General features: G+C 61.5%; 3 protein-coding genes and 2 long non-coding RNA genes across 5 annotated transcripts in view; 3 read left to right on the top strand and 2 right to left on the bottom strand.

Annotated features, from left to right (window-relative positions):
- ST6GALNAC2 (ST6 N-acetylgalactosaminide alpha-2,6-sialyltransferase 2) overlaps positions 1 to 10217 on the top strand; it is a gene marked incomplete at its 5' end in the record, with an annotated part of 11940 nt that extends 1723 nt beyond the window's left edge. The window contains 8 exons of the mRNA XM_084238087.1: positions 1579 to 1639; positions 3091 to 3265; positions 3862 to 4030; positions 4428 to 4566; positions 5757 to 5860; positions 7499 to 7582; positions 8760 to 8856; positions 9651 to 10217. Of these exons, the coding sequence (XP_084094213.1) occupies positions 1579 to 1639; positions 3091 to 3265; positions 3862 to 4030; positions 4428 to 4566; positions 5757 to 5860; positions 7499 to 7582; positions 8760 to 8856; positions 9651 to 9818 (997 nt within the window). The 3' untranslated portion in view covers positions 9819 to 10217. The remainder of the gene's footprint in view (positions 1 to 1578; positions 1640 to 3090; positions 3266 to 3861; positions 4031 to 4427; positions 4567 to 5756; positions 5861 to 7498; positions 7583 to 8759; positions 8857 to 9650) is intronic.
- On the top strand, positions 6641 to 7438 carry LOC311172721 (testis-specific serine/proline-rich protein; the record flags this gene model as incomplete). Its single annotated transcript, XM_084236250.1, has 1 exon — positions 6641 to 7438. A coding segment is annotated over one exon (798 nt), but the record flags the coding sequence as incomplete, so codon positions are not given.
- A 1102-nt stretch (positions 10218 to 11319) lies between the features above and the next one.
- Positions 11320 to 12930, bottom strand: LOC311174595. Its single transcript, XR_014617073.1, has 3 exons — positions 12911 to 12930; positions 12743 to 12808; positions 11320 to 11681 (listed from the first exon to the last, which is right to left on the bottom strand). It is a non-coding gene; the product is annotated as an uncharacterized lncRNA (long non-coding RNA).
- Positions 12931 to 26951: 14021 nt separating this feature from the next.
- LOC311173370 lies at positions 26952 to 32524 on the bottom strand. Its single transcript, XR_014617068.1, has 4 exons — positions 32459 to 32524; positions 29064 to 29135; positions 27378 to 27458; positions 26952 to 26973 (listed from the first exon to the last, which is right to left on the bottom strand). It is a non-coding gene; the product is annotated as an uncharacterized lncRNA (long non-coding RNA).
- CYGB (cytoglobin) lies at positions 31568 to 38926 on the top strand (the record flags this gene model as incomplete). Its single annotated transcript, XM_084237278.1, has 4 exons — positions 31568 to 31707; positions 36114 to 36345; positions 36657 to 36820; positions 38893 to 38926. 4 exons carry the CDS (start codon positions 31568 to 31570, stop codon positions 38924 to 38926), a joined length of 570 nt encoding a protein of 189 aa, XP_084093404.1.
- Between the last annotated feature and the right edge of the window lie 29311 nt (positions 38927 to 68237).

The following is a 68237-nucleotide window of genomic DNA, read 5'->3' as shown; positions in this document are numbered from 1 at the left end:
GCAGATATGGGGCCCTAGTTATGGGCAGTTCCCATCTCTTGTCCACACTCTTCTGTAAGAGAGAAGACGCTTTCGGGTCAGGAATTCCTAAAAGTACATGACGTAAACCCGGCAGCACGTCGGCTTCCAGGAGCCTGCACGGCCGCCCGCGCCTGGCAAAGCCTCCTGGCGAGCTCCCCAAGCAGGTGTCCGGGGGCCCGTGGTTGCTGAGAGGGGAGAGCTGGCCAAGTCCCAGCACAGGGGTGCCCTGGGATGAGCAGGCCCCTGAAATTAAAGCAGTTCAGGGTAGCAAAACTGAATGGGGGTGGGGGCAGATGCCCCATCTCCTCCTGGCGGCTCTGCCCTCTGGCTCTGTTCTGCCCTCTTTCACTTCCCTCGGGTCTGGGGCCAGGCTGTGCCTTAGAATCGCCTCGAGGTGCCCAGACCCAGCATTTCTGAATTTCTGGGGCGGGCCCCAGGCAGGGTGCTTTTCAAAAGCTCCCTGGGGCGCTGCCTGCCACTTAGGCTCAGTACCATGTGCCAGTTATTGCTGAGAAGGGGTTCTGGGGTGCTCAAGGAGAAGACTACAGGAGGATATGGGTGGGCAGGGGCCCAGTTGGAGACGGGGGTGGGGGGGTGTGGGGTCAGCCCTGCTCTCCCTGGCCTGGAGCAGGCAGGTCTCAGCTCCCTGGTGGCACCACTGTCTGAGCAGCGATAAGCAGGTAACAAGAGGCCTTTGTTTCCCCTTGCAAGCTGCGAGTCCAGAATCCTCCCCACCGGCTCCCCTGTGGCTGTAGCAGCAGAGAGGCCGGAGGCTGGGAGAAGCCTCACCATCCTTTGAATGGGCCAGGGCCCCTTCCTTTCTGTCTGTCCTCTGCCCTCTACCGGGGTCTCCTGGGGGCGGGGGCAGGGCAACACTAACCCAGGGCCCGCAGGCCCTTACGCTCCTCCCTTCAAGGCCAGTAGCTGACATTTACAGAGCAGATTCAGCCCGAGGGCTGGATGGCACACCGTGTGTCCAGCGCCTCCATTGTCCCCGCTGTCCAGATGCACACACAAGGTTCTGAGGAGCCACTAGCTTCCAGAACTCAGGGGGTACGAACCCGAGAGGTCAGGCTTCAGACCCAGGCCTTTGCCAGAACCTGCAGAGCAGGGGCCGGGAGCCAGGAACGGGGCAGGACGGTCCACGACAGTGAAGGGGCCACATCATCTGAGGCTGGACGCCCACACCTGGGGCCTTGGCAGGGAGACCCCCCAGAGGGTGACATTCCAGGGGGGGCTGTTTTAGGTTTTCATCTTTTAACCACCACCTCACCGTTCCTATAAACTCTGCATTCCTGCTGCTTGCCAAGGGGGTGCTAGGTCTCTGGCTTCCTCAGTGGGGCAAAGCAAGACCGTGGGACAGTGTCCTGTCTGCCTGAAGACACCCAGGGCAGGAATCAGGCCTAGGAATGCAAGGATCAGAGTGGACACCTTTGACCCTGATGGCTTTATCAGCCCTGGGAGCCAGCGAGTCAGAAGCTTCCAGAGGCAGATTGGACCCTGGACAGACGGAGCCCAGCCTGACCAATTTACTTCTCTCCCCCCACCATCCCCCAGGAACACCACATCATCTCGAGCGTTCTCTGGGCCCAAGACATGGAGTTCTAGGACGGGAAAGGTACGGGAGGAGGCCCGGGGGTGGCCTGGCCGCCCTCAGGCTGTGGGAGGAGGGAGGAGCCAGAGGAGAAGGGTCTCGTGAGATTTCCGGGCAGGAAGCGGGCAGCGGAGCAGGCAGCGGTCACAGCTCTCGGGCCTGGCCTCTGGGGCCTCTGTGCTCCGGAGGGAGGGTGAGATGTGCCCTGGGGCTTGGCCAGCTGAAAAGCTCTTGTAACTCATCTTAAGAGTCCCGTGAGTTTTATGTTCTACTCCTCAAAATGCCTTTTTACTATTAACACGCCGCTGAGATTGCTGACCAGGGAGTGAACACCAGACCCTGGAGCGATACTCCTGTCTGCGCAGAGGGTTCGAGACCCCTCCGGGGCCCTGCTCTGCAGCTGGCCCTGCTCCCAGGGGCCGCCCACGGCGGCACCCTCTCAGAGCTTTGCCTGAGTCCTTGCTCAGGCCTCAGGCGGCCCTGGGTGAGGACACTCACCGGTGACCAAAGCAAGGCACGGGCTCAGGCCCCTGGCTCGGGGCACCCTGCGGCCTGAGCGCCTGGCTCTGTGGCCGTGTGCGGGACAGCCGCCACTGGGCTGCGGGCAGCAGGGCGAAGGCTGGTTAATTGGGAGTAAGAGCGGTTACGAGTGCTCAAGAGGTGGATGGGGACTTGTTAACTGAGGCGGCAGGGAGAGGGTCCACTGCCCCCGGGACTTAGCTCGGCTCCCCAGGGACAGAGCGGTCAGTCCATCCCCCTCCGCTGGATCCCTGCGGGCGGGCTCCTCCCAGGGCTGCAGGAATGAGCACACACTGGAGGGAACAAGAGAAATACCTTCTCTCACAGTTCTGGACACCGGAAGTCTGAGGTCAAGGCTCTAGGGCAGGGCCCTTCCTCGCCTCTTCCGGCTCTAGGTGGCCGCAAGCTTCCTTGGCTTGTGGCCTCAGCGCTCCCCTCCCTGCCCCTGTCGTCACGTGGGCCTTCTTATAAGGACACTGTGGGGCCCACCTTTATAAGGTGTGACCTCCTCTGAGCTACATCAGCCAAGGCCCTGTTTCCAAATAAGGTCCCCTCCTGGGGTTCTGGGTGGGCAGGGATTTTGGAAGGACTCTACCCAGCCCAGTGTAGGGCGCCTCCTGCAAGAGATGTCGCAGCTCTTCCCAGCAGTCTGTCCACACGAACCCTCATCAGAGCCCGGGTGCGGGTCCAAGGTCCAGGTGGGCTCCTCCGCCAGAGAGCGGGCAGGTCCTCCCCAGTGTGAGCGGCCCCAAAGCGTCGCCAGGTGTGAGGTGATGGAGTCAGAGGCCGAGTCTTCAGGCCACAGTGATCCAGGAGAAGGGCTGGGCAGAGTAAATCGAGAAAGTTCTCTGACTCCTGCCAGGCCGCTGCACCACAGATCAGTGGGTGAACCTAGTCTGGAGGGGGGAGGGAGACCCGGCCCCCGCTAACAGTGCTCAGCCTCTTCTCACCCACAGGGCCGGTCCTGCCAACACCCACTCTCTCTCACCATCCGGCAGCACCCCCACTTCCGGGGCCGGTTCAATCTCTCCACTCCGGTGCTGCTGTGGGGGGGGCTCTTCACGGAGGAGCTCTGGGCCAGCCTGAGCCGGCACAAAGCCCCCTATGGCTGGCAGGGGCTGTCTCGCCAAGGTAAGCAGTGCCCCGCCCCCCCGCCAGCCTCTGCCTGTCTCCCCCACTGCTGGCCCTCGTGCCTCTGCCTCACAGCACTGGGGAGCGGCAGGTACGGTACCCCGTTCCTCCCAGGAGGGTCTCAGGGCTCTACCCCTACCGCCTGTGGTTCCTGCCTTAGCTCCCCATCCCACAGGCACCCCCAGTCAGAGAGGGGCTGTGGCCCCCCCAGCTCAGCAGCTCTGCCCATCTTGGGACCTGCTGGAGGAAAAGCGCCAGAGTCCAAGGTGGCCAAGGCAGGGGTTTCGGGGCGTCCGACGGCCTGCTGCAGCGGCCAGCATGGGAACCCCCCAGAGCCCTCCCGGGTAAACCCGCCACCATGCCCACCCCGCACGCCTGCTTCTTGTCTTTTGGAGTCCACAGTCTCTAGCGGACTCGTTGTTCAAGTTCCCGAGGTGACTGGGCGCAGCAGACACCCGCCCCCCCGGCCTCAGTTCTCAGGCCCCACTCACCTTCCCTTCTCCGCGGCTCTTGGGGGGGGCTGGCGTCGGGCAGGCGCCAGAACAGCGGCCCCCCTGACCGCCCTCCCCCCGGCCCGCCTTGCCCCGCACCCACAGCCGTGGCCTCTACCCTGGGCCTTCTCAACAGCTCGGACAGCGCCCAGCTGCTGGCCAGGTCCGGGCAGCGACCCCCCCGCTGCACGCGCTGCGCCGTGGTAGGCAACGGGGGTGTCTTGAATGGCTCCCGCCAGGGGCCCCACATCGACGCCCACGACTACGTGTTCAGGTATCCCGGGCCAGAGCCGGGAGCAGAGGGGGGAGCTGGGCCCCAGCCAGTGGTGGGGGCATCTCCTGCGAGGGCCGTGGGCAGGGAGGCTCCAGCCTCGGGCAGCGAGGGGTGGCCCCGGCAGACAGGCAGGGACAAGGAGTGCAGTCAGCCTGAAGACGGGGCGTGGGTGCTGGTGCCAAGGAGACCAGGGAGGAAGCTGCCGCCGGGGCCGGATTTTCCCAGGTCACAGCGCGCCCCTCGAGGGCCGGAGAGTGGGGGTCAGGCGGGAGCGGTCACGCTGAGGGCAGGGGAGCTGTCGTGCTCCTGTGGGGACAGGCTGGGAGAACCCCTGGGCGTGGAAGTGCAGACGCGGGGCAGGATGTCACTGCAAGGCTCCGGCCTCTCTTGGGCCCAGGCTCAATGGCGCCGTGATCAAAGGCTTCGAGCAGGACGTGGGCACCAAGACCTCCTTCTATGGTTTCACCGTCAACACCATGAAGAACTCCCTCATCTCCTACCGGCACCTGGGCTTCACCTCCGTGCCCCACGGACAGGTAAGGCCTCCCGTGGGGACACCACTGTCCCCGAGCCACCCCGGTGGGCTGGGGCACCGCAGACGGAGCCACCGAGAAGGATCTGGTGGGCAGGGATGCCCGGGAAGCCTGGAGTGGCGCGTGAGTGGCTAAGATCCACTTTGCAAGGTGGCACACCAGCCACCTTACATAACTCGGGGTCACACCCCAGACGAGACTGAGGCTCCGCCCCTTTGGCCAGCAAAGCCAAGGCAGGGCCAGATCATTCCAGACTGCCTTCCGCCGCTCGCCGCCCTCCATGCGTCCTCCCTGGCTGCCTGGTGCCTGGTCCTCGCAGCAACCCCTTTCCAGATGGCACCGTGGCAAAGGCCACCCAGCTAGAATCAGCAAAATGGAGGCCTCTGGTCAAAGCACAGGGGTGGTCTCCCTGTTCCCACCAGGAGGAGGAGGGTTCCTCTGAATTTTCCCAGGAACCAGCACAGGAAACTGAGGCTCAGAGTCCCACGATGTGCTCCCGCACACCCCGAGGCCTCCCCTCCAGCGCCGCCTGGGTGTGGGACTCGGGGTTCCCTCGGGGGAGGGTGCTCCACAAGCTAGTCGGGTTTCTAGAAGCTTCCTCCTCTCACCAGGGAGTTTAAGAGTGTCCTGGCCGCAGTCAAAGCACCGAGACCTCACGGCAGAACCTCTCGACTCCTGATAGACCAAAGCAGGCCACAGTACCCGCATGACCTATTGACATCTAACAAGTTACCCCAAAACTTAGTGGGCTTAAACCACAAACATTATCTCACAGTTGAATGGGCGGGAGTTGGGGGGCAGCTTAGCGGAGAGATGTTGTGCAGGATCTCTGGGGTGACTGCAGCCAGGGTGGCCGTGGCCAGCCTGGCCCTCGGGGATGGCCAGTGCGTCTTGGAGACAAGCAGCTGCCTCACCTGGAGCGAGCGATCCCAGACAGCAAAAGCGGCTGATGTCCGTCACCACCACCTTTTCTCATTCATCAGAAAGATTCTGCCCATTGCTAAGCCGAGCCCGTGCTCGGGGGCGGGGGGGGGGTGAGGGGGACCAGAGTGGCGTCGAAGGGCTGGGGAACTGCACTGAGCCACGCAGTGGCTCAGAGTGGGCGCCCCGGGCAGCAGGACTGGTGGGGGCTCCTCCCTGGCGGGCTGGGGGACCCTGCTCCCCGGGGCTCAGTGCCTCTGTTGGCCCAACAGGACCTGCGCTACATCTTCATCCCCTCAAACCTCCGGGACTACGTGATGCTGAGATCAGCCATTCTGGGGGTGCCTGTCCCTGAGGGCCCTGATAAAGGAGACAGGTGAGCTGCTATCGGGGGCAGGGCTTGGGTAATGCTGGGGTCATCTCCCCTTGCTCCTCGGGGGCTCAGTGGGTGGAGAAGATGGGGAAGGCAGCAAAAAAACCCCCAAGAGTCCAACAGAGTGCTGGGCAGTCATGATATTTCGGACCCCCAGGAGAGCCCAGGTAGCCCGACCGGTCCCAGGTAGCCCTCCTGACGGGGTGGGCTTCAGGCCGAGGGCCTTTTTTCCGAAGCGGCCTGGCTCCTCAGCTTCAGGCTGTTGTCCCTGTCACCCACCAGCCTCCGCAGGGACCGCCAGGGCCGGGGCCGTGGTCCTATGAGCACCTGGTGCCCAGAGAGCCTGGGGGCTGGTACCCGCGCGGCTTGTCCCAGCAGGCGCCTCCCCACCCCAGGACACGGCCATGAATGGGAGAGCAGGCTCGGGGACCCTGCAGGCCCTGCGTCCCGACTCCTCTCCCCACCGTCCTGGGCGGCGGGCCTGTGACCACACCCCGGCCCTCAGCCGCGTCTTGTCCCTCCCGGTGCCCTGGCAGCTCCCGTCCCCGAGTCAGGGCCGCATAAATCTATGCCTGACAGAACCCCAAGGTGCTCATTGGGTGGGGTGAAGCCCTCCAAAGCCAGGCCATGTCCACGGGCCCCGCCCCCGCGCTGGTGATGACCCAACAATCACTGGCCGGGCTGCGGCCCGTCGTGAGGGTGGGCTTTGTGACACGGCAGGCAGACCGGGCTCTTGGGGGGCTGGCCCAGAGGCATCGGGTGGACACAGCCTCTCCATCACCAATGAGCTCCCCCTCCCACACCCCTATTCCGTCCCCCACCCAGTCCCCCTCCCAGTCCCGCTCCAACCACATCGTCAACTCGAACAGCCAGCAGCCCTTCCCCAGCTCCGGAGGCTCAGCCCCGTCCCCCTCCCCCACTCGGGGGTCTTCCTCCCGCCCCCCCTCTCACCCGCCCACCCCAACCACCTCACAGCCCTCTTCCCGGGCCTCCTCGCTGACCCCCAGCCCGCACATCCAACATGTGCCTCGAGGGTCCAGCCAAACCCCCACACCCCCGGCTTCCAAGTCCCCCTCGCAGTCTGGTTTGAAGGCTCCTTCTAGAAACCCCTCCCTCACGCCCCCTGTGCCCATCGCCAAGTCCCCTGTCACCTCGTCTTCCTACATCGGACCCATTCGGAGCATCCCGTCCTACATCACCCCCTACGTGCCCCGCTTCCTGAAGGAGCCTCCCTTTTTCCAGCCCCCCACCTCAACGCTTCCGATTCCCCAAAGCCAGTGCTCCCTCTGCTGCAGGTCCCGTCCGTGCTCCCCTCCCCCGCCCCCCGACTCTCTGTACCTCCCTCTTCTGCCCCCCCCACCCCTGCAGCCCCGGGACCACTGTAACTACCCCACCCCCCCTGCTCTCTTCACACCCCCTTCCTCTCTGACCTACACCTTGCCCCCCGAAGTCCTTCTGGGTAGCAAGCCACACGTGGTGCCCACGGTGCTGCCCGCCACCTTCTACACCCCCTTCTCCCGCTTCTACTCCCAACCCCGCCCCCGCCGCTCGCTGCCCCGCCGGCGCCCCAGCGTGGTGCCCCTCTCCTTGCAATACGACGCGGGGGCCAGTCGCTCTGTCCACTTCTACCGTGGGTGCTAGGCCGGAGACCTACTTCGGAGCAGAAGCCTCTGCCAGCAAATTCAAGCTGCTACACCCGGACTTCATCAGCTACTTGACGCAGAGGTACGCGGGGCGGGCGTGCGGGGTGCCGGGATGGAGCTCCCCTGCCAGCCCCCCACACCTGCCCCAAGGGACAGTGGCCCTGCCCGGTGGGCCCTGAAGACCACAGCCAGTAGCGAGTGCCACGGCCAGCGCTTGGTTTTGCTCTGTCTCCTGCCTCAGGGGAGGTGCTGCTGCCAGCCAGGCCCGCGGGGCGCAGACGCGAGACCCAGGGGAGCCAGGTCTGCGCTGGCGCCTTTATGAGGCAGAGGCTTGGTGTGGGCACCGGGGCCGAGTGCGGCCTGGGCTGTCGGAAGCAGAGTTGGCCTCACCTTTAGGCCCAAACACAGCCAGTTCAAGGCCACCCAAGGGAGGAGCGGCCTGGGGCGCCGCCTGCTCAGTCCCCTCTCCCCCCGCAGCACCCCATCCCTCCTTCCAGAGGCTCCTGCTGTCTCCTGTCTGGAAACATTTGTGGCTGCAAGTCTCACTAGTGTGTGGATGCCCCTGGGCACCCCACAAGGCATAGGGAGGCCCCGTGGAAAGGAATTATCTGGCCCTGAATGTCAACAGTGCCCGGTTCAGCCGGGCAGTGGCTCAGAGGCCAGCACCCCAGAACAGAGCGCAGGTGAACAGCGTAGGTGGGGGGGGGGGGGCACATGGGAGACCTAGTGACAGCCCCAGGCGGAGAGGCCAGGGGGTTTGCCTGGTGAGGCTTAGATGTGACCCCCGGGGTTGAGGCCAGGGCCCAAGGTGACCATACTGGGGCCCCGATTTTGAACTCTGTGAACGCATCATCCCGTGTGGCTGTGCCTCGCACACGTGCGCCCGGGGCCCGCCGGCTGCCCTGCACACCTGACTGCTGTTGGGTCAAAGTCGGGGGGTAGAGAAACTTGTGTCGCCCACACCCCGGAGACTTAGCCCAGGGCCAGAGCAGGTGGCTGCAGGGAAGGCGAGATTGCAGAATCACTGCTTCCAGGGAGAAGGGGAGGGAGCTCGCTGGCTCTTCTGGGTGGGTCTGTTCCTTTCTCCACCGCCCCCCCACCTTTGTTCTAAGGTGTTATTTCAACCAAAGAATTTTGCAGTTAGGAGTTCACCTGGGTTTTCCCCACTAGGAAGCTGATTGGGGCGGGAGGGCCAGAAGATAGCCCAATTTCCGACCTGTTCACGAAGTGAAATGGCCGTCGTGCCCCGTTGCTTCCAGGTTTTTGAAATCAAAATTGATCACAAACTTTGGAGACCTGTATATGCCTAGTACCGGGGCCCTCATGCTGCTGACAGCTTTGCACACCTGTGACCAGGTAAGAGGGCCTCCTGGGGAGCCCGCCGCAGCAGAGTGTAAGTGGAGTCTGGTCTGATCCATGAGCCCCTCCACAGAGCCTGTCACCCCAGACCCGGGCACCTGGGCCTCTCTCCTCTATGAGCTGCAGGAGGGGCCTGGTCTGGAGAGGGCCTTGGAGCGGGGCTGATTGTCCTCCCACCGCTGTCCTCGACCCATTAAAGGAGCTCCCGGGCCCGCCCTGCCCAGCCTTCCCCAGGGCAGCCAGTCATGCTCGGCCGCCACATTATCAAGTGCTCTGCTGAAAGCAGACTGGAGATTTGGGGTTGGGGAGTCCTTTTCTGGGGCATTCTAGAACTGGGGCAGGGCGGCAGGCTTAGCTTTCCACACCAAAACCTTCCCAGTCCCTGCACAGGTCCTTCCCGGGGCCAGTACGTGGGGCAAGCCCGGGCCCCGTGCGCCTCTCGGGCCCTGCTCCCACACCTTGGGTTGGAAGCAGGAGTCTCTCCCTACAGAAGGGGAGACGGGTCGGACGGGGCTTCTGCTGCCGCCTTGGGCTTCAGGATGAGCGTGAGGCTTTGGAGCCACAGGCTGAGTTCAAAGCCCAGGCGGCGACTCACTCGCTGAGTCTGTTTCACCCTTTATAAACTGGGGGTCCTATGACAGCCTGTCGTAAGGCTGGGGTGAGCATGTCCCAAGGGCACGGTGCCCGGTACCGCCGCCGGTCCGGCCGGGTCACCCAAAGAAGGGGGTGGGGCGCGACTCCCGTCACTCAGGCTGCGCCGAGCGCCAGCTGACCCGCGGCTCTCCGTCCAGGTCAGCGCCTATGGTTTCATCACGAGCAACTACTGGAAATTTTCCGACCACTATTTCGACAGAATCAAGAAGCCGCTGATATTCTACGCCAACCACGACCTGTCCCTGGAGGCGAGCCTGTGGCGGGACCTGCACGCGGCCGGCATCCTCCGGCTGTACCAGCGCTAAGCCCGCCCCGCCGCGGGGCCCCAGCGCCCCTCTAGCTTGTCCTTCCCACCCTGAGGGGGACCGTACACCTGAACACACCTGCTGCCCTGCGGCTCCCCACCCTGGCCTTGGCTCGCTGCGGGGCGCCCCTCCGGGCCTGATGGACTTGCCAAACTTGACCAAGAAACGGCCACTCTGCCGGGTATGGAGCCTGCGACGACACCTCCGGGCGCGCGGGCACTTCAGGGGGGTCCGCAGTCGCCGCTGGGGTCAACGTCAAGCACGGCGCGGGCAGAACCCTTCCCACCGGGCCCACCTCTAGCTCGTCCAGCCCCTCCAGCTCCAACGCAGCTCAGCTCGCCTGGACCTGAGACCCGCCCGGCTTCAGCCCCGCGCTTGAGCGGGGCCACGGGAGGCAGAACGCAGCCGGGAGCCAGGTACCTGCGCGAGCGCCGCTGGCATCTCTACGGGCAGCACACAGGTGTGGGCACGATCACTGCATGGGTGTCGGAGGGCCAGCTGCCCAAGGGAAGTCCCTTGGAGATGTCGCCACCTTGTCCCCAGGGCACCGGTGACCCCTGCTGTCACACCGCGGCTTCAATAAATTGGAACCAGCTTTATAGATGGGCGGTGTCACTTGAGCCTATGTGGGCGTGTGGGCAGGTCGGAGCCACCACACCGCCCACGGAAGCCCTGGGATCTCTGTCCAGACCCAGGGCTTTGAGTCCGAAGCACTAGGCTGTAGAGTAGGTGGGGTGGGCGGAGGGAGTGTTGGGTTCCCCAAGGTGTGGCTGGCAAGGGTCTTTCCAAGCAAGGCTCACGCCGGCTCAGCAGCGTCCAGGCCCTGGTGCCCGGCTCTGGAAGGCTGACCTACCAGCATGCTCCGTTAGAGGGATGAACTCAGCAAGCAGAACCGGAGTACTGCTCATTTTGGAAATTCAGAGGCGTCTTGTACACAAAATGGCCTTTGCGCCTTGGTGACTGAGGCAGCTTCCTGCAGCCTGCAGGGCAGGGCTTATAGGGAGCTCAGTTACTGGAGCGAGGCAAGGCCCCTCAGCTCCCTTTACCTTAGCAACGCCAAACTGTCCTTGGTGAGGCCCGCAGAGCCAAGTATGTTTCTGTGGCCAGATCACGGCTAGATGTGGGACATGCAGGGCGCCCCCACGCCCCATGAGCCCATTCTCACATGTACAGTGACCTTTAGTGAAGAAACCCGGTGACCTGGGTGACCCAGCACGGCGCAAACCCAGGCCCCTTTTTATCCAGAGGCTCCTTTTCTTTATTTCCACATCTGTAGTTCTCAGAACCTTTGTCAGCCATCACATCTGAGAAGTGCTAAAGCTGTTGGTGGCAACCCATGAGGGGCACAGAATCAGTTCACTGGGGAAACCAATCTGCTCTCACCCCCTGCAGCTGGACCAAGCAGGACTCTGACGCGCCTCGTGTGTGCCGAATCCCGACACGACACTGTTTCCCGCGTGGGTTTTCAACCTGAAAGCCACACGCTAGTATATCAGTCTGTAAACTTTATTTGTACTTCAAAACTTAAACCCAAGATACAAGACCTCACGGGAAATCCCCTGAAACCCCCCAGGCGGAGCATGTCTCTGCCGCCAAGCCGGTCCCATCGGTCTCGTCGGGCAGCGCCACCAGCGTGTGGAGCCCGCCCGGGCACCCCGGCCTTGAATTTGGGAGCTCTTAGCTGTGCCCCAACCTCACTGACTGCCGAAGACTGTCCAGGATACCTCATGTCATTTGAATTCTTTAGCTACTGTTGACAACGAAGTCTAGAGTGACTCACTCATCTTTGGGGGGACCGTTTTATCAGGGCAGCAATGAGCAGTGCAGGATGTGCCAACCCCACTGGCACTGGCGGGGAGCAACCTGTAAAACAAAAGATTCACTGATTAACAGTCACATGATTCAAACGGAGCTACATTTATATAAGCTGGGAGTGAGGTGCTGGCCTGGGCTCTTGTCCTAACTAGGTGTGCCCAAGAGCACCATCCCCGTTCCAGCGCAGGCTGCGGAGCTCCCGGAGGCCCCGCACAGCTGCTGTCTTGATGCCATGTCTGCATCAAGAGCACCACGAGCACAGGGCTCTTCTGTGCTCAACCCTCACTGGGTAGAAAACCTCTGTTGTCAGACCTGCCGCTTACTGACGTGCACCCAGACGCTGACCAGAGCCCAGATTCCCCAAGTCCTTTACGTTTGACTTACCGGCTGTAAGATGCTGGGGCCAGCCCCCCTCTTCCATCGCACCCCTGCTCTGGTTTTCCCATGACCAAACAACTATGTGGCCTTGAATATAAAGAACCTGCACATACCTCCCATTTTCAACAGAAAAGGCCCTCTGCGCCCACTTCAAGCCTGGCATGTACCTGGGAACAAAGCCAGCTGAGTACCACTTGGCTGCCTGAGGAGCAGGGCCAGCGTGGGGGGCACACCGGGATGGTAAAGCACCCGGAAACCAAACCACTCTGCCTTGTTGCGTGCGGGACCCGGCACAGGACCGAGAGGGCAAACACAACCCCAAGCGTTCTGACAGCCACTTCACCTTCCCCTTCGCGTTCCTGACCTAGGTGACATACACTTTCATTCCACGTAAAAGTCTAAACCAAACCCAGGCTACATGCACGTTTCTGTCATCTTGACAGCCTGCAGGCGGCGCCTCTCTCGGGGCCGAGGGGACAGCCACACCAGTGGCCTCCAAGTTGCAGAGCGGAGACGCCGCAGACTGGGGTCTCAGCAGGGCACACACAATTCCCTCTGGGCTCCCATCACCGTGAGCCCTATAAAGGCTGAGCTTCTCGCAAGAGCACAGGCCACGCCCCCAAGCCTCAGAGAAGATTGTTTTCCCTCAGCAGACTTTCAGACAGGGATAACCATCCATCACAGGCTTGTGGGGTCTCAGGGACGCCACAGATGGAAACCTAAGAGCTTACCAACAACCCGAGGGGCGTTGTATCCCTCTTCAGGCAAAGAAGTTCAGGGCCTCACGCTTCAGACATCTAGAAGGGCAAACAAGCCTGTGAGTCTCCCCGCGCCAAGTCCAGGGCAGGGGAGGCAGGAAGGACCCCCCACACCCAGGCCTTTCAGGCTTCTCTACTCACAGGCACCAGGCACCTCCTGCTTGTCCCGAGTCCAGGAAGGCTGACATGTACCGCTACAGTGTTTTCTGGAAGGTCCTTTTTCAGCCCCATGGACCTGAGAAATCCCCCAACCCCCCCCAAAACAAACAAACAAACAAACAAACAAACAAACATTCAAAAGATATACACCACTAACTGGCAAGTCGCTTGCTTTTAATCAGGCCTAAATTTTCTAGGAAGCTACTTGGGAAACTGAGTTTCAGACACCAGAGTCCACACAGGAAGGCCTCTCTCGGCCTTCAGACAGGGATAACTTGACATCATCATGCACTCAGCTCCCAGCTGGCACCAGCCTGCAGCACGGGCGAGTCCCTTTCCTTACCAAATTTCCTCTGCTTCCTCATGAGAACTCTCACCCCAGCCTGTCTACTTTACTAGAATACACTCTCGAGATCTCAAGGGCAAACCTATTTTAGCTAGCGCCCGGAGCGCCCAGCATCCGGATCTGGCACAATGATAGCTCCTACCCGTTCAAAGACAGGGTTTCCCTCCACACAGAGCGCCCGAGAGCCCAGTATGGAGTGCATGTTCCAGTCTCTCCGGTGTCAGTAAAAGGCCACATTTTAAAGCATCCCGACTTTCGGGCAACCTGCTGGAGGCCGGCCACAAAGGGCACCGCTTCTAAGAGGCATCACACAGGTCCTTTCCCTCCCTGCAGAGCAGGCGTGACGCCTTCAGCTTTAAGCCGCAGGAGTATTCAGCTGTCCTGAGAGCCACTTAAAAACAGCCAGTACTACAATCTCGGAGTTACAAAAACCCCTGAGCTGAAAGCAGGTGAACTCATCTACATAACTGTTCCCACACACACACATGCTCGTAACGAGCCCTAACGACCCCACGATTCGTGGACCCCCCGCTAGGGCCACTCTCACCCACTGGGGGAGGGGTGTCCAGGAATGTGTGATATGGAGGGGTCCTGATGTACAGCTAAATTTGGAAACCACTGACCCAGTCTGACAAATTAAGAAATAACAGTCAGATGGGGTCATCTGGTCACAGGCTGAGACTTGTGCCCAGACAGTCTCCAAAGTAAGCCGGGTTTCTCCACATCAGCCCACGGCCACTGTGTGGGTAGCTCTCAGTTGTCGGGGCTGCCCTGTGCATGGGACAGATTGTTTCGTATGTTCCACCCCTAGTCCGGAACCCCTGGTCTAAATAACTAGCCCTCAATTAAAAACAAAAAACAACTAAGCCTCAGTTTACCTGCTCCGCAGCAGAGGCAGACTCTGTACCCACAAAGGAGTGTCATAACGAGGCTGTATGAGCACACTGAGCAAGAAGCCCAGACGAGCTCTACACAACTCCCCTTATCTGGGGAGACCCACAATCTTCAGCGTCTAACAGACCGCTATTTAATGGAATCATGACCTATACAAATCTTAAAAATCTAAAATCTTACCATGTATATAAATTTCAACACGAAGCTCTTTAAGCTCAACATCCTAAGTGACGACGCTCCACCCGAGACTTGAAAAAGACCTTTAAGAGAGAAACACAGACAACACTTCATTCTAACAGAAACTATCTTAAAATATTTATTCTCCAAATTGCCATTTTTAAAAGTTGAGCCTCAGCAAGTCAGGACTCCTCAGATGTCCTTTCAGACAGGGATAACTTTAAATCATCCTCAGCTCAACCAGCCTAACAAATCTTTACTTAGATCCCAGAGTCTCCCTTCCTTCCCCGCATGCAGCCACCACATTTCAAACAGTGACACCTAGTGGCTCCAAATTACACTGGCACAGACCCTCCTCGTTCGTTTCTGGGTTGATTTCTTTTTTACTTTTTTTTTTTTTTGGTGGGGCCCTCTGGGTTGATTTCTTACCCCAACTGGACTTCATAATATCAAACTTAATGTCAGAATAAAGTATGCGGCCCTGGCATATGATAGGCCTCCAGACCACCTCAGCTTTCTCACTTCTGGTGACAGTGAACATATTGTAAACCATCTGTGATACACACACACACACACACACACACACTCTCACGCTCTCTCTCTCTCCCCCTCTCTCCCCTCCCTGTCTAGCAGGCAAGATAACAAATGCAAGGTTAGAACAGCGTTCTGTGACGAAGCCATGGAGAACCTGATACCTGCAGACAAACCACCTTTTTCAGCCTCTATGAATAACCAAGGAGCCAGCTAAGAACATTTTAACCAGGAGTACCTAGTCTTTGTGTCTCAATGCAGTCTTCAAATGGCAGGAGAATTATAACATGAAACCCCAACATTTGCCCTCCTGTGCAATAAACAGCATCAACAAATCCTTAGATGAAGATAACTCAGGGCAAGGAAAGGGCTAAGACTGTGAAAACCAGAAGCCGCCGCATGACATTTTTTTGACATCGACCACCCACTGTTCCTGCTTATATTGCTTCTGGGGTTCAAATCCTCACTCTGACCATCTAACAAACTATATCACTGAGACTTTTATTTCAGTCAACGTGACCGCCCGGGTGTACAGCCATTCTCACTTGAGGATTTCACCACTTTTAAGCTTCCAGATGCGGGGGTGCTTCCCACGTGTCCGCAGGTGGCAGGCCGGCCGCAGGTGAAGGAAGACATGAGCTTGCAAGGTTCCTCCTGAGACGAGAGGTTTTCTGGAGGCCGCAATCCCACCGGCCCCGACCTGGAAATGAAATGAGGACTGATCAGGTGCAGTCCGGGGTGCAGGCCTGATATGGCAGCCAACCACCCCAGAAGCCTCTCCGGGTCAGGCCGCCCGCGGTGCAGGCCTGAACGCTCCCCATGCGAAACCAGGCCCAAGTCCGAGGCCTGCCCCTCGGTGGACCTGGGAATCGGCGTAAGCGGCCGTGAGGCGCACGGGGTGGCACGGGCTGGGGGCCACCCCCAAAAGGGGGCCCCCCCAGAGGGGGCCCACGCCCAGAAGGGGGTCCACGCCCAGAAAGGGGCTCACGCCCAGAGGGAGCCCCCCCAGAAGGGGCCGCCCCAGAGGGAGCCCACCCCCACAGGGGGCCCACGCCCAGAGAGCCCCCCCAGAAGGGGCCCCCCCAGAAGAGGCCTTCGACGCCGAAGGTGGCCCCGGGCTCGGGCCGTCCAACCAACCACCCCGGGGCGAGGAGACCAGCCGATCACCGCCACTTCGCTCTGAAGAAAGGGGGCCAAGGGTACCAGCGTCAGGAAACGCCCCGTTTTCCCACCCCGCAGCCTTACCGCCACCAAGGGCCCGAGGCCGCGCGCCGCCCGCGGCCGGACAGGACCCGCCATGACGCCCCGACACGCGGCCAGAGCCGAAGGGCGCGGCGGGCCGCGCCTGCGCAGCGTCTCCCCGGAAGTCTCGCCGGAAGTCCCGCGGTGCGCGAAGGGGCTGATGGGAAGTGTAGTCCGGCCCGCGGCGGGGCGGGGCGCGGGGGGCCCCCGGGGGCGCGAGCGGGCGCGCGGGGAGCTGGAGGCCGCCGCCGGGGGTCGCGAGCTGGCTGGGAAGGCGGGTCTCGGGGAGCCAGGGCTGTCAGCGAAGGGAGACGACGGCGGCTTCGGCCATAAGCCATGTAGCCGCCGAGTGCACTGACTGTCCCTGGCCGGGACCGCTCGAGGCTCTCTTGAGGGGGGCGGGCCCCCCGTAACTGCCCTGCGGAGCGGGACGGTGGCCTCTGGGCTGGCCGCGTCGGCGGGCAGGCGGGGTGCCGGGGCGCTGGGCGCCCTCCGTCCCGCGGAAGGGCTCTGCAGGTTGGGGGGCCGGGGGGCGGGCCCGGGCGGCAGGGGGCGCCCCAGAGGGCCCCCCCCCCCCCCCCGCCGGTGCCGAGCGCCGCCACCCCGCCTCCCGCGCGGCACCTGGGGCCGGGCCGGGGCTCCTGCCGCCCCGAGCGCCCCTCTCCTCGCCAGGGGGAAAAGGAAGTTTTGCAAAGGACGAAGAATAATGTAACACCCCCTTCCGCTGCTACAGGGCACCCCGATACTGAACGGGTGCCTGGCTGTGGGTCCTCACCCGCGCGCTTGCAAGGGACTTATGAATACTCCACGGCAGGACACACAAAAGGTTCATAAAAGGTTTATTGACAAGGGAAAAGGAAATAAGGAAAATGTACAACTCAGGGAGAAAATAGGGAAATAAAGTCTTTAATGCGTCCTACCCGATCCGCCGACCTGGAAACCCAAAGTCACTCTCCGAGCTGGCCGGATGCTGCGAGCTGGCGGAGAGCCAAAAGGGGGGACCCCTCCAAAGCCCACGTGTCTGTCTTTATACTCACTTGGCTGCTTAACCCCACCCTCAGGTCCCAGCCACCTTCCCTTGGGTGGTGATGGGCTTTGGAGTTCCCAGTGTCTTTGGCTTTGGCCTGGGGTGGGGGTGGAGTCCACAAAGCCTGCATGGAATTAGCTCTAGGACAGCCTTTTCCCCCTAACAATTCCCCCCTTTCACTTTATGCCACCATTTCCATGGTGATGAAGATGAATATATGGATGTTGGGAACGTCTGAGTATTTTCCAGGCAACCACCCTGGCGTCTTCTTTGGAGCAATAGGGCAAAACACCCACTGCAGTCAGGGCCAGAATTCACGCGAGTTTGGAAATTAATTTAAATTTGTAAGGCTGGGAGACACACTCCCCATTGTCATGGACCTCGCACTGTCATGTTAATGACCTCAGGGGTATTCCGGCTGGAGTATATTATTCTGAATGTGCTAATCTGCTGCAGATACTTATTTTCAAGTTATTTATGTTTGCCTCCCTTAATTTAATTGTAAGCTCTTCAAGGCAGGAGCCGTCTTAATTATTTTCTTTCTTTTTAATTTCCTCGCAGCGCCTGGTTGGTAGTTCTGCCTCCGCTCAGTGAGTACTCACGGAATAATCATTAACGCACTTAGCACTTAACTCCCACCTTGTGAAACTGGCCCTTGGCTGTTTTCCCCCTGAAGGCAAATTGCTTTGTGGAATGCTGAGAGTGGGTTCTCTCCCTGTGAACAGAACGAGAGCCCTTGCACTGCAGACTTGCAGAGGGGGTCCTGAGTGTGGCATCTCCAAAACCGCTGGTGGAACTGGTGGCTGACGGAGCGCCCCCCACCCTAGTTGAGCACTTAGGTGTGTTGTTCCCTCATCCTCACCGCCCGCGGCACACACCCTCAGAGCCCCTTTCCACAGACCAGGAAACAAGCACAGCGGGACTGGGTGATTACCTCGAGTCCCAGGGAGTAGGGATTTGATCCCAGTCCACAGGGTCAGGGCCTGAGCCTGCCCAGCTGCGCTGCCTTGGTGTCCCTACAGGTAGGTGACCCTTATGTATAAGGGCTTCAGACTTGGTGGGGGGAGAGGAGGGGAGAGGACTCTTGAGTGTTTGCAGAGGTGGTAGGGGTGAAACTAGAGATGAGATTGAAAGGGGGAGATGCCAGCGGCATCTTTTCCAGGTTGGAGCCGCTTTATGCAGGCAGAGTAAGGATGAGAGGCTGCAGGAGGCCAGCCCTGAAAGGTTGGGAGGCCCGGCTGCTCTCAGAGGACTGCCCTGAGTCCCAGACTAGTAGCACCCCCCACCACCCCCGGCTCAGGGAGGGTCACTGTGCCATAGGTCCCGGGGTTGCCTTCACACCTGACGGGGCACTCAGTGGAGCAGCGGCAGGCTCAGGGAGGATGGGGGTGTCACGGGCTGCTGGACAGTGGCCAAGAGGCTGGAGCCAAAGGTACAAGAGGCCTCGTGGCTAAGCACGTGTCAGGTACACAGCTTGGGCAAGCCAGAAATAACCGGGAAAGCCTTCAAGGATCGCTGCAGAATTCCCGAATGAGCAGGGCTCAGAGCTGTTGAGACTGAAGTGTTAATGTCACCGTGATTTCATTTGCACTCACCGCTGGGGAGGCCTGGGGCATGTGAGGTTACAGACATGGAGTTACTAGCTGGCCATTATTCAAGGCTGGTGTCGGTCTCACGCAGTCTAGTGATAAGTGACAGAAGTCGAACACAAACTGAGCAGGATGGGAGGCCCCAGCGCTGTTCCGGAGCCCAGGCTCTGAGTGCAGAGGGCAGCCCGGGTAGCTGGCCCGCTGCATTCACATGGGCAGCCCATAAATCCCCTTTACTGACAAGATCTGAGACCTGGCCTCAGGGACCCACAGTCTTTGGAATATTGATCTTCAGTTCTTAACCTGGAACGGCATCTTTCATTTCATTATAAGACCAAGAAGGAGGGAGGGTATGTCCCCAGCCGTCGGCTGCCCACGCAGGTGGCGACAGTCACATCAGCGGTGACCCCGGATGGCATGGCAGGCCCTGTCATTGCCACTCCTGCAGCTGTTCTGCCTCCATCTGAGGAACAGAAGGCAACAGAACCCCGCTGGGCAGCCGCTTTCTTCAGGGGAGGCAGGCTCCTCCCCAGCCACAGGAGCGAAGGCCAGTGCCTGCGCCAGGCCTGCGTGATAAATCTGTCCCCAGTGCCAGGAAGTGTTTTAGGAAAAGGTCTGTGATGCAATGCTACAGAGTTTGGGAAAGTTTGCTTCTTTTTAAAAACAGCAGCCTCTCTTCTGGCTTTGGGACCCGGGGAAGATAAGCTGCTTGACACCACTGCAGCCATCTGGCCTCCAGGGCGGCCTGAAGCTGAGGGCTGGGTGGCCGAGTGGAAGGGAGGAACCCGAGTCCTTGAAGATATTTCAGAACCACTGAAGTCACCTGCCCTGAAGCCCCCAACTTTCAGATCTTTGGTTTTAATTCAGAGACACATAATTTTACATCTTAACATTTCTCTGACCCCGGGGGCATCTTACGGAGCAGGGCATCTCGTTTTAATGAACTGCAGAGCGAGGAAATCTTGCTGTTTCAGCCATTTAAAACCGGGTGTTCTGTTAGTGGGGAAACCATCCTACATGACAGGGTCCACCTTGTCCAGATCTTACTTAAAACATGGCTCCCCGGGAACACAGGGTCGTAGCATAGTGACGACGGTGAGCAGCCTGTGCAAGGCACTTTCTGAGAACAGAGCAGCCCGTGTAGATTGTGTCTCTCCAGCCAGCACTGCTGTTACCCCCACTCTGCAGCCCAGGAAGCCCCAATAATGAGTCAGTGGGAGCCTTGAAACCTGAACACAGACTTGTCCTGCCTCCAAGCCTCAGGAGTCAGTACTGTCTAGGGCTTCCTGAAAAACTAGGCTACGCCAGTGGGATGTTTTCAGTGACCCCAGCGACCGGCTCTGTCCAGCTAGAAAGCCCTCGGAGAAGCAGAGAGGACTTTCCCTGTGATTTCTGGGGAGTATGAAAGAGCAGCCCGACTCCCAGCAAAAATCTGGGCTCGCTGGATGTAGCTTAAACCCCTAGATTAAAACTGTAACGCCCTCCTGCTTGTGGAGACAGATGACCTTGGTGTGGCCGGGGATTGTTTCCTGTGTTAACCAACAGCCGCATCTCACTGGCCTGCTCTGCAGAGCTGTGGCCGCTGCAAACTGATTACTTAATAGGTTTGTTTTGTTTTTCAAGCGGAATTGAAGGATATGTAATATTCCAGTGACCTCGTCTGCTATGTTCTGGACACGTCTCTGTTCCCAGAAACTCCTGCCTGCTCTTTATTGTTGCACAACCATCACTCACATTGTTTGTTCCCTTTGCCTGAAATGTCCCTGCCCTGGTCCTCGCTCCCTATGCTTCAGCATGACCTCTGCACAGTCTTACCTGAGAGGCCAACTTGCTCTGCGTTCAGTGCCAGGAGCCCAATCCCACCTCTATGGATTCCCAACCGAGTTGCCTCGGGGAAATGACCTCCCCGCTCCTGAAGCACCCTTTCTTTTTCTGTAAACCTACAGGGGTGATGGCAGAACCTCTCAAGCCTTTGTGACAGCCTGGGAAGCCCAGAGCAGGGCCCAGCAGGCAGCTTTCGCGGGCAGGCCTCCCGTCGTTGAACCGACCTCTTCTAATGCTAACTGATTCCAGTCTGCCTTTTCCACCAGCTCACAAGCAAGGCAAAGATCAGGCCTTCATTCTTGCTTTTTGTATTTTTTTTTAAACTCTATAAGTCACCTTTATTGAGGTATAATGTACATACGATGCAAGGCCTCCATTTAAAATGTTTGGTCTGATCCGCTAATCAGTGATACACCCGGGACACCATAGATGTGAAGCATCATCATCACCCCAAACACCACCGTCACCCCTTATACAGCCAGTCTCCACAGCCCTCCCCAGCCCCGGGCCGCCACCCATCTGCTTCCTGTCACTGCGGATTAGTTTCACCTGCTCAAGAGTCTCGCGCCCGGGAGCGAGTGGTGTGCTTTCTGCGTCTGGCTTCTCTCAGCGACCTCCATCGTGGCTTACTCCAGTAGTTCATTGCCTTTCTGCTGCTGCCTCCGATCCCCCTGCACGAGTGCCCTGCCATTTGCTTGTCTGTTCACATGTGGGTCCGTATCTGTTGTGTCCAGTTTGGGGCCTTTGTCACCAGGCTGCAGGTCTTTCTGTGGATGTGAGTTTTCACTCCCCTTGGGTAACTTCATAAGCAACTGCCAAACCATTTTCCCAAGTGGCTGCGACAGTTCACACTCTCCCAGCAAAAAGTGTCAGGTCCCAGGGGTCCCACACCCCCACCAGCACCTGTCATGGTCGCTCTGGAACTCCAGCCCTCAGCGGGGACCTGGCAGCACCTCGCCGAGGCTGTCTGATTCCCTGGTGACTCAGCGACATCGAACATCTTTCTGTGTTTCCTGGCCACTTGGTGACTATTGGCAAAGTGTCTATTAAACCCCTTATTTTTTTTTTAATAACTTCTTTTTAAGATTTATTTATTTATTTATACAAGCACTGGGTACAGTCAGAAGCGCGGGAGGGTGAGAGGATTCACCAGAGCCAGAGCGGGGAGCAGAGCAGGCAGAAGGACCGAAGGACACTGCTGAGGGGAGCAGCGGGCGGCAGGAGAGGCCTGCGCGCCATGTGGGACCCTCCTCCGGTGGCCGGGGAGCAGCCAAGGATGGAACCGGCGCTGCAGAGGCCGCGAGCAGCTTTGCAACCCAGCGCTCAACTGCTGCACCACCGAGGAGGCCCTTAAACCCCTTATTTTTAACGGGGCTGCCTCATTGCATTGTCAAAGCCCATTATGTGTTCTGGAGACACAGCTTTTCTCAGGCAAACTTTCCCCCCATCTTTCAAGAAGTCAGATAAAGTTCAGGGTTTTCCCTTCATGTCAGTGTTTTTGCTTTTCTTTTGAGAGGCCTCTTCTTTCTCCACTGAGTCACCTCCATTGCGTCTGGATTGGGGTTCCACGGGTCAGGGACCTCATGGGTGCCCGCTGTCTTCACGCTCACCCTATCTCCCCTCAGGGAGACCCCGTGGTGGCTTGGATCCTTCCACTCCCTGAGGCAGGCAGGCGACCGTCCGCAGCCGCCCCGGAGCTCTGTGAGCTATCAGTTGTCAAGGTCCTGTTTCTCGTATTTTGCTCCGTTTTCTAGTTGTTTGCGGCAGGAAATCATAATTCATTTCTGTCTCCCAGTACCCAGCACACAGGCCTCCAGAAATGTTTGAGTGGGCGAGTCTTTGTTAGCACCTCCAGACACGGCCCATTACTGTCTTTTGCTTGGGGGGATCTCCAAGGCCCCAGAGGCCGCCCCAGCCACCCTTTTTGTTTTTCTAGATAGTTCTGTGCCTGAGGATGTCATTAGTCCTGAGCATCCTAAGCACCAGCCCACCCATGTTCAGCAGTCTGAGAAGCGGGGTGAGGGCTGATGAGTGGTTGAGGGCCAGAGCACAGGCCTCACTGGAACCGACAGGGCGGCGGCAGCGTCTCCTTCACAACCGGGTCACCCCAGCTCCTGGACTCCCGGCACATGCTTGTTAAATTAACAACCACCTGAAAACATTCTCCCAGTGCGTGGCTCGGCTTCCACTTATGGTCGCATGCATGCGTGTGTGCGTGCGTGCGTGCGTGCGTGCGTGTGTGTGTGTGTGTGTGTGTAGGCCTTCCTATCTGATTGTAAATTTTTTGTTTTCGCTCGGCCACCCTCTAGCCTAAGTCCCCACTAGAGGGCACCTGTACCCCACGGAGAGGGTCTGCAGTCAGGTTCGGGGTTCCTTTCCAGCTTAAGTCCCTGGGTGCCCTTTTGAAGCTGCCTCCTTGGTCCCTCCTTGTTCCTTCCCGCAAGCACCTGCTCCGGCTGGTCCGCTGCTCCTTGCTCGGCTCCCCCGGGCTCTGCCCCTGGCTGAAGGGGCAGCCAGTGGCAGTGACAGTGGCTGTGAGTGATGATCTTGCTGTCACCCTGCAGGCAACGCCGCTTCCTCCTGATGTGGTGACAGGTCCTGGAGAGGCAGCCCTCCTCATCCCGGCCCTCACCTGGCGGGCCAGGCCTGGCCTTCTGGGGCCCCAGGTCAGTCTCCCCGAATGATGACTGCCCAGATCCAGCGCGAGGAGGCCTGGCCCCCCGCCCCCCGCCAAGGGATCGCTGGCCAGGCTGCAGCTGCCGGTCCTTGGGCCCAGCAGACAGGTCTGCCCCGTCCAGATGCCAAACCCCCACCCCCGGCTCACGAGCTTTGGGGTCCCGTTGCCCGGGTGCAGGTATCTGCGTCTTCCCCGGACTTGACCTTGAGCACATTCAGTGACCCTCACCTTCCCTCTGGCAAATGAGAAGCATGACAGTTGCTGCCACGGAAAGCAGACGCCTGTAAAGAAAGCGCTTGGCACAGCGCCTGGCGCGTGAGTGTCTGCGGCGTGTTCACTGTGAAAGCATCAGCCGCGCCGCTCTCCCCGCGCTACGCAGAGGCCGCTCTCAGTAGGCCACTTGGCTGCCTCCTCTTGAGGCCCACCAAGAAGCATCGCTCTCCCCAGCTCAAGGGCTGCATTTCTTCCTAACAGCGAGGCCCGGGGGTGCAGCAGGGTGCCCTGCTCTGGTGCCATTGTGCCGCCTCAGCTCAGGCGCCATGCCCACCCGGCCTTAGACCAGGGCCTCTGCCGTCTTGCCCAGGCCCGTCCTGTGCACACACAGCCACATGTGCAGCTGGCCGGCGCTTCCCAAGGTCGCCTCTGTACCCCAGGATGACACAGGACAGCAGCAGCTGCTGCCGCCTGGCCCTTGCTCCCCCCACCGCCACCCCCTCATTAGCTCGCTGGTCTTGTTCCAATCTCCAGGAGAGATTGGCAGCCGCCCCGAATCTCAGCCACAGAAGGAGCAGACAACAGCACCTCCCGGCTCCGGCTGCTGCCCTCGGCCACCCCGCAGCTCAGCACGCCCCTCCCTGTCACTCAGCTCCCACCGGCAGCGAGACTAGCATGCAGACGAGGATGGAGCTTCAGGGCAGCCGCCTCCCGTCTCCTCAAGGAGCTGATATTCGCGCGGGGAAGCAGAGCCCTCTGGGAGCAGGTGTCCAGGCCGAGGCCCCCCCGGAGGGCCGCGGGGTTCCAAGCACGCAGCGGCAATGCCGGGCACCCTCGTCCAGTCTTTCTGGGTGCCGCCACCCAGCAGTTCCACCCTCCACTGTCCTCTCGTTTGTTTTCAACGAAAGCTCCCAGCTGGTGTGGGATGGGGGGGTGGACAGGGCAAGGAGGACCCCAGGGGGTGGGGAGGCCCTGCTCTTTGGAACCAATGGGTTGTTCTGAAGTCACCAGGTGCCCAGTCCCCACCACTCACCCCGGCCCCCTCACCCACATCTCGAGCGCCCCTGGGCATGCCAAGTGCCTTCCACCACCACCTCCCCAGCCCTGAGAAACTCTGAGGTAGGCCGAGGTTATCTCCGTCTCACAGACGGGGAAACTAAGGCACAGAGACGGCCAGGGACAGGCAAGGCCACAGAGGCAGGAAGCGGCGTGGCCTCAAGGTCAGGTCCACGCTCCACTCGGGGCCCCACCCTCAGCATCTTCAGCCCCCGCACGGCGGCCAGCACCCCGGCCTGGGCGCCCGGCCCTCTGCCTCGGCTGTCTCCGCGGCCCTAATCCTTCCTGTTATGGCCAGTCCCAGACGGGCTGCTCCCTTTCCCGAGCACCGGGCTCTTTCCAAGGAAATGGGGGGGGAGGACTCTGCCTCTCGTGGACTTTGGGTGCCCCCTCACCACGGGCGCCACCCGCACACCCCACTCCCGTCAGGAGGTGGCGGACAGGGAAGGGCGTCAGGGTCCCCGGGAGCCATCAGTGGAGGGGCTCCAGGCCGCGCAGCACTTTCTGCTGCAGGAGCTGCCGACGTGCGGGCTGCAGAGCGCCCCGGGGAGGCCGGACGCGGCGCGTGGGCAGGGTGTGCGGGGAAGGTGTAAACACAATCTGCTCCCCGGGGAGAGGGCCCCTCCCTCTCGGCCCACATGGCACCCCACCACCCAGCCCCCCGCTGCCTCCTAGCTGCAGACGCAGCCCCCTGGCAAGCCCCTGCCTCTGCCCCTCCCTCTGTCCAGAAGCGTCCACGGAGGAGCTGGGGCTCCCGAGTGGCTGCTTAGAGCCGCGCTGCAGTGGGGGCCGCTGTGTGGCTTGTGTCTGGGCAGGGGGCCAGCCCCGGTACCAGGAGGGGACCTTGGCCTGGCAATTCCTCGGGCCGGTGGACGGAGACAGGCAGCTGGGGACCGGCGGAGAGCAGAGGGGCGGCTGGGGTGACAGGAATGTGGCGAGCAGATGCGGGGATGAATGCAAAAATGGACTCGGGACACGGGCCGGAGCCCAGGGACGGTGCCCTCTGTCCCTCAGCCCGACAGTCCTGTCACAGGACGGCTGGCGCCTCCCAGGAGCAGGACAGTCTGACAGGAGCTGAGACAGGTGGTCACGAACTCCCGGCCCCCAGAGCCGCGCCCCCTCCCCTGCCTGCACCCGCCCTACTTTCGTGGCTGCCACGGAACTGCCAGGCTCCCTGCACCCTTCATTCCAGAGTGGGTGCTCTCCGTCTGCTGCGGCTCACCCTCGCCCCCCCCAAAGAGGTGGGGTGCAGCCAGGGCCGGAGCTGCGGTCCAGAGAACTCCTCCACCTCCTGCTGCGTGAAAGGCGGGGGCCGGGGTGTCCGCGGTGGGCGGCAGGGCTGGAGGGGAGCAGAGGCGGGGGGTGGGGGAGGGGGGCTGTGGAAGATGAATGGCTCCCAGCCAGCCGGGAGCAGCTGTCTGCAGGGTCTGCGCCTGGATGGCAGGGAGCAGAGCGGAAGTCTGCTTTTATCTCCGCTCGGGATCAGGCAGGACTGGAGAGCGGGCAGAGCAGGGGGGCCACGGAGGCAGCAGCCCGGGACTGAGCAGTCGGTAAATTGACAAAAACAAGTGTCAAGCTTCTTCCCTCCCCACATGCCGCTGCCCGTTTGGGACACACGTGTGCGCACACACACGCGCACGCGTGCACGGAAAGCACACTCAGAGGACAAGCCGAGGTCGCCCCCCAGCAGCTGCGGGCAGGCAGGCCCCAGGGCCAAGCGCTGTTATTTCCACAGAGCAGCCGGTGACTGCGTGTGCTCTGGGGAACCGGGAGAGGCAAGCGCCCCGGGAAGCGAGCGCCACCACCGCTGACAGCTACCCCCAGCCTGCACCCCCAGCCGAGGATGAACAGTGGAGCTCCCCAGGGTCTGAGGCAGGCAGCCGGGCCGTGACTGTCTCCTCCCGCCTGGCAGCCTCTCCCGGAGAATTCTCGGGGCCTGTGCCATCCATGGTGGTTAGGAGAGTGCGTTCTGGAGCCCCCACTTTGCCCGGGGTGTGCTAGGTGATGCAGCACAGATGCATTAACCTCTTTCTGTGTTTCCTCGTTTTGAAAATGCAGATGCTGACAGCGCCAGACTCTGCGTTATTTCGAAGATTAGAGAATGTTTGAGCAGCCCCGCCTCACTCAGAGTGGGGCCCAGGACTGTCCCTCCGTTCCTGGGGCACCCCTGAGCCCCTCTTGCTGGGCCTCCTCGGTCCCCTCAGAGCAGCCTCGGGAGTGGGAGGAAGGGAGCCTGTGAGCAGAGGCCCCGCTGCACTCTGCAGCCCCAGCCTGGCCTCCCGCCTCAGGAGCCCCGCGCTTCATTCTGGGGAAGTAGAGGCTGGCAGGCAGCCCCCCGGGGCTGGGGGCGCGCAAAGCCAGGTGTCTGCCTTCTCGGTCGCTCTTTTCCTCATTTCCCTCCTACCGCTGCTGCTCCCCACCTGGTGTCCTCCAGGGTGGGGGGCATTGGGGGGCACGCCAGGGCCGGAGCTGAAACAAAACCAAAGCAGATGGCCGCCCTCCTCCACCTCCCCATTCCCCACTCCCCACCCACACCCCAGCCAGGACCGTGGCTTGTGTTGCAGTGCAGACATTCCAGAGCACCCCTACTCCTCAGGGGGACTCTCTGCCCTCAGGCACCCAGCCTGATCACCACCCCCCCCCCAAGCCTAGAAAACTGCCTGCCAAGATCACACCTGGTTCTCTGAAAGCCAACCCTTGCCCACGGCTGAAGCCACAGAGCGCCCTCCTCCTCCGGCCCCCACTGACCGCCACAGAGGGGAAGCCGGCCTCTCTGTGCCCACGTGGCCAGGCCTCGAATCCTCTTCCTGCCCTGCCCTTCCCTGAGCCGGCCCCGCCCACTCCCCTCCGCCTGCCTGGGGGCCCTGGCCTACCTGCCTCCCCAGCTGATCCCAGTCCTGGGGGCTGAGCTCCCTCCTGCTGAGGCGAGGGTTTACTCCAGCAGCTCTTGCTCCCTAAACAGAGACGAGCATGGAGCATGGCACCAGGGTGTCCTGCGCTCCTGCCTTCGCGTCCTGGCCCCGAGCGTGCCAATTCACCCAGCTGTGACAGCCAGGAGCAACCCAGACACCAGCTGGGATTTAGACTGTGGGGCTGGAGAGCAGACACTCGCCCCTGGGAGTGGCAGCCTCCACGGCCTCCACCAGGCAGCCTCCACAGCCGCCTCAGAGGAGCTGTCAGGCCAACTTCCCCGATAACTGGGTCCCAGGGAGCGAGGAGGCAGGCCGCCGGCCAGGGGTCCCCAGGTGTCTTTCTCCTGCCCATTCCGCTGGTCCCATGTCGGCTGCGAGAGGGGCGGGTGACCGGGCACTGTCCTCCCCTCCCACAGCAGACGGAGGCCCTCCCGCCGGCCCTCTGGGCTGTGAGACTTCCAAGCCAGTCAGTGTCTGAGGACCCTCTGGCCAAGTCAGAGACACAGCAAGAGGGCAGCCGGCCCCGATGCCCAGAACCAGGTCACCTGGCTCAGCCCTTGGCTCCAGTTCACACAGAAATAAAAAGACGCCACCACTTGCCCCAAATCTCTCGGTGAAAGCGGACCCAGGGTCTAAACCAGCTGCCCAGCCAGGGACCCGAACTCAACAGAGGCCACTCACGTGCAGCCCCCCAGGTCACGCAGGGCAGGGACTAGGCTTCAACCTCTCAGCTATCCAATTAACAAGGGGGAGCACAAAAGTGCCCGTTTCCCATGGGTGCACCCCATCTGACCCTCAAACCCGGGGAGGCCCCAGGGCTGAGAAAATCAGCTGAGACAGCCTGCGGCCTCCTGGGTCTGAGGGCAGCCCTGCCCTGGCTGAGCTGCTGGTGCTCAGCCTTGAGCCCCCAGGGGGCCCGGGGCGCACGGGCTCTGTGGGCGCGGGGAGGCAGTGCTGGGCCCCCACAGACAGGAGAGACGCTCACTCCGCAGAGGGGCCTCCGGCTCGGGCTGCCCAGGGCACGCACTTGAGACAGCAGGCCCGGCCAGAGTGACTGGCCTCAGTGGCTGGTTGGGCACCAAGACACTGGTCACCCGGGGAAGGAAAAGACCCCAAGTTCCCCAAACTTCATCCCCAGTAAAGGCCACACGGCTTCGCTGAGGGAAGAGTTAACTTTCTGGCCACAGGAGACAGCATCCTGCCCGCTGGGCTGCCCAGCCAATGGCTCCGCGTGCCGGTGACGTCATGCTCCTCCAGCGCCTTCTATTGGGGACGAATCCTGCTGGAGGCTCAGGCCGCGGAACCGCGGGTGGGGGGGGGGGCGGTGAGGAGGGAGGGGGAAGGGAGGCCAGCAAAGCTGCAGGGCAGTGTCTGCCTCCTCCCTCCGCTCCCCTGCAGCAGCTAGAGGAGCCCTGGGGACCGCCCTGCACGGAAGGCAGAGCCCCTCTGGCCCGGGGTAGAGGCTGGGGAGCCCCTTCCCAACTACAGAAAACAGCCTGCCCTGCCGGCACCCGGGGAAGCCCTGGGCGCGGGCCAGGCAGCAGGCCGGCCAGTTCCTGCGCACACGCAAATGCCCAAGCGGGGACAGGGACGGCTGCAGCTCCCCCGGCAGCACCCCCTTCCTAGCCCAGGCTCTCTCCGCCTTACCTGCCTGCACGCGGGGGGGTCTGGCTCCAAGCTGCTGCCCGTAGCTGCCCCGTGGGCCCGCTGCAGGGCTCTCTGTGGGAGGGGGCAGGTGGGAAGAGCTGTGGGCAGTGCCAGCTGCTCCCACTTCTCTGCAAGATCTTGCTACCTTGGGCTGTGGGCCAGGGTCTGTGAAGAGTCCCAAGTCCCCTCCTCTGACGGGGGCCACCTCAGGGACACACCTACTCACCCTGGAGCCCAGGCAGCCCACCCGCAGCTTGGCTACAGCCCACCGTTTCTCCCCCAGCCCAGCCCACGGGCCAGCTTCTCACGGTTGGACCTGGTTGGCAAATCGGCGTCGCCAGAGCATAGCCAGGGCGCCGAGCAGGAAGAGGGTGGTGCACATGGCCCGGCTGCCCCATCCCCTCCTGGGCAGTCTGCAGAGGAGGGCAGAATGGCCCCCGAGGGCTCTCACCAGCCTCTACCGTCCATCCTGAGCTTCCTGCTGGTGGTGGATTTGGAGGCTCAAGCTGATTAGGGGGATCAGCAGACCCGACCTTGTGAAGACTGATTAACCTCCCCGGGCCTGGGGCCCCCCGGGGCAGAGCAAATGGGCCTCAGTCTGCTCGGGATGTGGACAGGACTGAGACCTGGCCCTGGCCCTCAAGGGGCTCACTGTCCAGGGTAAGTGCACCCCCAAGCTGAACACCTGGGGAGTTGCAAGCCTCTGGGAAGCTTCAAACAGGCGCTCAGCGCATGGACTCGCAGCTGCTCCCGGAAAGGATCGCCCCCTCGGACAAAAGACTGCAGGACCGCAGGCCTGACCGCCCGGGCACTCCAGCCCTGGAAGGGACCGGGTAGCGACGGGGGCCCGGCCCCTTGGGAGGGGACGCAGGGAAGAACATTAGATGATGAAGGCAGGAAGACAAGGAGTGACAGGTGGTTCTGTTCTACCCTCGGGACCTCCCTCTGCAAGCGCTTCTGACGGCAAACCCCCTTGAGTGAAAGGCAGGATGTCAGCAGCACTCACAGGCCAGAGCCCGCGGGAGGTTAGAGAGCAGGGCCTCCCGCACACGCCGCCTGCGCCATCACCAGAGCACACTCGCAAGGGGCGGCAGAGACAGAAGGTTCCCCCTACTCCCCGCTGGCTGCAGGCTCAGCCCTCACCCACCTTGGCCCAGGAGAATGGTCTGACAGCCACAGGAGAGGCTGAACCCGCCCGCTCCCCCCTCACCCCTCTGAAGCCCCAGAAGGTGGCATCTGATTTCCCTTCCTCAGGCTGAGATAAGGTGGTGTTCTGGGCCCCCTGAGGCACCTAATCCTTGGGGAGGGCCCGAGGGGGGGACCCATCCCACGCCCCTCTCCACCTTGAAATACGCTTTCAAAACTAAATACATAAACCAGCACTGAAGGGGGACAGGTCAGCTCTTGGACAGCGGGGTGCCTGCTCCTGACAAGGGTCCCCAGAGCATGAGGGAGAACTGGCCCCACCCACAGCCGGCCTCACAGGTTTCAGATCCTGCCTCAGGCGTCAAGGGGAGGGCGCAGCCACCTGCCCAGGCCCTGCTGCTCAAATACCCCAAGCCCTCAGGGCAGGACCTCCAGCCCCTGCACCCCCAGGACCACTCCCTAGTGGGGCCCTGATGGCCGCGGTGGCTGCAGCAGCCGGGCCTTGGAGACTCCCCCATCCCCAGGGCCTCCTCGACTTGCCTCCACCAGGGCCGGAATTCAGGGCAGCGCCTGGTTCTTGCCTGCCGGGGTCACTAATGAGATGCCCGGGGACTTATTTCCGACGCCATGTGCAGGCACCAAGGGGGAGGGGTGGCGGCCAGATGGAAAGGGGCGCGCCAAGCTCCCGTTCCACCGCAGCCCCCCGCGCCCGCGCTGGCGAGACACCCCATCCGAAGCCCCCGTGGCCTGGGGTCCTGCGCCCTGGCAGTGGCGCCGGGGCCCCCGAGGCCGGCTGCGCAGCGGGGAGCAAGCCGGCGCTCGGCCCCGCCGTGGGCGCCCCTGGACCGACGGGCGGCCGCGAGGGCGCGTTGGACTTGGAGTCAGTTCCCCGCCGCGCGAGGAGGCGCACACGCGCCCGCCCGGCCCCGGGACCCCGACCCGCGCCCGCCAGCGCGCGCCCCGGAGGCGCGCCCGCCCTCCCCGGGACCCCCGGCGCGCCCCTGCGCCCCTGCGCCCCGGCCCCGCCCGGCGGCGCGACCCCGCGGGGGCCCTGGGGCGGGCGTCGCCGCGCGCCCCCACGCGCCCGGCTTCACCTTGCCGGCCTGGCTCGCGGACACGGGGGTGGGGGTTTGGAACGCGTTTGTTTTTTTAACATTTTTCCAGCCGACCGCATCCCCGCCCCCCGCGCGTCCCCCGCCCCCCGCCTATATACCCTGCACACCCGCGCGCGCGCACACTCCCGGCGCGCAGCACCCCGCCCGCGCCGCCCCGCGCCCCGCGCACGCAGCGCCCGGCCCCGCGCGCCCGCCGCGCGCCCGCCGCCTCCAAACGAAGCCGGGCCGGGCTGCGAGCTGCTCATGGAGAAAGTGCCGGAGATGGAGCTCGAGCGCAGGGAGCGCGGCGAGGAGCTGTCCGAGGCGGAGAGGAAGGCGGTGCAGGCGACGTGGGCCCGGCTCTATGCCAACTGCGAGGACGTGGGGGTGGCCATCCTGGTGAGGTAGGTGCGCCCAGGCCCGGCCGGACCGGACCGGACCGGACCGGGGAGGGAGGACGGCGGCAGCCCGGGGCAGGGGCAGGGGCGGGCTCGGCCTGGGTCCCGGCACCGGTGCCACCTCCCCGGCTGCTGCGGGGGCCAGAGGCGGCAGGGGTGCCTCGGCGTGGGGGAAGCCCTGGCTGAGCTCCTCCGGGGTCTGGGCGAGGGGCCCCCCAGGAGAGCAAGCACACCCCAGGACACCCGGGTCCCCGCCCCGGCCCCAGAACTCCAGGACTTCCTCGCCGCTGACCGCGCCGCCCAGCCAAGCTTTACCCCCACGCTGAGACACAGCCCTTCCAATAGGGGGGACGGCTGCTCCCCACTTTAGAGAAGGAGAAACTGAGGCTCAGTCAAGAGGGGGCAAAGGGCACAGACCCCTCTCTCCAGCTCCGCCAGTTTCCCCGTTCAGAGGGGTTTGGGGTGAGAGCAGAGCAGAGGCTGAGAGAACAGAGGTCAGGAGGGGTAGGTCGCCGAGGGCCAGTTTTTCCAGCCGGCCCCTCTCGCCCTAGGGAGCCGGCGGCGGGAGTGCCGGGCAGCCAGGTGAGCTGAGGAGCAGCTGCCCCCTCAGAGGCTCGCAGCTGACTTTGCTGGAGGGAGGGGGAAGGTTCAGGAGACAGAGGAGCCCCACCCTGAGAGGCCCCCCGGGGACGAAGGGCTGCATGTCTTGGGCTAGGGGTTATTCCAGCGCCACACGTCCCAAGGGACCCAGACATACCAGAGTGACTTAGTCGCACACCTGCCGGCCGGTGCACACGCAGGGTTCCCAGACAGCCGCCGTCCCCAGCCCGTAAGCCACCGGCCGGCGGTAGCATCAGAGACTGATGCTCTCTTCCCACACATGTCGGTCCCTGGGGTGCAGGCGGAGAGGCCCGGACCCCTGTCCTTGGCAGAGGGAAGCAATCAAATCTAGGGCAGAGCAGGGCGGTCATCGTATTGGAAGAAGGGGCGAAACCTGGCTCTGCCAAGCCCAAGTGCAGCCCCGCAAGCCCCGGCGCCTCTTTCTCCCCCACACGCTCTCCCTCCACCGCCTCGGAGCTGGGACCTACCCAACTCCAGATTGACAGGCCCTGATTCCAACTTAGAAACAGATTTCAGAGGAAAAAGAGCAAGGAACACTTTTGAGGAGTTAAGGAGGCAGCTCCCTGGCCCGGCAGCACAGCTGGGGGTGGCAGGGAAGCTAAGAAGGGCTTTCAGATCCTGAAGCCATCAAAGGCTGGGGAGCCGGCCGCAGGGGCACCCACATTCGCGCTGGGGCAGTGGAGTCACAGAGGCTCTGGCTGTCCCCAGGGCCGCGCTCAGCATGTGCTCGGCAGCCCAGGCACCGGGCAGACGCACGCAGACGCACGCCGCCACTCAGGGGAAGTGAGGCAGAGGGCACAGGTCCCGGGAGAATTTCTGTCCCAACCTCTGCCACTTGCCAGCGAGGACACAGAGAAAATGGCCCAGGATCCTGCCTGGGGCAACGGCGCACGCAGGGGGGCTGCTGGGGAATGGAACGTTGGGCAGAGCAGTTTCCGGTCAGGCTGAGCTCTTGGCGAGACTTTCTCTCTCTCTGGCCCCTTCCAGTTCCCCATTCCTGATTCTTAGAGGGGGCTGGGGCTGGGCTGGGGCTGGGCTGGGGCTGGGCTGGGATTGGGGCGGTTACCAGTGTTCGGAGAGGCCCACAGGGAATCCAGGCTGGCCTGAGACACTGGCAGGGTCTGGTCTGCCCATCACCCTGCCACACTTCACCAGACCCTTCTGTGCTGGCAGGAGCCCAGCCCAGCACGGGGCATCCTGGCCCAGCCCTGGCTCAGTCCTCCGGCCGGCCCCAAGTCCACCAGCCTTCCTCGCCATTTTTCCCTCCTACTGTCTGCCCCAGGACCTGGCCAGCAGGGGTACAGGAGGGGGCTGAGGGTGAGGGGTCAGGGAACAAGACTGATAAGTGTCCCAGGTGCCCGTAGGCCCCTCCCCAGATGCCCTGTCCTCAGTTTTGTGACAGCCTCTCCCGAGAGCCAGGCACACATCCTTCAGGACACATCCGATTCCAGCCAGAGCCACCAGGCCTCTGACCTCCTCCCGCCCCCACCCCCCGACACCCGCTCCCCAGGAGTTAGCAGCCAGGGTGCTGGTGACGGAGCTGCCTGCTGGCCTGAGCCAGACCCCGCACCTCTCCTGCTGGGGAGGAGGCCGAGGGGAACACCCAGGCTGGAGGGAGGCTCCCTCCCTGCTGGAACTCCAACGCCTTTCCTCACACTCAGACAGGCCTATTTCAGGCTCCCCTGGAAGCCCAGATGCCTCTGGGAGTGAGGACTCCCCAAGGCTGCTGCGGAGGCTGCTCTCGCAGTGCAGGCCCCCTGGAGGGCAGGAGTAAACACGGGGGTGGGGAGAGGAGCCCGGCTGACTCAGGGACTGGACCCCGTGCTGGGTGCTGTGGCAGGAGATTCATCTGGGTCCCAGGCCACCCCACTCGCCACCCCAAAAAGCAGGCCTGGGGGCAGTAGAAACTGGCCCAGCAGGGCTGGCCAGGGGCTGCATCCGGGCGCTGCCGCCTACCTCCTGGCCTTGGGAGGGTGCACGGGTGAGTGAGACCCTGCAGTGGACGCTCAGTAAACACCCCCTCACCCCCGCCCCGTGGGGCAGCCACCTGAGCAGGTGGCGCTGGGGCCCAGGACAGGGCGGGCAAGTCCTCGTTGCCTTTATCGTGATGTCAACTGCCGCGACGGCTGGGCTGCCCGTGGGAGTGCAGAGGCTGCTCCACGCCCGTCCTCCGCTACTACGCTTCTGCTTCTGCAGGAAAGCCCGCGTGCTGACTCCGCGTTCGTCTTCTCCCGCGTGTCTGGGACGCCGCGGGGAGAAGGGGTTCTCACACTTTTGCAGACAGGAAATTGTGAAGGGGTTTGCCCGGTCCATGTGGCCTCCAGGGGGCCTCCCTCTCGTCCCTCTGGTGCCCCCGGCCCTGGCCCTCCCCCGCCAGCAGCAGCTTTGTCGCCTGGCCAGGCCAGGTGCTCCTTCTGCATCTGTTCCAATGCTGGGGCCCGAAACTCGACCCCGGCCCCAGGCTGGGTTGCCAAATCACAGGCTCTCTCTGGCCGTGAAGGGGGGCACTCCAAAGGGGGCCACAACCAAAGCCCGTCCGCGGGACTGTCCACATGGGTCACCTGAGTGCTGACACGGCCGTGCGTGCATGTCCAGCCCCGGCGGGGAGGGGAGCCGCAAAGGTGGTCAGTGAACCCCTGCAGACTGCGGCCCTGGGCTGGGAGCGGGTCAGAGGGCATGTGAGACTGACCTCTGGCCCCAGGGGTAGCGCCCAGTGGGACAGACAGAGAGGGAAGAGGCAGTAAAGGTGGCAGGGAAGCCGGCCCTGGGGGCCAACCAGGGCCCTCGGGGAGAGGCAGGGCTGATGCAGGCAGCAGGAGGCGCCCCTGCTTGGAAGGGAAGGCCGGCGGGCCAGAGGAGTGTTCTACCGACAGAACAAAGCTGGTGGACTGGGCCGGAGCCGGAGAAGACTGGGCTGCCAGAGGACGGAGTTCTGACTGCTCGGTAGATACTGGGGAGCCCCTGAGTGTTCTTGAGCGTGACAGTGACTATTTGTCACTGTGCTGTTTGGAGGCAAATAGCATGAAAGTGCTATCAGGGAGGCGTTAGGCGATTTAAAAAAAAACTAGAGAGGGGAGGGGCTAGAACTGGAGACTGGGGATCTGCTCGGGCTTGTCCGGCCAGACAGGTGGACAGGAAGTGATTACAGAACCCCGGGCCAGCAGGTAAAACCGTGGCCGTCTTTAATTGCATCAGCCAAGCAGCGTCACGGCCGAGCGAGGAGGGGCAGGTCGCGGAGAGGGCGAGAGGGAGCTGAGCGGAGGACGGAGGCCCGGGCCTCGACGTGACGGGGACAGCTGGCTTGGTCGTCACGGAGGCCGACCACTGAGAGAGCACCCCGCCCCCCCACACACACCGTGGCCACGCCACGCTGAGGCTCAACGGGCGGTTTCTTATCTCCTCTTCCCAAACAACCCACAAGCAGCCGGGGGCACTGAGGGCCGCTTCACGGGTGGGGAGACAGGTACGCCCGCCCACGGTGCGGACCCCGGGCTCTCACCCTCTCCGCTGTGCCTGGAGCAGGCTCTGGAAGGGCGCGGGGGGTGGAGAGGAGGCAGGCAGCACAGAGGGCAGAGGCTGGGGAGACAGAGCCACCAGCCCAGCGTCTGGGCTGGACCTGGGGAAAAAGGGACGCACCAAGCCAGCTCGGCCGGAGGGACGGCCGCCCCTAGTGCTGAGAGCATCTGACGGGGTTTAGGGGTGGCGCCGCCTCCCCAGTCCCAGGGCACCCCCACGTCTGAGCATTAGGGGTGTGGCCCTGGACGCCCCGCTTCAGCGCCCCCCTCCCCCAGGTTCTTCGTGAACTTCCCGTCGGCCAAGCAGTACTTCAGCCAGTTCAAGCACATGGAGGAGCCCCTGGAAATGGAGCGGAGCCCCCAGCTGCGGAAGCACGCCTGCCGGGTCATGGGGGCGCTCAACACGGTCGTGGAGAACCTGCACGACCCCGAGAAGGTGTCCTCTGTGCTCGCCCTGGTGGGCAAAGCCCACGCCCTCAAGCACAAGGTGGAGCCCGTGTACTTCAAGGTACGTCACCACCCAGGGGTGCGGACACCGCCCCACCTCACTGCACTCCAGGGCCCCCCAGGACCCACTCGCTGCAGCCATCTGCAGCCCACTGGCCCTGGGGGCTCCCCCAGGCCTCGAAGGAGACCGCGGGCCACCAGCCTCCTCCCTGGCCTGGCCTGGCAAGGAGGGGCCGCGGGGCAGGAGCCTGGGGCCTACGGAGCCTGGTCCCCAAAGCTGGGGGGCTGCTGTGTCACGAATAATCCGGGTGGAAAGGGGGCTGCCGGGGGCAGGGCGCCCTGGTGTTCACCCCCCTCCTCCCTCCACCCCAGATCCTCTCCGGGGTCATTCTGGAGGTGATCGCCGAGGAATTCGCCAACGACTTCCCGCCTGAGACGCAGAGAGCCTGGGCTAAGCTGCGCGGCCTCATCTACAGCCACGTGACCGCCGCCTACAAGGAAGTGGGCTGGGTACAGCAGGTCCCCAACGCCGCCACGTGAGGAGGGCCGAGGGTGCCGGGCAGCCCCCCCGCGTGTCCTCCCCCACCCCTACTCTCCTGCGTCCCCCAGGGCCGGGGCTGAGCGCGGGGGTGGGACACTCAGGAGCTGGGTGTGGGTTTAGGGGACAGGCACGATCAGAAAGGGTCTCAAGCCAGGGCCCCTGTTGCTTTCTGTGCAGAGCGACCGGCGCTCAGAGCACCCCAAGCCCGCAGCAGGGGCAGCCCTGGCCAGCTCCAGCCGCTTCCTCCCTGGGTGCCAACCACATGAGCGATTTTTCCTCCCTCCTGCCTTCGGCCTCAACTAGCATTGGGGCCAGGGGGCTCATGAGGACGAGGACACTTGCCCAAGGGGCGGTTCCCCCAAAAGCAGCCAGGGCTGTAGCTTTGGGGCTGACCCCAGAGGCCGGGTTTGGGTGGAGGCCTCGAGGAGGGTGGTCGGCCTCGGTGACTAAGGCTGCTGAGGGCGGGGCCACCGGAGGTGGCGGCTGGGAACACGCTGGCCTCCTGGGCCCCGCGAGGTTGGCTCTGGGAGCTCAATGGAGGGCGGAGGCTGGGCTGGAGGAGGAAAGAGAGGAGCAGGCGGAGGCGGGAATGGGAAGCAGGGGTCAGCCAGCGGCTTGGGACACACGTTTTAGGGAAACATCCCGGCAGTTTCCCATGGAAAGGGCGGCGGCTCCTCCCTAGACTCCGAGCTGGCCACGGAGCGGGACCTCCTGCTCGCAGGCTTCCCAGCCCAGCTCTGCGGAGGAGGCCCCAGGGCGGCCTTGGGAGGCCAGGCCCCTGACCTTCCCCCTGCGCTCCCGCCCCCGCTTCCACGCCACCCAGAGAATGGAGGGCCGAGTTCTGGGGGAGGGCCGGCTGCAGCCGCAGCCACTCCAGATGTGCACAGCTGGCCCCCACCCGGCCCGGGCGGATGGGAAGCAGGCAGGAGGTTTTTACGGTCTGCCTGGGCTGGCAGAGCCCCATGGCTGCTGGGCGCCACCAGGGAGGTCAGCGGGAGGGGAGGGCTTGCCCTTCCACGCCTCCCCCTGGAAGGCTCAGCCGCCAGAGATGAGCTTGCGTGCACCACAAGGCCAGACCTCCGCGCTGTGGACCTGGGCTGTTGCACAGGGCCCAGGAGGGGAGCAGCAGGAGCGCTGGTCTGCGCCAGCCCCGTGAATCACTACCACTGGGGCGATACTTCCCGACACCGAGCCTCGTCCCCTCCCCTCTCTTGCCCCAGCTGGACCCCAGAGACTTCCATGTTGCCAAAGCTCAAACACGAGCAACCGTGGGGCTCGCACGTCTGTCCCATGGGCGCGTGGAGCTGGGCTACCCGGGGCCAAGACCCTGGGCCCACCCAGGCCTGTGGGTTACCCTCCAACTGTGCAGCCTGGGGGCTTGTCCCCTCTTGCCTTTGCACTGTCCTCCCCCACTTCCTGAGGACACGGGTGTGCCCCCCCCCCAGAAGGCCTGTCTTCCTGGGCCTGGGATGCAGACATGGCCTACTGCCAAATGGGCCCAGAGGGTAGGAGGGCTCAGCAGAGTTCTAGAAGGCCTCCTTCCAACTCTTATCAGAGAAGCGCTGTGGGCCAGACACCACTGTTTATTGAGCTGTCTCCGCTTCAGGGTGTGTGTGCATTTTTGTGGGTGGGGGCGTGGGGAGGTTGGGGCTGCATGGACTTACAAGGGGCCACGTGAACAGAAGATGCCTGGGGGTGCCCAGAGGGGGTACCAGCTGGGCCCCCGGAGCAAGCACGTGCCTCAGAATTCACAGACCCAGAGTTCATGGGTGCAGGGAGCTCTGCAGCTGGTGAAACTCACGGGGTGTCTACCTTGGCCAGGCAGACAGCGTGGTTTATCCAGAAGGAGCCAGGGTTCCGGGGGCAGCTGACTCGCCCAAGGTCCCCCAGCAGGTTCCTCACAGAAGGGGACGGGAACCTGGGCCTAGCGGGCCCCCTGCGACAGCCGTCTGCGGGCTCTCTGCGCGGACAGTGTCCCTCCTTGTCCCCCACCCGCTCCTCTGTCCCCGGGCCCCCGAGGCCCTCCGCCCCGTGTAACCGGTTATGTCCCTCTCCTGTCGTCCACAGCCCGCCGGCCACACTGCCTTCTTCGGGGCCGTAGGACCCCTTCCTCCTCCCCCTCCCTGGCACCTTGAGCAGAAGGCCAGCTCTGAAGACTCTCCATCCGGGTGCCCAGGACGCTGGAGGAAGCCCCGACTCGTCTGCTCTGAAAGAGGCAGCCACGCTGTGGCCACAGCCCCTGGGGAGCCTCCGCCCGGATGCTGTCTCCGCTGGGGTGGTCTAGGGTGGGGGGCCCTTCCTCCCTGAGGGGCCGGGCCCAGTCTTCTTAGCTTTTCTACTCACCGTTAGAGACCTAGCCGAGCGGCCGGAGGATGGGGCCGGCGTGGGGGGCCCGGCAGGAGTCAGCCCGCCCTGTTTCCACCTGCCCGGCCAGCATGTGGGCCCCGTCACCCTCTAGCGCACCACGCACACCTACGTATATACAGGTCTATTCCCCACACGGCCTCCACGCGAGCCTCATATACTACAGGCATCTCTATAACGGGCATCCGCGGGGCCCAGAGGCCTCTGCGCGAGGGGCAGGGAGGGTCCTGGTCACGCTTCTGGGCAGGGAACAGAATGTGCTAGCAGACGGGGGACCCACATCTGCACAGAGAGGATGGGGGCCTCTGAGGCAGGGTTGGGGTGACCCGGCTTGCGGCAAAGCCCAGCCCCTTCTCTGAACAGCTCTCACACCCCTGCTTCCCACTTTCAGGCCAAAAGGATTTGGCAGCCCTCGCCTCTGCCCCCCACAAAGGCTCCGGCTCCCCAACTTGCCCCCAAATGGGCGAGGGGGCCAGGGGGTCTGGATGGGGGCAGGGCGAAGTAGGAAAGCCTGGACACGAACCCCACCTGCCTCTGCGGCTGAGACAGCCCAGGTGGGGGGGGGGGGTCCAGTGCCTCCAGGGCTGTTTCCCCCCTGGGGCTCTGAGGACCGAGGGCCTCCCTTCCCCGGCCCCTCCCGGTTGTGGGCGGCGGTCGGTCCTGTCCATCGTCTGGGTTAGCGTTTCGGGGGACCGCCCCCCGCGTGCGCCTTGGTTATGTGTATCGTCCTCCAGGATGTGTTGCTGCTGTGGCTGCTGTGCCGTGTCCCCCGTCCCTCCGTGCCGCCGTCTGTGACCGCCTGTCCTCCCGTTGTAGTTTCTGGTGTTCGTGGCCAGACCATTAAACAGACTCGTTCTCCCTGCGTCTGTGTGCGCCTGGTCTGCTCCCGACCCGCCTCGCCTCCCTCCTGGTTCAGGGCCCCCCCGGCTGTGTCCCTGCCGGGGCGAGCCCTGGGCCCTGCTGAGTCGGGGATCACCTGTCTGATTAGGAGCACAGGGCTGAAGGCTAGAAGCTGGACTCGGGGGGAGGCCAGGAAGGGTGTCTGCCTAAGAAGGAATAGGGAGGCTTTGTGTATTTCGGAGAACAGCAAAGGCAGGTTTTGAAATACACCGCTAAGAGGAGCAGCGGCCAAGGCAGGCGAGGTCTGCTGCGGTGAAATCCCGAGGCTTTAAGCTTTTGTCCTGGAGATCTCCCAGGCCAGGTCAGGTTGGGCAAGTGAGCAGCAGTCAAGGGACCGATTTTCAGGAAGAAAGTCCCTCTGGCCGGGAACTCAAGGGAACGCTGGGCTGGAGCACGGGCTCCTGGACATGGCACACTGGAGAGCTGCGTGCCTGGGAGCTTGCTCTTAGCATCATCCAACCTCTGACACCTTACTGCCCACCCCCCACCCCCGCCCTCCCATCCACATCTCACAGCCTGGGCCGAGACTGCCCAGCCCCCACCCTCCATGGAGACAGCAGCCTGCGCATCAACTCCCCCAGGAGGGCCCGGGAGGTCACCACCCCCAGTGGGTTGCAGGAGAAGCAGGAAGCAGCCTCCGCCCCTTGGGAGCGCTCCCGGCTGCCTGGGAAGATTCAGCTGACGTGCAGAAAAGTCTTGTCTCCTAGACCATGAACTTGAATGCAGGCCGCGCCTTCATCTTCTGGGCCTGGCACAGCTGAGGCACTCGACAGACATCCAAAGAATAAATAAATCCCACTCTTGGAAAGCAGAGCCAGTGCACAGGGCCAAGAGCGCGCTGTGGGAGATTTCAGTGCAGAGGACAGTGGGGCCAGGCCTTCCCAGGGAGGCAGCACTGCAAGACGGCAGGCTCCAGAGTGGGGCGTCTGCCAGTGCTGTGTGACCTTGGGCAGGTCGCTCAGCCTCCCTGAGCCGAGGTCACCTTTTCTTAAAATAGGAGTGAACCTGAGGTTGTCTGGCAAGGCAGGCACAGGGGAGGAAGGCCACAGCGGTAGGGGCGTGGCGGTGGTCAGGACAGGCCGCCAGCAGAAGCAGTGGGTGGCGGGAGGAGGAGCCGAGGCTGGCCGAGATGCAAAGAGGAAGGACGTGAATGAACCAGGGCAAACTTGGAGGCAAAGGGCAAAAGAAAGGAGGTGGAAGCAGCCCTGTGTCCAGCCAGGTCCTGGGCCTTGTGGCTCCCCTGGGGCCCCTGAGAGCAGGAGCCAGCAGGGCAAGGGTGGGGTGGTTTGTGGGGACTGTGACAGGAGAAGGGGCTCCTGTGGTGGGGGTGGGGGTAGCCTCTGGGCAGGAAGACCCCTCCCGCTGTCACTCCTGCTGGCTTGGGAGGGATGAAGGAACTCTCTGAGCTGGTCAGAATTGGGGTCAATTTAGAACGTGGCCCTTGAGAAAGCCCCCAACCCCGAGACAGAGAACACCACCATTTAGAGTTCACCCCAGATCTGGGTTAGGGATACCATGTGGGTGGGGGAAGGGGTGAGGAGGTGCAGCCACTGGGGACACCCGGCAGGGCCCCATGGGCTGCAGGCTGGCGCAGGAGGTCTGGGGTTTATTCTGTTCTCTAAACTGAGGGGGAGGGCCTCCCTGGCGGCCCAAGGGGTTAAGCACCGCACTATGAAGCAATCTGCAGCCTCTGCAGCACAAGTTCGATCCCAGGCAGGCCAGGGAGCAACCCACATAGCGCAGCAGACCTCTCCTGCCTCGCTGGCTGCTCCCCTCAGCAGTGTATGTCACTCAATCTGCCTGTTCTGTTCCCCACTCTGTCTCTGGTGCATCCTCTCACCCCTGTACCCCCACATCTCTGGCCTGTACCCCAGCTCTTGTATGCATAAATAAATCTTTAAAAAATAATAAAAATAAACTGAGGGGAAGCCTTGTCTCCAGAGGAGATGAGCAACTGGGTCAGCCCCTCCTGGCGTCCTCGCGCGGGGAGCGATGGGGTCAGGGTGGGGGGGGCGGGGTGCTCTGGCTTCCGCGGAGCCTTCGCGGCCAAGCGGCCCGGGCCGCGCGGCCCCACCGCGCCCCCTGCTGGCAGCGGCGGGCACCTCGCCTGGGAAGCCGGGCTGAGCGCGGGCCTCCTTCCAAGGGGCAGCGCCACAGGGAAACTGCTCCCCTGGACCTGCTTATCAGGATGGAGGGTAAGTGATCATCAGGCTTTTCCGCCCTCCCGCCGTTAGCATTAGCACGACTGATGGATCCCTGCGGCCCTGCGTGCGTGCCTGATGGCGGCACCTGGAGTGGGCATGCATAGGTGGGCGCACCTGGGCTGAGACTGGGCTTATAAGGGCGGTGTCCCGGGGACACCGGCAGAATGAAAGAGAAGCAGAGACCACAGAGAACGCCAGAGAGCCCAGAAAGAGTGAAGACTCGCGGGGGCCTGGGGGAGCAGCCGGCCTTCCGCCCTCCCTCACACCCGCACCCCCCACCCCTGCCTGCCGTGTACCTGCTTAATAAAAGCCTGAAAAATCCACCCAGGGCTCCAGGACTCTCCTTTGCCAGTCTGCTCAGATCATAGAGATCCTGAGCTGTGCTCCTGTCCCTACAGAGAACAGCCCTCCCACCCCACCCCCACCCCACCCCACCCCACCCCCACCCCACCCTGTATTTTGAGCCAAGTGAAAAATGTTAATGAATGCTCTATTTAAAAAAACACACACACACACACACACATAAAGCCCTGGTTGCCCAAGCTGTCGGGTCTCATTTGCTTAAGGGTTTACTGTTTAAGGGTTTAAGTATTTAACCCTGTTAAATGCTGTTGGGGGACACTGTGTCACAGAGGTCAGTCAACAAACAGTAGGTCTCTGTTTAACTTTTTAATTTTTTGTTACATCATCATGGATATTTTTATTTTAATACAGATGTTGTAGTTTAATACTGTTTTCCTTGATTACTGCCCCCTTCGAATTTTGTACCCCAGGCAAGCGGGGTACAACTCACCCACCTCACCCTAGCCCAGCCCTTGCCTGTTTGTTGGGGTGGCTCTAGGGCCGGGTCTCCCTGGAGCTGGTGGGAAGCTGCACACTCGGGATTGATTTCTGAAGTTGGTCCAACATGATTTATTGATGGAGCAGATGTGGGGGTGAAATTGGGGAGAGGTGAGGGTGACCCCAGGGTTTCTTGGCAAGTGGGTGGCCCCTGCTGAGGGGAATCGCGGAGGAGGAGCAGGCTTGGCCCGGACTGTCATGAGTCTGCTTTGTCCAGGGGAAACGCGAGGTGTCCAGGGGTGCCTGGATACTGCCGCCAGGTCCAGGGACCTCGGATTGTAACAGGGGGTGAAGCCAAGGTTGCTACAGATGGCGCCCCTGGAGGGGGTGCTGGTGAGCATGAAGAGCCCCAGGAATAGGAACAAAGTATGGGGGTGGGGGAGACTGATAAGAAATATAAGGGACGGCAGAAGCAACACCCCCCAGCCCCCCATTCAGCATTTGGGATTTTAGCGTTTTCGTATCTTCAGCGATTCTGGGGGGGCCGTTCCTGCCCCATGGGCCCATCTCCCAGAGGCCGCCGGGGCCTCCGCAGGACGAGGAGAGGCTTCCAGCAGCCAACCTCAGAGAGGAAAAGTTTGGGGCTTTGCAGGTGGCCGAGCGGCTGAAGCCGCTCCGGGTCCGGCTGCTGCACAGCGGGACGGGCGGTGGCGGGGACGGGGACACTGGAGCGGCCTCGCCGAGCTGCGAGCGTGGACGCTGGTCGGGGGGTGCAGCCGCTGGGCCGCTGCTCTGAGTGTCCCGTCGGGGGCTGCGCTGGGTCGTGTCTGCAGCGCCGGGTGCAGCTTTTGCTGTGTCTCCTGCTCTCTCACAGCTGGACCCCGGCCTGTGGTCTGGCTGCCTCTTGCTCCAGCCCTCAGTGGCGGGAAGACGCCATCTTGGAGCCGCTGCTTCCGGGCGACGCCATCTTGGATGTTTTTGGTCCAAGTCTTGAAAACATCAGGCACGCCTTGGGGTCAGGTAACCGGCCCTTTGTGGCCTCAGTGACTCTTTGTTTTCCCTGGTTTGCTAAATAAATCCTCTTACTGTTGTTCACTGAACCTGAGTGCTCTTGCAATGGTGCACACAGGTGAAGAACTCAGACGGAGACTGAGTTTAGCCCCCAGTGTGCCTGCAACACTGTCAGTTTACCAGACGGTGACTGGTAAACTATTTGGGCAGTGTCCTCGGCCAGTTCTAATGCCCCTTGCTGCCGGTATCAGGATGAGATCGCAGCTCAGAGTGTGGGAAGTGGAGGGGCCGGGTCAGGGCCCTGGAGCCCTTGACCCTGAGATCAGGGCTAAAGGGAGGAGGGAGGGCAGGAGCAGGGGGCGAGGGGCCTGCGAGGGCAACTTTCCTAGAGGCCTGGCCAGCTGAGTCTGCACAGCAGCAGGGTCCAGAGCTGTGAGGACAGACAGAGGAGGGGTGTCAGCCCTGGGGCTGCCACCTGCAGGAGGGCAACGTGTCTGAGGTGGGGAGTGGAGGAGTGGAGGGGGGTGTCCATGGTGCAGGGCAGAGACTGCTGAGGGAAATCTCCAGAAGAGGAGGGTGACCTTAAGAGACTTGCCTGGGAAGGCAGAGGTGGGCTGAGCTGCCAGCCGGGGATGGGCTGAGGGGTGCTGAGAGGAAGCTGGGCTGCCTTCCTAATGAAGTATGACTCAGGTCATTACCTGAGAGCCTGTGGGCGCGGTGCGGAGGGGCTGGGAGAGAAGGGAGGCTGAGAAAGTCTCAGAACGGAGAGAAGAGACTCCAGCAGGGAAAGGGAAGACAGTAGAGGGGCAAACACGTGGCTGCCGCGGACTCAAGACGCTGCCTTGGCCGGGTGGAGACCCCTTAGAGGTGGGGGATTCTGGCTGCGCTCACCCAGCGGGGTTGTGGCAGGAGGCAGGCCAAGGAACAGACACCTCCCCAGAGGGGGCGTAGAGCCTGAGGAGCCCAGTGGGGAATTCTAGTTGAACTAACTTAGAAGGTTTTTGCTGAAAGTGGACAATATACCGGAGCCCAGAAGTGCCAAGGTCAGGCCTAGTGGGAAAGGTCAGGGGACCCAGATCTTTGTCATTTTCTCCCTTGGGACACAGAACAATGGCAGGTTCCAAGAGGGTCATGGTGGGGTTGGGGGTAGCAGGGCCGGCCTAACCCTCATTCCTCTAAATAGACAGAAGGGGCCTAAGGAAGCCAGCCCTCTGCCCTGCCTCCTGCTCCCAGCCCTTTTCTGCAGCTGGGATGGGCCCCTTGGAGTAGAGGGGGGGCAGGGGGCAGGTGGGGAGGGGCCTCCCCAGGCTGGTGGGGAAATGAGCCCATGACCTTGTCTGGGTCCAAAGACAGTGCATGCAGCACTGTCATTCATTCATTAAAAACAACAATGTTCTGGGCCTCCCCAGTGGCACAGAGGGTTGAGTGCAGTGCTGTGAAGCTGTCCGCAGCTTCACAGGGTTCGATTCCCAGCCGGCCAGGGAGCTACCCACATGGTGCAGCAGACCTCTCCTGTCTCGCCCGCTGCTCCCCTCAGCAGTGTATTTCAGTCAGTCTGCCTGTTCTGCTCCCCGCTCTGTCTCTGGTGAATCCTCTCACCCTCCCGTGCCTGTACCCCAGCTCTTGTATAAAAATAAATAAATCTTAAAAAAAAAAAGTCATATAGAAAAAAGTTCTTATGCAAAAAGAAAAATTTTAACTGTATTTCAGAAAATTTAGAAAAGAACTCGCCCGTAATTCATCACCCTCACCTGATCTCCCAGATGTCTTTTGTCTGCCTTAAAAAAATTATAATGCTTTAAATTTTAATACCTTGGGGCCTCCCCAGTGGCGCAGCGGTTGAGCGCTGGGTTGCGAAGCTGCCCGTGGCCTCTGCAGCGCCGGTTCGATCCCCGGCTGCTCCCCGACCACCGGAGGAGGGTCCTGCATGGCGCGCAGACCTCTCCTGCCGCCCGCTGCTCCCCTCAGCAGTGTACTTCGGTCCTTCTGCCTGCTCTGCCTCCCACTCTGGCTCTGGTGAATTCTCTCGCCCTCCCGCGCTTCTGACTGTACCCAGTGCATGTATAAACAAACAAAACAAACAAACAAATAAATAAATAAATAAAAACATGCCTCTATAAAAAAAAATTAAAAAATAAATAAAAAATAAAAAAAAATTTTAATACCTTGTCTTAAAAATAGTATCCGTGGGGCCTCCCTGGTGGCGCAGCGGTTGAGCACTGGGTTGCGAAGCTGCCCGCGGCCTCTGCAGCGCTGGTTCGATCCCCGGCTGCTCCCCGGCCACCGGAGGAGGGTCCCGCATGGCGCGCAGACCTCTCCTGCCGCCCGCTGCTCCCCTCAGCAGTGTCCTTCGGTCCTTCTGCCTGCTCTGCTCCCCGCTCTGGCTCTGGTGAATTCTCTCGCCCTCCCGCGCTTCTGACTGTACCCAGTGCATGTATAAACAAACAAAACAAACAAACAAACAAATAAATAAATAAAAACATGCCTCTATAAAAAAAAATTAAAAAATAAATAAAAAATTAAAAAAATTTTAATACCTTGTCTTAAAAATAGTATCCGTGGGGCCTCCCCGGTGGCGCAGCGGTTGAGCGCTGGGTTGCGAAGCTGCCCGCGGCCTCTGCAGCACTGGTTCGATCCCCGGCTGCTCCCCGGCCACCAGAGGAGGGTCCCACATGGCGCGCAGACCCCTCCTGACATCAGTGTACTTCAGTCCTTCTGCCTGCTCTGCTCCCCGCTCTGGCTCTGGTGAATTCTCTCACCCTCCCACGCTTCTGACTGTACCCAATGCTTGTATGTATGTATGCATAAATAAATAAACAAATTTAAAAAAAATAGTATCCGTGGCGGGGTTTGTACGGTTGCAAAGCCAGTGTCTGATCGTTGCCGGCAATTAGGGGGAACATAAAAGAAAGAAGAAATTAAAATCACTGGTGACCCTCCCCCCAGAGGTAACCCCTGTTCCCATTAGGGTGTAAATATCTGCGGTCTTTCCCCTGTGCCTAAATTAAGATCCTTCCCTATGTGTTGGCGTCAGTGAGATTCCTTTGCTTGCAGGAAACCTCCTGGTGCAAAGGAAAGTTTGGGGTCACACAGGGACTGTCACAGCTACACCTGACTACAAGCTGGAGTTTCCTCTCCTTGGGTTTGTTCTTTTGCTGCAGAGGCCCTTAGAGCGCAGAAACATTGTGCTTACTTTGTAATTATTATAACGGGCATTTTAAAGGATACAACTGAACAGCCAGATTTTAAAGGTCTAGATGGGCCCCTAAGGCTTTAAGAGCTTTTATCCCCAAAGAGTTGGGGTACAGCACCTATCCAACAGGTGAATGTGTTCCCCAGCCTGGAAACCCTCCAAACCTCATACTTTGGGGCTTTTTAAGGAGCCTTCATCCACATGGGGTTGAGCGTCAGTGACTCAATCTCCAGGCTCCCTCTTCTCCCTGGAGGATAAGGATGGGCTGGAAGTTCCAAGCTTGCCCCATCAGAACTAAAGCTATTGGGGCCTCCCCGGTGGCGCAGCGGTTGAGCGCTGGGTTGCGAAGCTGCCCGCGGCCTCTGCCACGCCAGTTCAATCCCTGGCTGCTCCCCGGCCACCGGAGGAGGGTCCCACAGGGCGCGCAGACCTCTCCTGCCGCCCGCTGCTCCCCTCAGCAGTGTCCTTCGGTCCTTCTGCCTGCTCTGCTCCCCGCTCTGGCTCTGGTGAATTCTCTAACCCTCCCGCGCTTCTGACTGTACCCAGTGCATGTATAGACAGGGCAAACAAACAAACAAATAAATAAATAAAACATGCCTCTATTAAAAAAAAAAAAAAGAACTAAAGCTATTCCTATCACCCAGGGGATACCAAGGGGGCTGGAATTTGGAGTCAGAAACAAGGGGACTGTGTACACACACACACACACTCACACACCCCTACTCACATGCATATACACATTCATATATATATATATATATATATATATATATATGTGGATACGTATATTTTTATTTAACACACCTCTAATTATTGACTTTGGATTTTTCACTCTGAAACATAGTGCAATGACATCTGTGGGCTCATAAATCCTAGAAGTGAATTTTTCAGTCAAAAGGTGTGGCCATTTTAAGGGTTTTTTTAACCTTTATTTATTTATACAAGAACTGGGGTACAGGCCAGAGGTGCGGGGGTAAGAGGATTCATGAGAGACAGAGTGGGGAACAGAACAGATGAATCTACTGAAACCCACTGCTGAGGGGAGCAGCGGGCGAGGCAGGAGAGGTCTGCTGCACCATGTGGGTAGCTCCCTGGCCGGGGCTCAAACTCATGCTGCAGAGGCTGCGGACAGCTACATAGTGCTGTGCTCAACCCCTTGCGCCACCACAGAGGCCCTAGATCGCCATTTTTAAAACTAACATTTTCACAGTGGATGAAACCTGTAAGGGCTCCCTCGGGTCATCCCACCTCCATATTAAAAATTCACCCGTTGCCTCCCGGGATTCGTATGGTTAGTTTTTCCAGTCCAGGCTGTGCCCAGGACCCTGGGTTGAGTCCGTCTCCTTTTACCCAGCACAGCCAGCCCTTCGGCGTGTGGGGCGCCACTGTGGCCCCCTGCCGGGGTCTGCCTGCTCTGTCGTCCTGTCCTTCATTTCTTTGTTCCAGTCCCTGAGCTCCCGGGCACTGGGCGTTAGAACCAAAGTCTGTCATCAGTTCAAACACTGTTGGCAGAAATCCCTGAAGGGGAAGCTGTGAGCTTCTGGCTGCACCCACTTGGGGACACAGAAGGCCTGGGTGTCCCCAGGGGTGATGTAAGGTTGACCCCTGGAGCAGGCAACACAGCCTCAGCCTTTCATGTGGACCCCAAAGGGATCCACCTGGTTTTGCTTTGGTACCAAACAAATGTCCACTTCCCCGCCCACACTCACCGATGTTTCTAGCACAAGTGGCCGCGGTCGCCTGCCCAGGGCTGGAAATGTGGCTGCCTGCTGTGGGGGCACCTTCTGAAGTGGCCCCCGGGCCCCCGCCTGGAATTGACGCCTGAATTGGTGGGCTCAGGTACTGGAACAGCGCCCACAACAGGGGACTCAAACAACAGGGGTTGCACTCTCCCACGGTTCTGGGGACCCTGAAGTCCAAGTTCAAGGCGAGGGCAGGGCTGTGCAACCTCTGGCGGTGACCTGTTTCCAACTCAGATCTCATTCTGAGCTTCTGGGGGTTAGCATTTTAACATACAAATGGTGTGTGTGTGTTCGGGGGGGACACAGTTAAACCTCTAACAATGTCCTAAGTAATATTCCTTCCAGGGTGGGCTAGACTTACTGATTTTTTAAAAAGTTTTATTTTTTTTTTAATTTTTTTTTTAAATAGAGGCATGTTTTAATTATTTATTTGTTTGTTTGTTTGTTTTGTTTATACAAGCACTGGGTACAGTCAGAAGTGCGGGAGGGTGAGAGGATTCACCAGAGCCAGAGCGGGGAGCAGAGCAGGCAGAAGGACCGAAGGACACTGCTGAGGGGAGCGGCGGGCGGCAGGAGAGGTCTGCGCGCCATGTGGGACCCTCCTCTGGTGGCCGGGGAGCAGCCGGGGATCGAACCGGCGCTGCAGAGGCCGCGGGCAGCTTCACAACCCAGCTCTCAACCGCTGCGCCACCAGGGAGGCCCAAGATTTATTTACTTTTATACAAGAGCTGGGGTACAGGCCAGAGATGCGGGGGGTGAGAAGATGCACCAGAGACAGAGTGGGGAGCAGAACAGGCAGATCCACTGAAATACACTGCTGAGGGGAGCAGCTGGCGAGAGAGAAGAGGGTTTCTCCCTGGCCGGTTGAGGGGATTGAACTTGTGCTGCAGAGGCTGCAGATTGCTTCATAGTGCACTACTTAACCCCTTGCGCCACCAGGGAGGCCCTAATTTCCTATTTAATGAAATTTATTAATGTCATTTCCTTTCAAGTACAAGGTTAAAGGGTTAGCATGGATTTTACTGGTCATCTTCGTAGAGTGCGCGCCAAGTTTTAAATGCCAATCGAAGAGCACTTATGGAACTCACCAGCAGAAACATTAAGTTCACACCTTCACCTTTGGTTGCTTTTTTTGTTGTTGTTGTTGTTTTTTATACAAGAACTGGGGTACAGGTTAGAGGCATGGGAGGGTGAGAGGATTCACCAGAGACAGAACGGGGAGCAGAACCGGCAGATGGACCAAAAGCACTGCTGAGGGGAGCAGCGGGCACAACAGGAGAGGTCTGCCGCGCCATGTGGGAATCTCCCTGGCCTGCTGGGAATTGAACTAGCGCTGCAGAGGCTGCAGACAGCTTCACAATGGTATGTTCAACCCACTGTGCCACCGGGGAGACCCTGTTTTTGTTTTTGTTTTTTAAATTTATTTATGCATAAAGAGCTGGGGTGCAGGCCAGAAGGGCAAGGCAGTGAGGGGATTCCCCCAAGATAGAGTGGGCAGCAGAACAGGCGGATCTCCTGAAGTACACTGCTGAGGGGAGCAGTGGGGAGACAGGAGAGATCTGCTGCGCCATGTAGGTAGCTCCCCAGCGGGGATTGAACTCACGCTGCAGTGGCTGCAGTTAGCTTCATAGGTTGGATCTTGATCCCTTGCACCACCAGGGAGTCCCACACCCTTGGTATCTTGTGGGGGTGTGTGCATATGTATTCTGGGTCCTTCCTACTGGAACAGCAAGAGGCTGCCCTGGAAGATGCAGCTGGTTTTATTACACTTCTTAGTTCTCCTACGACTCTATGGAAGCCAGAGGGTCCTCTGCCACCAGACCTCATACTCACCTTAACTATCGCCAAACCTCCACACTGGGTAGGCCCACCAGAAGTTGGAGTCCCTCAAGTGCTTTATCAAAATGGAGCTGCAAGGGGTGAAGGTGACCATGGACGCGGAGCAGCTCCTCAGGTGCCTGCCTGCTCCATTGTGCCTGGGCTGCCGTCACAGACCACAGCTCAAAGGTAAAGCACTAAACAGACAGCAGGGGGTGGAGCCCTGCAGCATCCTCAGGTGCGCAGTCCCGGGGCTCCTGCCCAGGTCACACCCCAGGAAGTCAGCCCTGCCTGGACCACAGTCGGCAGGGAGGGCACCTGCCCCGCTTGGAAGTGGGCCCATCCCATGCCAGCCTGAGATGCCTGCCTGTGCAGCCAGCACCTGGACTGTAGACCCACATCAGCCACACCCAGACCCCGGACCTAGGGAAACTGTGGGGTAGCAGCTCGTGTTGTTTTAAGCAGCCTGGCCTGGGGGTCATTTGTTAGGCAGCCATCAGGAACTGATGCCACCAGTGCTTCTGTAAAGCAGTTTCCCCCTCCTATCCAGGGCTGTTTGGTTTCTTGGAAATAAAGTCCCCAGGGCCTCCCTGGTGGTGCAAGGGGTTAGATGTCAGCACTATCAAGCTATCCCCAGCCACTGCGGCCTGAGTTCGATCCCCAGCCAGGGAGCTGACCCACATGGCGCAGCAGACCTCTCCTGTCTCCCCGCTGCTCCCCTCAGCAGTGGATTTCAGTCAGCCTGCCTGTTCTGTTCCCTACCCTATCTCTGGTGAATCCTCTCTCCCCTGCACCTCTGGCTTGCACCCCAGTTCTTGTATGCATGAATAAATAAACCTTTTTTTTTTAAAAAAAAAAAAAAAAGAAAAAGAAATACAGTCCTGAGACGCTGAGCCCTGCCCTTTACTCACCCCCATTTCAAAGTAAGATTTGGGCTCCAGAAATGTCTCCGTAGGGTCCCGAGATTCTCTCTGCATTTTCTCCAGTTTGAGTTTCTTCAGGAAGACAAGACTTGTGGTTTCAGGGATTTCCAACCACCTGCCACCTTTTTCCTTTTTAATGCTCACATCTTTGCAGTTTGGTCAGTGGGAAGGACGTGGCGTTGGTGCCTGGGGTCCTCTGACATGACCCCGCGCGTGTCTGACAGCCTCCTTGCTTCCTGCTTCAGACAAGATGTCCCGCGCCCCTCCTGTGATTTCATCGGCCGGACCCGCAGCCGCCTTGTGCCAGGGCCCTGGTTCTGGTGCTTCCGGACACAGGGGCCTGGACAGTAGGTTCACCCCACGTCCTGATCCCCAGTGAGGCTGGTGTCTCTCCCCGCCCCTTAAACCTTTAAAACACAGGTTTAAGCGATTAGCATACACTTTTTTTGCACTCAGTGGTTTTACTAACTAGTGGTCCGCATCTCTCGTTCTGTTCAAAGGTGCCTTTTCACGTCTGTCTCAAATAGTTTGAAAATATGTGCTCCTTCCCCGCCCGCCTCTTACAATGTCTCCTTGAACTGCTGGTGATAAAGATGCTAAGTGCTCTTTCCTAGTCTCTGTTTATACGCTCACTCCCCATTCTGTGCCCCACACCGCCCAGCCAGAGAGCAACCATCTCCAGGGCTTCTCCATCACCCCCAGGCAAACATCCACCCTCCTTAGCTCTGAATGCAAATATTTTCACCATCTGACCTCGGACTTATTTTCCAGCTTCATTTATCACTTATATTCCCGTCAAATGCTCATGTTATCATCGCTCCCCAGGCTCTGCCTTCCTAAACAGCTTATCCCTTCCCCCCACCATCCCCTGCCTCCCTTTTTACTTCCCCTTCATCACCCCAGAGCCCTCATATGTGTGCTGATGTCTATATTTTTAAAGAGTTCTTTATGCATACAAGAACTGGGGTACAGGCCAGAGGTGTGGGGGAGAGAGGACCCACCAGAGACAGAGTGGGGAGCAGAACAGACAGCCTGACTGAAATCCACTGCTGAGGGGAGCAGCGGGCGAGTCAGGAGGTCTGCCGCGCCATGTGGGTAGCTCCCTGGCTGGGGATCAAACTCACGCTGCAGTGGCTGCAAATAGCTTCATAGGTTGTGTCTTAACCCCTTGCGCCACCAAGGAGGCCCATGACGTAGATATTTTAAAGAGTTTTATGTTGTCAAATTGCTATATGACTATCCCATATTTGTTTTTATTATTCTGACTTGTTTTGCTTCGTACATTTTCCCAAACTCCCTCCATTTTGTGGAAAATGTCTGCATTTCATCTTTTCTCATGGCTGTGTAATATTCCATGTTGAGTCTGGACCACATTTTTTTTTTTTTTTTGCTTCATTATTTTTATGGACCACATCTTTTTGATTCATTCCTCCACCAAAGGAGATTTAGGCCTCCTCAAAGTCTCAGCTGTTGTCAATAACATCGCTGTGAATATTGTGGAACAGATGGGGATTTTTGTTGATAAATTTTACTTTATATCTTTATATCGTATGGTGCTGGTTCTCAGACGCCAGCAGAAGAGCACTTCCTGTACTCCGTGCAGAGCCACCCAACTCACCCCACGGGTGTAACTGGGCCTCTTTTCTCACTTTGAGATGTGACTCCTTGACCAATCGCATCCACTGGAAACTCTCTGCTTGCTTGACCTTTGTCCAAGGCAACTTTTTGTGGCAGCTTTTTGCAGTTTTTATGTCATCAAATCTGTTGATCTTTTTGTTTTATGGTTTTGGGGTGGGCCTTCTAGGGAGGCCTCGCAATTAGGTAAATTGCCTTTGGTCCCACCTCCAACGCTAGTTAGTGGCAAGCTGGGTACCCTGAGTATTTGCCCTGAAAGTCAGTGCCTCGGGGTAGGTGAGAGAGGCCGAGGCAGTGAGGTGGGGTCTGCCGGATGAGCCAGGTGGATGTGTGAGGGTGACATGGGCTCAGGATTAACAAAGTCCTTTTCCGAAGGCCAGTGGGATAACCAAGTCTTGGCCAAGACCAGGGTGACCCAGAGGAGGCCTGACAAAGGGTGAGAACAGTATGTGCAAAAAGATTCAAGACTCCCATGGTGGGGGGGGGGGACAGCCTCAGGAGGAGACTGAACTGAAAAGTACCCCTGCGCCCCAGGAGTCTGACAACATCAGTCCTGACTCTGGACACCCCGAGATCCCCCAGGGTTCTGGGGTTTTGCAGCACCTGAGTCCTGGCATAGAGGATCCCTGGTGCCTCTTCCTGAGCACGATGCATATCCTGAAAGGCAGGCAGGCGCTGGCATCCTCCTAACACTGACAACTCTCTTGAGACTCAGCACCTGGCCTTCACGCCCTTGACCTTGGAGCGGCACTGCCGTGTTCTGGTGAAGGTGAGCAGGGACCTGTGCTTCGGGGTTCCTTGGCGCAGTACCCCCTGTGGCCACAAGGTGGCGGTGCTGCGCCATCAGTACCCGCTGCCCCGGCCGGGGCGCTGCTGGGTCTCAGGATCACCCGCAGCTTCACTCCACCCAAACCCTCTTTCCTGATGCCACCCCGGAGCCTGAGCATAAATGGAGCGGGTATCTGTCGCCCTGTGTTGGCCAAATTCCGCAGGGAAAGGGGATGTGTTTCTAATGCTATTCCTCGTCTCTCCCCTCCTGGCAGGGCCCGTGTCTCCTCACAGGAGCCCCGTCTTCCGTCCATCTTCGCCCCAAACCAGCGTGGCCCGTGCACAGCCAGGACGGCCCTGCTGCAGGCTGTCCTGCGTGGGCCCCAAGGCGGCCGGGAAGAGGCCCCAGCTCTGCTCTCCTGCCGCCGTGTGGCTTTGAGGACAGTCCCGAGCCTCTCGGAGCCTGGCCGAGCAGCAGCGTCCCTGCAGCCAGCCGCGCCGTGTGTTCCGCAGAAAGCTGGATCTCGGCGAGCAAAGACACCCCAATATTGTACTCCCTGGGGCAAACACAGGGACGGCTTTCAGAGGCCGCGTCCCGGAGTCTCTGAGTTTGCTCCCTTGGCATCACCGGTCCCCTGCCCTTTCCTCCTGAAGGTCATGCTCTGAGCGTCACCAGGCAGTCTCGGAATTGCTCAGACGTGAAAGAAAGAAGCTTCTGATGTGTTGGGGAACCGGCTGGTGGTGATGCCCCGTCCCGCCTTCCTGCAGAGCATCGCTTACAAACTGACAGAAGCTTCTCATTTGAAAACTACCGGCGTGTGGTCTATTATTCCACCGCAGCCTGTTTCCTCTCCCCGGCTTTGCCCTGCCTACCTTGCAGGATCGCTGTGGAGATTAAAAAACGCAATCGTGTCAGAGAAAACACTTTTCAAAGAGGGCGACACAGCAGCAAAATAGCAGGATGCAAGGGCCCAGGGTACAAACTCCTGATTGCTTGCAGGATAAAAGAAAAACACCTTCTCCAGACCCATCAGCGCCTCCGGCACACGCCCTCCCGCCCTCCCAGGCCCGTGGCCCGTCTCCCTCCACACACGTCCTGGGAAGCGGCCAACCCAGGGCAGGAGCTGCCACCACCACGGTCTCCTGAGCCTGAGCCTCTGTCTCTGACGACCCCCCCTCTGTACCTGCTAAGACCCTCCAACACCTTTAGGTCCCTCTTCAGCAAACGCGGCGACTGGGTTTGTCAGTTACTTGTGATGGGTGCGCGTGGTAGGAGATGAAAAGCAAGTCTGGGGGCTCCTCCACATCCACTTCCTGAGCGCTGTGGCCGCTCCCCCGCACATGTGTGGGTGTTCCCTTTAACCCCAGGTAAATGGACTCGCGCTCAGCCTGCACCCGGCTCTTCTTGACGGCATACGTCGTGGATGGGCTCCATGCCAGCAGACCGCCTGGCTCCCTGCTTTGCACAGCAGCTGACATCACCCAAATTACCCCTCTACTCTATTTAACACGCTTCGCCCTGGGGGTGGGCAGGTGCTGTGGCTGCAGCCAGGCAGTGATCACCACCCCCGGCCCCCCCTGGCTGGAGAGCGCCATGTCTCTGTGGGACAACCCCCTGGCAAGGCCTAGAATCCCACCCTCGCCAGCCTCCTACAGCGCCTCCCTCGCCCTCAGCAGCAGCGACAGCTCAGGTGCAAGGAGCTCCCCAGAGTGTTAAATGGGAGCGGTGCTGGGTTCGAACCCTGGCCGCTCCACCTCAGTCGCCTCCACCAGGGCTTGCTCATCCCCAGGCAGATGACGGTGGAGCCGCTTCCGGAGCCGTCCCAGGAGCGGGGGAGGCTGCCCGTCCAGCCCTGGGCTCCGGGGAAGGGGCGGGATGGCTTCCTTCCGCCCAGGGTAGTCCCAAGGGCGCGCCATCCCGCTGCCAGTGCTTTCCGGGCACTTCTCTTGTAGGTCGGGGTCTTGTTCCTCTCTGCGCCCCGCATGGGGTGGGTGCACAATAACAGCCTCTGCGTTGCCACTGAGGAGCAGTCCTCCGACTTGGGGGTCCCCCACCCCAAGAAGCGTTTCCCTGCATGATGCCCTGCAGTCAGGAGCCTCTCCCCTCTTTCCATTCCTTAACCACCCACCCCATTAGGGGCAGTGAGAAGTAACACAAGGGTGCTGGAAGGGGTGCACAGGGGCTCTGTAAGGGGCCAGGCCCCTCTCCCTCCCCCAGGCCTGAATCCCAGCCAGACTTCCCCAAGGGGGAGGGGGAGATGACAGCCACCAGGGCTGATGAAGGGGCGTCTGGGCTTTGGGGTTCCGGCAGGGGTCAGCTGGCGCCCTGCCCCTGGGCCCAGCACTCCCAGGACAGATGGGCAGTCCCAGTCCTGCCTATGGAGGGGGCAGTTCACGAATTTTGGCCCTGGCGGCAGCAGGGAGAGACCTGTTCTCCCCACCCCCCACCCCCGCCCCTGGCCCCCTGCGGGGGTGGGTGGGGGAGAGTCAGTGCCCCCGGAGCCGCAGGGCTGGGGAGAGGCCGAGGCCTCGGGACCAAGCCTGAAGGCCCAGCGTGCCCGGGCCCAGGGCGAGTCGAGCCGGGCTCGGTTAAGGAGGCGGCGGGACCCTCCTGCGAGGATCGGGACCGCAGCGGCAGCAGCACCGGCCCGCGGCGGGGGCCGCCCCTCCCGCCCGCCCCGCCGACCCGGCCGCCTCCAGACCCGGCTCCTCCCTCTGCGCGCGCCGCCTCGGGGGCTCCAGTCGGGGGCAGAGGCCGCGTGGGGCTCCCCTGGTCCGCCCTGAGGAGGCTCCCGGGACTCCCCAGAGCCCGGCGCCAGCCCGCCGGGGCGCGCTCCGCGCGGGGGGGCCGCGGCCTCTCGGGGCGCGGGGCGGGGTGCGCGGCCCGCCGGGCTGCACGGGGCCCGGGGCGCGGGGCGGGCGCTGCACGGCGATGTGACGCCCAGCGGCGGCGATCCGGGAGGACTTCCCGGAGGCGGCGGCTGAGCGACACCCGGGGTAGGAGGAACAGAAGCTCGCGGGGCCGGCCCGCCGGGCCCGAGGCGGCGGCACCGGAGGGGAGAGGAGGGGGTGGCGGGGGGTGGAGGGGGGTGGCGGGAGGTGGGGGGGTGGAGGAGGGTGGGGGGCCCTCGGGGGACGCTCCCGGGGCGGGGTGACGGGTGAGGGCGGCTCGGGCCTGCCTCACGCGCTTTGTCTTGGGAGGGGAAGCGGGAGGCAGGGCCGGCGCCCGGAAGAGACCAGATCCGGCGGAAAGCAGGGTAGTGCCCGGCGGGAACCCCCAAGCCCGGGCCCGAGCGCGGGAGCGGCGGGATCCCACCCAGGGGGAGGCCCCCCAGGGGCCGGCCCGCCCCGCCCCTGGCCCCGCCCCGGGATCCAGGCCCCGCCCCTCCCCGGGATCCAGGCCCCGCCCCGCCGCCCGCACTCCGTGGGGAAGGGGCGGGGCGGAGAGTCCCCGCCCCCGGGATCCAGGCCCCGCCCCGCCGGCCCCGCCGGCCCCGCCCCGCCGCCCGCGCGCAGGTGGGGAAGGGGCGGGGCGCCGCGGCCCCGCCCCCAGGGGCCACCGCCCAGCGCTGGCCGCGCCGCTGGGAGCTGCGTCCCGGGGCCGCCGCGCCGCAGCCGGTGAGCGCGGGCGACGGGCGGGGGCGCGGGCGGGGGCGCGGGGGGGCGCGGGGGGGCGCGGGCGGGCGGGCGGGGGCGCGGGCGGGCAGGCGGCCGCCGGGCCGCGGGCGACGGAGGGTCCGCGGGGTCGCGCCCGAGCCGGCCGGGGCGGCGGTGCCCGCCCCGCGCTCCAGCGCTCGGGCCCACGTGGGCCGCGCAGGCCGGAGAGCGCGCGGGGCTGCCGGGCCGCCCGCGGGCCCCGGGGTTCGGCTGGGCCCGGCGGCCCCTGAGCGCGGTCACCGGCTGACGACGGGGCGGGAGAGCGAAGTCCGGGAGGGAGCGCGGGGCCGCCCCGCGCACCCCCGCCCCGCGCACCCCGCCGGCCCGGGGCGCCGGATCCAGCCCCGCCCGCCCTCCCGGCCCCGAGCCCGCGGCCCGGCCGGGGCAGCCGCTCAGCCGCGGGTGGAGCAGGTGCCGCGGACTCGCGGCGGGGGCCTCGGAGCGCGCACGCTGGGCCCAGAGTCCGGCTTCGGACGGACGGGCCGGGCCGGGAAGGTTGGCCCCCCGGTTCCCCGGGTCTAGGCTAAGGAGGGAGGTGGCCCCGGGGTGCTTGCCCCCGACCCCTGCGGGCCCCGGCTCGGCCGTCCGCCCTGCTGCACGGAGTGAGAACAGGGGAAGGCTGTGGGCTGGGCTCCTGCGGGGTGTGGGGCGGGGAAGCCTGGAGGCGCCCCCAGGGGTGTGCCCCGGCTCCTGGATGGCCGGCCCCGGCACCCCGTGTGTGAGACACCTGCTGGCAAATAATGAGCCCGACCTCTGCGTGCGCGGCTGTGCCCTGTGGGCAGGGCAGGGGGACATGGAAGGGGAGCGTGTGGGGCAGTGGCTCTCCGCCTGGGGTGATTTTGCCCCGTAGGGGATGTTTGGCTGCATCTGGAGACACTTTGGCTGCCACAGCTTGGAAGCAGGGGGCTGAGCGTAGTTGTTGCTTTTAGCATTTAGTGGGTGAGAGGCAGAGAGGCTGCCGAGCGTCCTACCGTGCCCGGGACAGCCCGCGGGACAGAGGTGGACCCAGCGCAAAACCCACCAAGCCTGAGAAACCCTGAGTTCCTTCTCACCAACTTCCACTCGCTGCCTCAGTTTCCCTAGGGTTAGGGGTGGAACCTGGAATAAACCTAAAGGAAATAGAGGCAGGACATGCAAGGGCAGCTGTTCCCCTCGCCAGAGGCCTGCCTCGGGGCCATCGGCCTCTATCCTGCAGGAAGTGAGTCTGGGTGTGGTGGGGGAGAAGCTGAGATGGGAACTGGGGTCCTCTTACAGCTCAGTCTAGAGTGCTGCGCCCCAGACAGCTCCCCCACACAGGAACTCAGATGTCCACACTCTGCAGGGAGGAAGGGGGTGAACTCTGTTTTCCTAGGTTTTCCAGAGCGTTGCCTGATGTCACGTGACCTGCAGGAATTTTCCCTTCTAAACTCACGCCTAACTCTTCCAGTTATTCACACCAGGAAAATAACATCCAAGGAACAGCAGGGCCCTGAATTCCTTGTAGCTCCCCAGTCTGCTTCCTTCCTGCAGGGCAATGTTCCCCTGTGGCTAGGGGAACCCTGGGTTAGGTGAGGCCTGCGTCCTGATGCAAGGGGCGAGCCCCCACTCTGGGTGTCAGCTGAGCGTGTGAGAGATGGGGCCCTCAGAGTCACAGGCCGGGAGGACCCCCACTAGGGATGACTCTAGGTGGTCTGAGCTGGACGCAGCGGTGTGTCTCCACTTCAGGGCGTGGAGGGGTGGCCGTCTTGGGCCGGGTGGAATGCAGCGGCCCTTCATGCCCAGGCTGCCCTCTGGGGTCAGGGGCAGGTGGCAGTTTCTGGCTTCACTTTTGCTTGTGGGTTGGGCTTTTCGTCTTTTAACTTTAAAAGATTGGCGTGTGTGCTCGCTTCGGCAGCACATATACTAAAAGATCGGCATGAGACTCCTGGTGTGGGCCCCTTAAGGCTGGCAGTGCCCTGGCTGGTACAGAGCCGTTCAGCAAGTCAGTCTGCAGCCCAGCTCCCAAGCCTCGTACTGCCTGCAGGGGCTGGGGGGACCCACTCGGAGGCCACTGGAGTCTGTGAGCCGTGGTGTCTTCCTGTGGCCTCGGGAGGGTTTCTGTCAACCCACTGTGTAAACAACCCAGGTGAGACCCACCAGTTGAGTGGAGGGAGTGATTTGGGTGAGCCTCCTGGCACTGCCCTCTGGGTCAGGAAGGGTGGTGTTGGGATGGGGCGGCCCAGCCCCCCACCTCTCTGTGGATGCCTGTCCCCACCTGCACATCCCAAAGGTGCCTGGCATCTGCCGGGGAGCAGGCTTCTGCTGCCCTGGCCTCCTGTGGGGATTTCCAGAGTGAGCTCAGTGTCTGCTCCCAGTTTCCTATCCCGCTGAGCCAGCTGGGGGAGGAGTGGCCTGGACAGACGTCAGCGCTGCCCCGTGCAGGCTGACCTCGCGCCTGCGCGCGGCCTGGCAGAGAGGAGACAGCCAGGCCAGCTGGGAGGCACTGCCCCTCCCTGGGGAAAACAAGGACCTTTCCTAGACCGTCCAGGGAGCTCCTGCTGCCTTAGTGACTTGTGTATATGGGGGTTCATCCTTTCTCTTCCCCAGAGTAGAGCCAGTGTCCACGTTCCCTCCCCACCTTTGGTAAATATCTCAGGGATGCAGATGTAAATTGTTGGCAGTTCAGAAGCGGCCAGAGGCATGCTGGTGGAGGCCTCTGGGAAAGTGGGTGGGGCACAGCGGGCCTCCAGGTGAGCTGGCAGGACGCTGGCCTGGAGGGTGGAGGTGGTGGGAGGCGCAATTAGCAGCCTGGAGGCCAGCAGGCCCTGTGGGCTGGGGGAGTGTGGTCAGCAGGGTGGGGGCCACTTAAGTAGTCTGCCTCAGTTTTCCCAGCTCTTTTTTTTTTTTTTAAGATTTTATTTTTGCATAGAACTGGGGTACAGGCCAGACGTGTGGTGGGTGAGAGGATTCACCAGAGACAAAGTGGGGAGCAGAACAGGCAGATCCACTGAAATCCACTGCTGAGGGGAGCAGCGGGGAGACAGGAGAGGTCTGCTGCTCCATGTGGGTAGCTCCCTGGTCAGGGATCGAACTCAAGCCGCAGCTGTGACAGCTTGAGACTTCACCCCTAGGCCGCCAGGGAGGCTGTCTCCCAGCTCTCAAGGGGGCTGACACAAGTCTACCTGGAGGCAACCAGTGGTCATTTGTGTGGAAGCTCTGGCCCAGAGCCCAGGGAGGGAGCCGGCATGGGAGCAGCCACTGCTGCTAGGAGCCCTTGGCACAGACTCGGTGATGCCTGAGGCCTGGCCTGGTGGGCTGTTGGGGGACTAGATGGGACTGCCGCGGAGTGGTGGGGCCTGGCATGGGAGATGTCAGCACCCTGGAGTCCAAGGGAACGACCTGCCCTGCCCCAGGGTCTTCCCTGCCGCTGCAGTGTGTGTCCTGGTGACAGGGATGGGGGTCATGGGGGGTGAGGCCCCTGGGCCCAGCCCCTCTGCAGGGAGTGAGCAAGCCTCAGAACCTTAGACCCTCCTCCCATGTATGCCCATTACCTGTGCTGAGAGTCCTGGGGCCGTGAGCACCTCGCCCTCTCCAAGGGGCTCTCCCCAGGTCCTGCTGCGGCCCCCTGAGGCCTGGGGGGTAGTGCGGGGGGGTCCTCTGTGTGGCTGGGCGCAGCAGGATTGGGAACTGAGGTCTGGCTGAGTCCTTGCTGTGGCCTGGGGCCTTATCAGTCAGCAGTGGTGGTGAGGTGAGGACAGGACTGTGAGATAATGGTTGTGCAAGGGGGGGGGCGGCCCAGCCTGCCCAGCCTAGGTGTTGTCGTTTCTGCCTGGGGCCTGGGAGGGGCTCGCGAGTCTAAGGCCGCACCAGACCTCAGCTGCCTGCCAGGGCCCTGGATGTTCAGGGGCGACCCTGGCCTGTTCTTTTGCCCCTGATTTCATAGTTCCAGGTGGTAGGAGAGTACAGAAAGTGGGGGTCGCAGCCCCACCACCTCCTAACTGTGGGACCTTGCTGGGACAGGTGACAGCCTCACTCTCCCCACCTGTCAGATGGAGATCTGTAACCTCTGGAGTTCCGGCTCACGTACAGAGGCCAGGGGAGCCTCGGAGGCAGCAGGCAGGTGGAAATGAAGGGCCTGTCGACTTCCGGCCTCTGATTTTATGCCAGGTGCTGGCCATTCACAAGCTCGTGTCGTCGCTACTGGGTCCCTGCTTAGGGGAGTCCCTCACCCCATTTCACAGCAGAGGAAACAGGCCTAGAAACAGAAACTTGTCCAGTCTCTCAGGCCATAGGTTCTCTTGCCACTTGCTTCACCAAGCCAGGCCGTGAGCCCTGTCTCTGAACCTGCATCTTGGAGCAGTGGGGGGTTCTATGGGGAGTCTAGCATGCTGTGAGGGCCCTGGTCTGGGGCCAGCCTCTTCCAGGGAAGCAAGCCCCAGGGCAGGATTCTGGGAAATCAAGTTTACTAGCACCTTAATGACTGTTTACAAGCTGAAAATTGTGTGCCTCGCTTTTCCCCTGCCCGCTGAGGGGCCCCTACCTGAACCTGCAGAAATGGGGGGGGGGGTACAGGACGGGACGGGAACACCTGCCTTCTGGCCGAGTGCACCTCTCTGTAAGATAGACTGTCACTGCGCTGTGCATGCCCAGGTGAGCCTTAGCTAGTGCTGACCAGCCGCCTGCACGGCTGGCCCTTGGGAGGCTACTTAGCATCTTTAGCATTTTTGGCCTAAACGCAAGTGTTAAGTGGCTCCAGCTCACGCTGGGGCTAAGGCTGGGGCAGCCTCCACCTGGCTGTCCCTCCAGTACGAGAGAGTTCTCAGCAGAGCCAGGCCTGGGGAGCCGGGTGGAAATTGGCTGGACTCCACCTCTTGCCCCCTACCCCTGCTGTACCCTGTCTTTCCTCCACCCACTGAGCGTGTGTTAGGCCTCTGCCAGTGAAAACCCAGCTCCCAGAATCCCAAGATCCCAGGAGAGGCAAATCCTCATGAGTGGCGCGAAACCCAGTTGGCCCCCAAGCCTGGGTCAGCGTGGCGCCTGTGTGCACCCCCCTGTCCTGGAGCCCTCCTATGCCCCAGGGGCCAGTTCCGGTGCCCCTCTTCCCATGGGGGTCAGGACCCAGCAGAACTGGGGCAGAACATGCCTCTTTCGCAGAGGAGGCCGGGCCTCCGGGCAGAGCATCCTGTGAGCCTCCCAGTGCGCGCCCCTCTCCCCGCTGCCCCAAGCAGTGGCCAGCCCCCGCCGGTGGGCGCTGCTGCCTTCCCAGGGATGGAAGGGCCCTGTCCCAGGCCTCTGTTGGGGCACCCATATCCCTTTGTCGGCCTCCACCAGCACCTTCTGGGGCCCAGAGAGTCCCAGTGGCCCTGAGGGGGGTGGGGGGCGGGGCGGCTCTCCCGCCTCCACCGCTGCCTGTGCCCCGTGTTGCCGGCAGCTGCTGCGTCTTAGGAGGTGGGGATGTGGGCTCTTTCACCCCCACCTCTGCCGGCTTCCTGGACCCCAGGCCTCCAAAGAGCCCAGGGATTCACATGGCACCAGCGCCCACTTCCCGTGTCTGTGGTCAGCCTGGCGACCCATGCCCTCTGACTGGGCCGGGGGTGTCCAGAACTTGGGGTCTGTGGGCAAAGGCCAGCTGTTCCCCACACCCCTAAACCTGCCCTTCCAGTTCTTTGTCTTCTGAACTGAGGTTGAGTAGAGCTTGCGGGGAGAAATAGGGAGTCTGGGCTGGGACCCCGGGCAGGGGCCCTCTCCCTGGGGGAGGTGCAAACCCGCAGGTGGTTTCAGTTTTCCTCCGCCCTGGGGTGCTGGGTGGGGTGCTGTGACATGCGCCCGGGGGACGTGGGCGCCGGCGGGGAGGGCGGGCGGGCACCAGCGGCAGGAGCTCCTGTTTGGCTTCTGGAGAGAAGCAGGATTCCCGCGGCCGCTGCAGCTCCCCGCCCCCCCCCCCCCCCAGCAGCTTGCTTCCGTCCCCTCTTGTCTCGCCATCTGTCGTCTTCCCAGATCCCGTCTGCCCCTCGGCAGCCCGGGGGGCACGTCCTGCCCTTCGCTGCGGTCTCCGCTCCGCTGCCAGGGCTGCTGTGTGCAGGGGATCCAGCCGGCGGGGGTGCCAGCAGCTGGGGGCGCGCAGGGAGCGGGGAGACCCCCGCCTCCACGGAGCTGCTCCTTCCGGGCCTCGTGGGGGGCCGGGCAGCTCCTGAGGTCAGCGAAACTAGGGTTTTGGCTCGGGATTGCACCACGCGTGAAGGCCAGCTTCCTCTTTGCAGCTTTCTAAAAATGACCTGCTTCTCAGAAGGGCTGCGGGCAGGAGATGGAGTTTCAGTTTCTGTGGCAGGGAAGCGGGGAGAGGAGCCGCTTCCTCGCCCCGGCCCCCGTCATCCTGTGAATCAGCCGTGGGGCCAGACAGGTTCCCAGCCGCCCTGGCCTCGGGACCGCGCCGCCTGTGCCAGGGGATGGCCTCTGTACTTCCTCCTCCCCCAGGGGCAGCCCCTACACCACTCACCCGTGGCCAATAATAGTCTCCCTCTTTCCTCTGGGGGGGCTCCTTCCCCCGTCCAGAAGGGTCCGTCCTCCCTCTGGCCTCATGCAGGCTGTGCTCTGTGCCGGCTGAGGGAGCCCACAGGGGCTGCAGACACCTGCCCGTGGCTTGTGCAGGTGGGGGCAGCGGGCCAGACGGGGAGGGGACTGGAACGAGACTGCTGGCAGGTGGAACTCACCTGGAACCCCCCCACACACCCTGCCTAGACACACTCAGTTGGAGGACCTCCCTGGGGGAGGCCTTGCTGATCCTGGCTGTGTCTGTTGAGACAAGGTTTAGCTGGCAGTGCCCAGCCCCACCCTTTGTGGGGAAACCGGATTCTCAGGTGGCAACGGGTGGGTGGTTTCTGAGCCTGTAATTCTGTCACATGTGCATGATCCTGGCCATGCTCACTGGCTCCCGCTACCGGGTGTTGGGGTGGCAAGGATACAGAAACTGGGTGGGGGCACTGAAGTCTCAACCCCTGGTACCTGGGGATCACTTAGCTCTGTACTTGCTTTGGGTTTGGACCTGCCCACCCCATGCATACCCCACCCTCAGGCCACGCCCTCTCTCCAGGCCCTTGGGGGTCCGTCTCCTCACCACTCTGGGCTTGGGCCCCGGGGGACAGCCCCTCCAAGGCCAGGATCCAGCTTGGGTCCTGCTGTGTGGGGCAGCCCCCCCGACCACCCCTGCCTTCCCAGGGGCTGGGCACTGTGCCCCTGGGGGGGGGGTCCTTAGAGCAGCGGATGGGGGGGGGTCCTTAGAGCAGCGGATGTGCGTGTGGGCCCAGAGGAGGCCGGTCCTAGGATGTCACAATTTCCCCTGCAGTGAGCAAGCACTTCTGGGGCGCGGGAGATAAGTGTCGGGCGGGGCTCCAGCACTTTCTCTGCCTGGTCTCTGCCATCTTGGCTCTTCCACACCCTGGTTTGGGTTACGTAGATGCACAGAGTAGGCGCAACGTCTTGGCACCTGCCAACACCAACCCTCCCCCAGCCCCAAGAAAGGGACTGGGGTTCTGGTGCCCTCGCCTGCCTTTTCTGCCCCAGCGAGGGATGCAGCCTTGGGAGCGTGTGGAGACAGTCCGGGGAAAGAGGTGTGTTTATACCAAATTTGTGGGCGGCGAAACTTGACACTCACCTTGTCCAAGTCCCTGGCTGACAGAGAAGGAAACTGAGGCTGGTGTGTGGTGTGTATGTGAAAGAAGCTGTTCACAGGCTTGATGCCGCTGCCCTAAACCCTGAAGATGGTATCCCGGGAGACATTTCACCCCTGCACCTCCCTGGGAGATGCACCCCCAGCCCTGCCCTCCCCTCTGGGAGGAGCTGCTTCTCTTTGGGACCTGCAGGATGACCCTCGCACTGGTTGAGTCCCCCCCACTTTGGCCTTGGGTTGTGCCTGCGCTTTGATATTGGTCGTGTAGCAGGTCCTGGGCCGGGGGTCCAGCCAGGGGAGGGATGGCCTTGGGAAAAGAGAGCTGGACAGCTCCCAGAACTGAAAGGAATACCTGTGGTGGGCCAAGGAGCAGGGTGGGGAGCCACCTGTGCTGGAGAAGAGGGCCAGGAGGTCCACTGGGGCCTCATCCCGGGACGGCATCCTCTATCCCCGCAGTGGCCGCAGAACCGTGGGAGATGGTGTCTGCATAGGGTCAGTGTAAAGTGACCATCGGCAGCACGTGCTCAGCCGTGAGGGCGCCAGCTGTGTGCCGGCCCTTGTGCTGCACAGGGGCAGTTGGGAGACGCCTGCCTGTGGGCCGATCCCAGCAGGATGCTGTGAGTGCAGGTGAGAAGGTGCTGGATTCTGTTGCCCGTAGCAGGCAGGCTTCCTAGAGGAAGTGACATTTTACCCTCTTTAAGGCAGTGCATCAGTGTTGGCAGGCAGGTGAAGTAGAGCCTGGCGTGCCAGGTACAGGGCCTCCGAGGAGAAGAGGTGGGAGCTGAAGGAGTTGGGGGGGGGCCTGGACCATGTGGCTTGTCCGGTGGGATGTGGGGATGGGTTTTGAAGGCACCAAGTGCCCACTCTGGGGAGGTGTGATCCCCTGCAGGATGACCTTACCTGAGCTCGGGCCTGGAGGCCCCCCACTCACCTCTGACCCAGCTCCGCTGCCTCCTTCCCTCCTTGGTGCCAGTTTCCCAGGGCAATGCCCACCCGATGCCCTCTCACTGCACCCTGGTCCCAGAGGAGGAGCAACTTTCCATGCAGGGCCCCAGGTGAGGCTGTTGTCTTGGCGCTGTCCCCAGAGCGGGCTCAGAGTGGCATCCTGTGCGGCCCACAGGCCCCAAGGAGTCAGCTGGCCCGGAGCCGACGGGCCTCTGTCCTGGGCCTCTGCGGGCCTCGTCCACAGCAGTCTGTCCGGGAGAGTGAATCAGGACTGCCAGTGCTTTGGGCACGAAGGTGGGATGCCGTGTCTGTGGACCAAGCCTTAGAGAAGCAGGGAGTCCTGGGTGCTCAGTTCTGCCTGGCGATGGCTCTCTGGCACCCCCTACTCCGTACCCAAGGTCCTATCTGTAAGCAGAGGACTTTGGCAAAGGGCGCCCGCCCTCAGTATGTAAAGTAAAAGGAGCACTTGCCCCATGGAATCAGAGGGGGCCCAGATCTGCTCCTCAGCCTCCAGGTGACCCCTCCTTCGACCCCAAGTGACCCCAGGTCCCTGAGGAACACATTCTGCAAACCGTGTGATGCTTTACCAAGTTCTCTGCAGGCTGAACTCTCCACTCTGTTTCCCTGATACGGGCCGTCCAGCCCTGGGTGTGCCCCAGCTTTAGAAAGGGGGTGTCCTTGTTTCCCAAGGAAACCTCAGGCCCTAGAGCCAGTGCTCCCTTTCCTGGCGGTGTGAGCCTGAGCACATCACTTAACCTCTCCGAGCCTCCCCACTCCCACTACAAACTGGAGGCCGTGGTGAGGGCCACCTTGAAGGTGCGTCCAGGCCAAAGTGGTCTCGGGCACATGAAGCCTGAGCCTCCCCCCTGCTCAAGAACAGTGGTTCACTTTAAAATGCTTGATTTTATGCTGCATGGATTGCACTTTAATGAATCATTAAAAACAGCAAGATGGCATTGAAGCTCTTCCATCATGAACCTACATGGCTTACCTGCCTGAGGTGGCCAGAGGCAGCCAACCGTTCCTGGGTTTTAAGGTTAAATGTTTCGGGCCTTCCTGGTGGCGCAAGGGCTTAAGTCTCAGCACTTTCAAGCTGTCATCAGCCACTGCAGCACGAGTTCAATCTCCGGCCAGGGAGCTACCCACATGGCACAGCAGACCTCTCCTGTCTCCCCGCTGCTCCCCTCAGCAGTGGATTTCAGTAGATCTGCCTGTTCTGCTCCCCACTCTGTCTCTGGTGAATCCTCTCACCCCCGCCCCCTCCCCGCACTTCTGGCCTGCACCCCAGCTCTTGTATTCATAAATAAATCAAGTTAAATGTTTCTAGTAAAGTAACGTTGAAATTCCCAAAACAAAAACGGGAGCATCTTGAGTTTGGGTCCCCAGTACCGGGCAGGGGATGTGGCTAAGGTTTGGGCTAATGTCGTGGGGTTGGAGTCCCTGGCTGCCCCCCTGCCAGAAGGCTCATCTCCGGGGCCCTTACTCCAGGGGAGGAATGGGGGAGGACATATCTCCCATAATCCTCACCCACAAGGCCTGGGAATTATCCCCATGAGGCCCAGAAGGTAAGACACGGTGGTCCTGATGTTCCCCTGATGTCTCCCTTCCCTGCAGGCTGTGAGCACTGAGGAGCGGCCCTGCTGACCTGGAGCGTGTGTCCAGCTTTCCAGCTGTCTGTCCAGCTTTCCATACAGCTTAGACTTGCCCCCAAGCATCTAGAGTGAAGAAAGGACCAGAATATGCTCTGAAGACCCAGGAGGCTGCTAACTGAGCCTGCTCTGAAGGTAGGAAGCCGATGCCCCTGTAGGCCCGCACTCTGCTGGCGTGGAGGGAGCAGGAGATGCGGCA

The sequence above is a fragment of the Talpa europaea genome (genome assembly GCF_964194135.1).
Source record: "Talpa europaea genome assembly, chromosome: 7".
In the NCBI taxonomy this organism is placed as follows: Eukaryota; Metazoa; Chordata; class Mammalia; order Eulipotyphla; family Talpidae; genus Talpa; species Talpa europaea.
The sequence above is the reverse complement of the archived record's forward strand: the minus strand, read 5'-3'. Positions and strand labels throughout refer to the sequence as shown.